Consider the following 72,089-nt stretch of genomic DNA (forward strand, 5'->3'; position numbering starts at 1 on the left):
GCTCGTACAGAAAAGTGCATTGCCCTTTAGCTAAGTACTTCAAAACTGATGTTTAGAAGACACTTTAATTTTTTTCTAACATTTTTGAAAGAGTTGGTCCTGCAAATTTCTCTCCTCTACATCCCCTTTCATGTCATTTCAAACACTGGTTTATTTAATTGCCTTTCATTGTCATTCTGTAAATCACAAATATAGTCATTGCTGTATTTTCAAACTATAGATGAAAGTAGGATCTAATTTTATAACTAGTAAAGTTCCCAGTAGTCCTAGAAATGTACACTTTCTTGGGGACTGTCTGAGCATGGTTTTGTGACCTATACAATATACTCAGTAGAAAACCTCTGGCTTCCTGTTTTTACTATTCACACTTACATTTTCAAAATTAAAAATTAAAAAAACACAGTTTTTGGCATATCATTATAATGAGAGCCTATAATTCCAGATACTGATTAAACTCTAAAAGGAGATAAAAGACTCTGACTTTAATGTGTGTTCCTGTACAAAATCTCCCTGGGATCATCAACTGAAGGTTTTACTAGGCTCTATTAACCATTAGTTAAATTAGCCATAACATTTAACATGATTGGATAATTGCTTTGTGATCCTGAGGTAACTCCAGAGTATACTAAAACTTCATACTGATACGATACACTTTTCCTTCACAGTGTGACATCACACTATTTAAATCCTGATCGATGACTAGCCTTCAGGATATCGTAGAATTTCCTGGCAGAATCATAGAGCAAGAAGCAGAGAATTTAGTAAAACCTCCAAATGTGTGGTTCCTTTATACATGCAAATATTATTCTTAAAGTTTACTAGCGTCATGAAAAGCATTCTTCTGAAAGCATCCCATGATTACCTGAAGTAAAACATCTATTGATGAGGGATATTTTTTTCTTGTATTGCTACTGAACTTAATTACTCCCTTTTGAAATGTGTCTATCATTTGGAATTCTACTTGGGATGAATAATTGAACCAGAAATTAAACTCTTGTGAGTACAAGAGAAATTGTACCCATTTATCTCATTCATGTGTCATTTACTCATTGTTCTACAAATAATTCCTAAAGGCATATGATACTATAGATACAAGTTGGTCTCTTCAGTTGTATTAATCTTAAAGAATATGGTATAAATATAACTGTATATTTTAACTATTTGGGAAAATGTTTATTTCCCAGTATGCATTTGCTAGATAAATTAGAATGCTAAATATACAAAATAATAAAATCTAATAAATAAATAAATAAAGTGGTTTTTTTTAACATCTTTATTGGAGGATAATTGCATTACAATGTTGTGTTAATTTCTGCTTTATAACAAAGTGAATCGGCTATACATATACATATATCCCCATATCTCCTCACTCTTGTGTCTCCCTCCCACCCTCCATATCCCACCCCTCTAGGTGGTCACAAAGCAGGGAGTTGGTCTCCCTGTGCTATGTGGCTGCTTCCCACTAGCTATCTGTTTTACATTTGGTAGTGTATATATGTACATGCCACTCTTTCACTTGGTCCCAGCTTAACCTTCCCCAAAGAAGATATACAGATTGCCAAAAAAACACATGAAAGAATGCTCAACATCACTAATCATTAGAGAAATGCAAATCAAAACTACAATGAGGTATTACCTCACACTGGTCAGAATGGCCATCATCAAAAAATCTACAAACAACAAATGCTGGAGAGGGTGTGGAGAAAAGGGAACCCTCTTGCACTGTTCGTGGGAATGTAAATTGATACAGCCACTATGGAGAACAGTATGGATGGTCCTTAAAAAACTAAAAATAGAACTATCATACAACCCAGAAGTCCCACTACTGGGCATATACTCTGAGAAAACCATAATTCAAAACAATCATGTACCACAATGTTCATTGCAGCTCTACTTACAATAGCCAGGACATGGAAGCAACATAAGTGTCCATCGACTGATGAATGGATAAAGAAGACGTGGCACATATATACAATGGAATATTACTCAGCCATAAAAAGAAATGAAATTGAGTTATTTGTAGTGAGGTGGTTGGACCTAGAGTCTGTCATACAGAGTGAAGTAAATCAGAAAGAGAAAAACAAATACCATATGCTAACACATATATATGGAATGTAAAAAAAAAAACCAAATAAAAAAATGGTTATGAAGAACCTAGGGGCAGGACAGGAATAAAGGCACAGATGTAGAGAATGGGGGAAGGTTAATAATCAAAATTTTAAAGTTTTAAATCTATTCTGTTTCTTAATGATTTTTCATCCAAATCAATTTATGTGTTCTTTCACGTATACATTCAACAAATATTTTTTCCAGCTTTATTGAGATATAAATGACATACAATATTTTCTTTAAGTTATAACAATGTAATGATTTGATACATGTATATATTGCAAACTTATTACCATAATAATGTTAGTTAACAAATCCATCACATCACATAGTTACTTTTTTTTCTTTTGTGGTGAGAAGTTCTAATATCTACTCTCTTAACAACTTTCAGGTACATAATACAGTATTGTAAACCATAGTTACCATGCTGTACAGTCATTTTATAACTGGAAGTTTGAACCCTTTGACTAACATTTCCCCATTTCAACCACCCCTCAGCACCTGGAAACCACCAACTACTCTCTGTTTCCATGAGCTCAACTTTTTAAGATTCCACATACAAGTGAGATCATACAGGAACAACAGATAATTACTGAGTGTCTATTACATGGCAGAAAAAATTCTAAGCAATGAATGAAACAAGTTCTTGGTCTTACAGGGTAGAGGGGGAAATACACACATAAATCAATTCCAACTTAGATACTGACTGGTCTTTGAAGAAAAAATAAAGAGGGGGTGAAGAGAATAGTGACTACTAGTGGGGTTTTGGAAGAAGGATATTTTTTGAAGGATAGGTGGGGGTGGGGAGACTCACTCTTAAGGTTACATTTGAGCAGAAACCTGCCTAAAGAATATGAGGAAGGAAAGCTTGTGGATAATTTAAGAAACGAAATTCCAAAACTGCAAATGACCTGAGGTCTGGGCTTCTTGGTGTTTGTTGTTGTTGTTCATTTTTAATCAAGAATATCAGTTGAGCAGAGTGATCAAATGAGTAAGGAGAAATGAGTAAAAGATGTAAGAGAGGCTGGGTAAAGCCAAGTGGTGAGAATCAGAAAGTGTAGCTACACTAAATCACCTTTTTCTTTTTGTAAGTGACAAGTGAAGCTCCCAAAGCATTTTTTAAACGTTTCATTTTGAAATAAACTTAGATTTGAAATAGAGTTGTAAAGACAGAAGTGTTTCCCTAACCTTTCCCTACATTTCTCCAGTGGTATCAACTTAAATAACCACGGTGCTTGTAGCAAAGTTAGAAAAGAATTATTATTGGTACAATACCATCCATTAAACTACAGACTTTATTCAGAGTTCTCCAGTGTACCATGCTGCATTTGTTCGTTATGTCTCCTGCAATCTGTGACAATTCGTGCTTACTTCACTTTCTTTCATGACTTTGGCGTGTTTGAAAAATTCTGAGCTGGGGATTTGTAAAATGTCACTCAATTGTGGTTTTTCTGGTGTTTCCTCAGGATTAGACGGAGGCCATGACTTTGGGGAAGCACACTGGAGAGGTGACGTGCCCTTCTCATAGCATAGTTTCCATCAACGTGATATTGCTGGTGAATGTTCATCTTAATTACTAGCAAAGGAGTGATGTGGTCTGACCAATGTTTAAAAGTGATATGCTGGCTGTTGGTTTGAGAGCAGATTGTAGGGGAACAAGGGCATAGCAGGGAGACCAGTTAGGAGGCTTTAATGGATTCTCTGGATTGATTACAGATAATACAAATGAAAGATGGTTGTGGTTTGCACAGGAATGTTAGTAATGGAAGTGGTAAGAAGTGGTAGTATAGATTCCACAGGAATTCCTGATGGATCCTGGAAGGAAGACCAGCAGGATTTGCTGATGGCTTTTATACAAGGAGACAAGGAGAACACCCAGAATTTTATGCTGAGCAACAGGAAGAATGAGGTTGTAGTTTGCAGAGATGGGAAAGTTTGTAGGAGGAACAGATGGGGGTATAAATAGGAGTTTGCTTTTAGACATGTGAATTTTGAGGTGCCTACTCAGTGTCCAGATGGAGTTGTTTTATAGACTGCGTTATATGACTTTGGAGTTTGTATTTGGGCTGTAAATATGCATTTAGGAGTCATTTGTGTATAAATCCTATTGAAAGCCAAAACTACATGAGGTCACCTACCTAGTAAATAAAGGGAAGGGGCCTAAGAACTAAGACTCGAAACATTCCGTATGCTTATCCCTGTTTATTACCCTTTATTAACAAATGCAATGTTGTGATATGTCACCAAGATACTAATAGTAGTCAGTTCATTAACTGAACAACTGTTTGTTGACTGCCTACTTTGTGCCCAGGACACAATGGTGAACAAATCAGAAAAGGTCTCTGTTCTCACAGCACCTGTGTTCTGCAGGCAGAGAACACAGAAGACAGTCAAGCAACAATGGCAAACATATCTCGAGGTTAAAGCACTTAGTAGTAAGGACAAGGATGGAAATAATAGAGAGTGAGAGGAAAGAAACTTACTATTTTGTCCACGAAGTCCTGAGAGGATGGTATCAAGCTGAGACCTCAGTGTCAAGGAACAAATTGTGAGGAAATGTAAGTGGGGTGGACGGGTATAAAGACCTTAACATGCACAAAGTTTAGGGCCCCAGCAAATTAACTTCTAGGAGTTTATTCTATGGATATACTCAATACAAATATCTTCAATGAAGAGTGTATAGTACTGAAGGAGGAAAAATCTAGAAGCATTCAAATTTTATTAATATGGGACTAGGTAAACAATTATGAATCACACTGTAGTGAAAGGCATGGTAGCAGTTAAACAGGACAAGGTATATCTCTATGTGTTCATATATTTACACTTTTTTTATGTGTTAAAATATTCTTTAGGTATGAAAAAACATTATTTGATAGTATGTGATTATAATCACACTAACACTTTTAAGAAAAAAGACTGCATTTTTTTCCACATTTATCTTTTTTATTGGAGTATAGTTGCTTTACAATGTTGTGTTAGTTTCTGCTGTACAGTGAAGTTAATTAGCTATATGTATACCTGTATACCCTCCCTCTTGGACCTCCCTCCCCCATCCCACCCATCTAGGTTCACCCATATAATGTTTTCAAGGAAACAAAAGAAGCCATTAACAATAATTTTTCATCAGAAAAAATAGACTGAATTTTACTTTTCTTTAGAAAGCCTCCTGAGTAATTTCAAAGTTTCCAATGTGTATCTATTATGTTTTTAAGGTAATTCCAGAAGGATTAATTTAAATGAGAAATATTATTAAAACCATAAAATGTGGGCACCTCACCTTTGCATTGATATTTTCTCTATATGTTCTGTTGCTTTTTATCCATTTGCTTTCCTTTTTAATCTGCATCTACAGGGCCCCGTCCCTGAAGGGGCCTGTGTGAAATGTCCTATTCTCACATCCTTCTCAGATCGAAATTGCACCATGTCAATAACGCTAGTGGGGAGCAGCTTGTAGTTGGTTAGCAGGTGCTGAGCTGGGCTGGGAGAGCAACCCAGGTGTCAGGGAGAGCAAGGTTGACCTTGGTACCCATATTGAAAATAGAAACCAGAAGGGTAAGTAACAGAAAAAGCTGGGAGGGTTTAAATTGACAATAAGTATAAAGAAGAGATTCAAAAAGAATGATGACATGGGATATAGCAAAGGTAGTCCCATTGGTTATTGCTAGAAAATGTCACCCTAAGGTCAAACTGTTGAGGTGGAAAAGTATCAAGGAAATTGAAGCTCAAGGTGTTCAGAAGTATGTTTGCCAAAGTGGAATGGAGATGATTTTATCTGTAAATCTCCATGCAGGAATTCCATATATATTTATTTTTTTAATTTATTTACTTAAAAATATATTTTATTGACATATAGTTGATTTACAAGGTTGTGTTAGTTGCAGATGTACAGCACAGTGATTCAGTTATACATACATATGTATCTATTTTTTTTCAGATTCTTTTCCCTTATAGGTTATTACAAAATGTTAAGTATAGTTACTTGTGCTATACAGTAGGTCCTTGTTTATTACCTATTTTATACGTAATAGTGTGTATATGTTAATCCCAAACTTCTAATTTATCCCTCTCTGCTTCTCCTTTGGTAACCATACTTTGTTTTCTATGTCTGTGAGTCTGTTTTGTAAATAAGTTCATTTGTATCATTTTTTTTAGATTCCACGTATAAACAATATCATATGATATTTGTCTTTCTATGTCTGGCTTACTTCACTTAATATAGTAATCTCTAGGTGTATATTTTTATGTTACAGATGATTCCCATATTTCAGGGAATGAAGATTATCCTGTGATTGGAAACTTCTGAGTGGGGATGTGGGTCCTAATCAAGCCACTCTGCTGGTAATAAGCCAGTAAAGAAAGTTCTGCTGACTGCAGGCAGCTAAGTGAGGTTTCAGTTTCCTTAGGATGCTCTGCTGATTGACACATACTGCAACTCCTCAGCCCATATGTTGGGCCAGGGTCAGGAGTGCACCTGAGGGAGGTGAGCTGATCCTCTTAACAAGATGTGCTTCTGGTGGCTGAGGTTCACCATGTTAGTTCCAGAGCAGTGGACCTGGGTATCAGAGATCTCTGTTTAAATTTTTTCCTAGCCTCATCTTCTATAAATGCTGAAGTGAATGTGATGATTGGCAGGCAGATAATGAATATTTTAAATAGTTGATTTTTGTAGGGTGACTAAGTTTCTGATCTTTATATTTTTCTAATATTCTTTGTGGTTCATGATACTTGGCTCAAATTTTCTTTCTTATTGCCTATGAAGAATATTGAATGATTGGCAATGCCCCCTTCTGCCTATGAAGAATATTGAATGACTGGCAATGTCCCCTAAGAATAAATAACTATCTATTTGATGATATTGAAAATTAAGAGGGACTCTCCTTAAAGTTGCCATTATGAACTGGGAATTATTGTTAAAAATGCAACCACACAGCAATTCTAATATATGCTAATATGTATACATCAGAATTAATGATATATTATTAATGTTTAATAGGCATTAATAAACATTCTTGAAGGAATGAACAAATGTGTGTGTTTAATTGCTTCTGATAAAGACAAAGAACTAAGGACTGCCACCAAATGAAGTGTACATCGCATAGTCAGAACAATAGCTGAAGATTCAAATCTCACAAACAGTCAGATAAATAAAAGAATAAGAACACTACTTTCAAACACATTGTTAAATGAGGAGTATAGAATTCTAATGCTTAAACCAAACCCTAATAAAAACCCTATATTCATGGAAGACAACATATAAGATTTAGCTCAGTGGCAGCTTTGTTTTATGAGTATGTATGGACAATCACTACACTTAGTTTTCATTTGATAGAAACTAGAATTTTTTCAGATTTTTTTGTAAGGAACTCTGGGTCTCATCTTTGAAGCCTAGGATTTGTGGCAAATTGTTTTTAGGCATTTTGATTTATGGACATATTTTTCTAATACACAAAGTAGTTTACTGAGTTAATTTATTTTTGACCTGAAATAGAACTTTACCCAATATTTCAAGTGAAAATAAACTGTTACATTAATCCATTAATCCTCCTAATTTAAGAATTTACAGAAAATGTATTACCTACTAAAGCAACCAAAAATTCATATCTATAGGGATGCTGTAATTTCACTGAGGAATATAAAATTAAATGGTTTAACTTTCATTTTCTTGTGGTATCCTCTGATTGGCTTTATATTTTGTTGTATGTATACTGTTTAACCAATTATAACTCATGTCAGTAGCTTTTTTTCAGTAAGACATATGATGTATTTCAATACACATTTAGCTACTTCATTTGCAATCTCATGTTTATTAAATACTGACAAGGTAACTGTGAAAATAAAACTAACAGAAAAGCTATGCAATCATTTCTATTAATAGGGTACATTTCAAAAGTGTAAAATATATTCCAACCATTAAAGCAAATGAGAAGTTTTTAAATATGATAGAACATAGACTCCATAATTACTAAAACCAATATTCTTCCTTACACAAAACAAGCACATCCATAGCTTGTTAATATTTGTTATAATATAATACTTGTTAATATTATAATATAATACTTGTTAATATTTTGGTAATTCATAACAGAAGAATAGTAATTCCCCAGATTAGCAATATCAGCATCACCCAAGAACTTGTTATAAATACAAATTCTAAGCCCCACTCCAGACCTACTGAATCAGAAACTCCAGGGGTAAGCACAGCAATCTGACATGCTCTAAGCGTAGAAGAAGAAAAATGCACCACTACAGTTAGACATAAGGAAATTCAGACAACAAAACAAAATGGATCACTATCACTAGGAATCTTCCGAAATCATGCACATTGTGTTGAAGTAGGTAGTTCAAGATCTGACTCTGTAGCAATCAGATCAGTGTCAGTGTCCCACCCATGTCTCCTTAGACTTTTTACCGTGTCTGGCATTCAGCACCTGTGCACTCCCAACAGCCAGCCCTGGGTCTTTGTCTGAAGGTAGCCTTTAGGCTGCCAGAATTTGTCTGCTTCACCTTAATTGGGCATTTATGGAAATTTAATTCACTTGATTTAACCTTGAGCAGGTTTAACGAATAACTGAGGTGTGTAAATGCTCCAGCTCTCTTGCTTTCCTAAAGATGTTCTGAAAGATGACTCACACTGTCCCCAGATCTCCCTGATGAGATCCAACCAGTGACTCTCCATCAGACTTTGCTTGGGAGCCCCATCTCCCCGGCCCCCAACACTTGCTCATTCTTTCCTTCCTAGTCCCACTTCACTCCTCCCTACCAGTTCTCCTAGGGATAATTCCTACTCTCTCTCTGTCATATGAATCCTTATCTCAGGATCTACTTCTGGAGAACCTAACCTAAAGCAGACAGAATCCTTATCTCTGTGAGAAAAAAACACAAGGTTTTATACTGAAGTGGTTGGAGACATTCTCAACATCATCTGATCTTTTGCCATGACACTGTTTCCATGACTGTTTTGTGTTTTTATATGACATTTTGTTTTCAACAGACTTTAATTTTTAGAACAGTTTTAGATATACAGAAACTTTGAGGAGATAGTATAGGGAATCCCCATATGCCCTGTATCCAGTTTCCCCTGTCATTAACATTTTATGTTGGTATGATGCACTTGTGACATTTAGTGATCTGATATTGATCCATTATTATTATTAACTAAGGAGGACTGTGTTTTTGATTAAATTTTACTCATTCTTCAATTCTTAGCTCAGGCCTAATACGGGTTCTTATTTATCTTCATTCATTCACTTAACATTCACCCACCTCACCCTTTTTTTTACTAAACTATTAATATACATGCCAAAAATTATTCTATTGAATAATAGGTATAAGGCAGTGAACCAAACATATCAAGTCTAAGCTATCTAAATTAGATTATGAAGGAAAAGTTCCATTCTAAAAAGATAAGTAAATGCATACAAACATAATTTCATATAGTAATCATTAGAAAAAATGGATACTTTGGGAGAGGATGATCTGTATAAATCCTTCTGTGCAGTGTCATTGTAGTTGACACCTGAATCCTTAGTCTCAGGTAGTTATGGGAAGATATGTGGTATGGAGGTTCCAGACAGAGGGAATGGAAACTCCAGGAGACCTAAGACGTATGCAATGTATCTGGAAACAGCAAAAGAAACACAATGTGTCTAGAGGACAAGGGGAAGAGGAGTGCCAGATAAGGAGGGAGACTTAGTCAGGAGAAAGTATCATGAGCTTGTCAGGAAAGAGAAAGCACTATTGAATTTATTTCAAACCAACGAGAAATCATTAGACACTAATAATTAGAGGATGAAATGCAAACGGTATCATATGAGGTGATCAACTTTTAAAAATGTCATTCTGAAGAATGATTGAGGCATGTAAGGGATAGAGCAAAAGGAAGGAGCCTGGATGGATGCCCCATGCTTATCTTTTCAACTACCTGTAGCTCTTGGTTCTAATTTGTAGGCTTAATTCTGTATTTCCTCTTTGAATGAGAACTATTTATATATAGGGTCAAGTCTAATAATTTTTGTTCTCGAAATGATAATCATAATGTTTAGTATATTTGATACTATTGTTGAAAGAAGGAATGAATGATTACTAAAATCTAACAAATAGCTAGTTAACACCAATGACAACTGTTTTTATTTATAGAGGCCAATGGCTCAGCAAATCAAGGTCCTTCTTCTACTCATGTTCACCAAATCTATTGTATCATTACATACTATATTACTTTCCTCTCAGCCATTTTTCCCCAGTGACTTAGAACAGAATCTGATTATTTAAGCATGTTCTACTTGGTTTTATTTCTCAGCTCTTTGATAACCTTGATACATTTTTTAGCGTTATTTCTGTTAATTCATCACATCCTTTTAATATGTACATCTCAGAAGAAGATGAATACTCTGAAAAATATTTGACAGGGAATAAGGGTGATTGCCTTGCATGGGACTCTATATTTATACTCTAAATTTGCATATGAGAATCTTGATTGTGTTCTTTTCACAATAGCTCTACATTGTTGATGTTAAATGTTTAATAATTTATCACCTTGAGTTTTACACCTTTATTATACATTTATATTTATATCCACTTATATTTAATTTATATTTATAATCTTATCTTGTCACTGAATGTAAGCCTTGGAAAGCAGTATATTATTAACTTGACTTATTTTTAAGTGACAAGCTAATAAATTATATGAAATTTAATTGCACTATATATTATAGTACTTAAAAAAAATCCGGTTGATTTTAAAGGTCCAAAATGATTTTTAAAACAAATAAATATCCCTACTTCTTTCTCATTTTTTCCACTTGGATTTCCACATAGATTTATGTAGCTGACTGCAGATATATTTAAAATGGAATACTGAGGCTCAATAATCTACTCATTTTCTTTATCCCTTCCAAGGTAGTTTACTTCCATTATTCATTAGGCAGGGGAGTGATATTTGAGTAAAGTATACACTCCTATAGTCAGAAGAATATGTAAGTAGGAAGACAGCCATGCCTTGGTCCTTTTCTTCAAATGATCTTCCCAAAAGAGCATTTTATATTATTTGCTGAAATATGACTTTGAGTACTAATTACTCTCTTTGAATTTAAAAATATTTGGTTGAAATGTCTTAAATATACTTCAGTGTTTTTCACGCACAACCATCATAATAGGAATATATGTCCCCAGATGATATCAGAGCAGCAGAGGTTTTCTATTGTTTCTCAATGATTCCTACACAGGAATAAAATTATGAATACAAATAAAATTTACAGTAAGAATTGTCCTTCTAGATAATCTGGCCTATTTTTTAATAAAAAGTGAGAATTATGATTCAGCTATTTTTCTTTTTACTGTGGTTACCTAAAAACACAGGCAAAAATTTAATGTTAAATTCATTTTTTAGCATACTTTGCTCCTTATAAAATTACTAATTTGTTTCCAAAATTTTTCTAGATTCACAAGTTGTTTTCTGATATAAATTTTTATTCTATATATTATTTAGATATTTTAATATAGTAAGTTGCTTAAAATGCTTTAACATTAATATCATCCATGCATTATAGATTCAGGTATTAATTAACAGCATAAGTCCACTGAATAAAACAACTTGGTTAACTTTTTGTCTCTGACTATATGTCAAATATGTTTAAGGGTTGAATGGCTTTTTATATTATTTTCCTAAGCTAAAAGTATTTGTTAAAAAACAATAATACACTTAGGAAAAACAAACTAGAGATATTTAAGGTAGATAATTTATCTAATGGAAGTTATATATGTTTATGTTGTTGAATGTTCTGATTCAAAGCAAGGTCAAATTTGTCAGATTTATCTAATATTTAAATTACTTTTTTAACCTGCTGACCAGCTGTGACTAAACATTGTTTAAGAACTGCTTTAGAAACTTAATCTCAAGACAATATATATAATAGCTGGAATTTAAAAATGGCCTGAAAATTCGTTCTCAAAAGACATTTAATAAATAAGGATAAATCTGCAGAATAGAAAAAACATACAAATAAGTATTTCATCATGATGTAGTTGTTTATATGTTGATGTAGAACATTATTTATGAAATAATTTAAATGACAGACTGATACAAAATTGTACATAGAGCTATATGTTTTAGAAGAGATACAATCCAGTCAAGAAGGCTCCAGTGCTTGTCATGAACAGAAAAGAAGAAAAAAGTCAATGATAGAAAATGAAAGAAACAAGAATAAAGTCTTATTTTGGCAGTTTACAGATAATGATTGAGTTGACTTTCTTCTCTTATATAATTGACTGTCTCTCAGGGTATAATCTAGAGGAGAGTAGGAGTTGAGGGGTGAATGATTTGAAATACATTAATTTTGAACCTTATTGGAACAATGATTGTTGCTGAAGCAATCACCAACACAGAACAAATTGGCAGTGGTTTCATGACAACAAAAATCTGCTTCCAACACATACAATATGTAATGGCAGTGTCTCTGGTTTGCAGACTACCTTTATCCACACAGTGATTCAGGGACCCCCTGCTCTTTTTATCTTGTGGTTCCACTTTCCTGCCTTGCCATCTTCTTCATCTAGCCAGAAGAAGGAAAGAGAGAATTAGGAGAAAGTGCAACAACTTCTGAAAATCTGGTCCCACAAATGCAATATTCACTTTCTCACAAAGAAAACTCACTTCCATAGCTTACCTAGATACTGGATCACCAGAGAATTTGGTCCTAGATCTGGGCAATGCTTCCCAGTGATTATGCTACAATATAGAATATCTGTCACAAGGCTTATATAGAAACTTTCATTGTTTCCCATCACCACCGTCATAGTTCTCTTTTTTTGCCATTTGGGGAAACACACTATTATTTCACTGAACATATTGACATATTTTCATACTTACCTCTTTTGGGGGAATTATCCTTGCCCTGCTAGACCATTCTTGAAAGGGGACTTATACTATCTTGTTTCACTCATTTTGTTGAAGACAAAATTTTAATTCCAAGAAATTAGGCACTTGCTCAAGGTATCAACACACTTAATTAGTAACAAACCCATAAATAGAAACCATCTTTGTCTTATTTCCTTAGAATCTCACCAATCCTGATAATTTCAGCAAAGTATTAAATGGAATACTGCATTGGTTTTTAGGTACTTAATAGCAGAACTACAATGTATTGGGAAAGAAGAAGGAGGAGGAGGAGGAGGAGGAGGAGAAGAGGAAGAGGAAGAGGAGGAAGAAGAAGAAGAAGAAGGAGAGGAGGAGGAGGAGGAAGATAGTTCCTTAGGCAACTTGCATATGTTTTGTTAGATAGAAAAAATATTATGTCACTTTTAGTATCCCTGTGGTAACTACTTGTAACTGAATGGCTGTAGAGAGCTCAGATTTTAAAGGACTAACTCTGAAAATATATATTCAAAAAATAGATATTTTTTTGAAATATACGTATTCAGATTATCATGTAATGGAATGTACAGATGGATATTTTCTTAGTTGAGTTCCTGTAAAACAGCATATGAGATGGAGATTAGAATGTTTGCTGTTTATTTGGGACTGCTCTTGGTATAAACACCTCTGGACAGGACACTAAGGAAGCAGGTTTGGGAATGGGGAGAAGTATGGCTGCAGTACATACAAACAAAGGCCTCCACGGTCCTTCTTGGGAAGCTGATGTTGGGATGACCCTGCAGAGTTGTCTCAAATTAGTGTGGGTATTGGGTTTTCATTCCCCAACATTAATTACTTATTTATGCAAGCCATCCCAGGAAGGGGATTCCACCTTGGGCAACATAATTTTCTTCACCTGTGTTTGAAGGAGGTGAACAGCTGAGGGCTGCCCTTGTGGGTGCATCATTCCTGAATTGTGATCTGGTTGATGTATCACATTGTTCACTACAAGTTTATGTGACAGAGATTCCTAAGGAAGAGGGGTAGGAGGGAGAACCCAGATTGCTTTTCATAAATCTTAAATTGTTGACTCATTTATTTCCATAGACTAAACAAGGTTTACTTTGGATAGATGTAATAAGAAATATTCTTCTATTGAAAAGTTAGTCTTACTTATATAATTATCCATTTGCTTATGTGTTATTTGCAACTTTATTCCAGAAATGGCATGAGGAATAAATAGTTTAATCTTATTTTTTTTACTCTAGTCTCTGTTTTGTTGTATTGTGTTGATCCACAGATTAATAACTATAGTGCTATTTTGGTCCCTATCAGAAAGATGTTACAAAACAGTAAATTTTTCATTTGTGTAACTTAACTTGAGTCTCTAAAGGAAAACAATAAATTATATCATTCAACCAAGATTCATTTTGCTTCTTTTGTGGTTCAAACTAATTTATTAATAACTATAGTTTGTTCTAGGTTTTCAAAGGTAATAAATTATGATTTTTGCACAGTAAATCCAATTGTAAAGATTTACAAGTTTATGATTGCTGCTATACTTGTATGTGCAAAAAAGATTTTATATAGTCAAATTTTTATAATTGTCATTTAAATAATTTTAACTCTTGTTTATTTTTAGCACTATGCGGTAGGCAAAAATGTATTCTATAAATCTAAATGATGTAATATAACAAGTAATTAAATTTAACTCTCTATGAGATATTTTTATTCAGTGTTGACAAATCTAAGATTTAATATAAAATTATAGTGTTCTGTTTTTCTAAGTTACTTTTTTCCTAGTCATAGAAGAAAAATGTGGATGATGTCAGCTGTTTTTGTCTCTCTCCTTCAATCTACTATCACTAAAACATCCACAACTCAACAAACATGCCTCTGCCCAATATAACAGGATGCTGGAGAATTCCACATATCTGTACATCTAAAAGTGGGTGAACTGGAGCACACAGACAAGGTAGAACCAGGAGAACAGTGGAGACAGTTCCTGAATCCCAAGTCCTTCAGCCATGGCAGCTGAGCCCACAGCTCCTGAGAACCTGGTAGCAGCAGGTGACAGGTAGCACCTCTTGGAGGTTGCACAACTCTGACCTCCCAGCCACAGCAGTGCCCACAGCCAAAGGTAACTGGGCAGCAGGTGCAGAAGGACATGGGTCCTGTTTCTCCAGACATGGAGACACTCACAAGTCCAGCCCCCAGCCCCCATCTGAGGTAGAGACTGCAAACCTAATGACACCAGACACAACAGAGGTGCCCACGTGACCCCAGCTACTCCCCCAACTCTCCACTTCCCCCTGTGGTGGTGGAGCCTGCAACTCAGGAGTTTGCAGATGTGGCAGAAGATTCTAACATCTCAGTGCCTCAGGTGGGGACACCAGCAAGAGTGGCAGCAATGAGGCATCAGTGACCCTGAAGGCACAAGCAGTGATAAGGTGGGTGTGGGGTGATGCCTCTGAAAGAGGTTGTAGAGGATAGAAAGTGCTACCTCTCAGAAAATATCAGAGGCAGCTCAGGTAAGAGAAACCAAGAACTATCACAACACCTACTGGAAAACAAAAGAAAGGTCTCTAATTTCTAACCTGTTGATTCCTTAGGATTGGTAGAATGGCGTTTATTACTTCTAATGTGCCAGCAGAGGAACAACTCATTAAGCACCAAGAAGTACCACAGTAACACAGTATCACAAAAGGAAAATGACTATTCTCCAGAAACCAAACTTAAGATCATGGAATATTGTGACCCAACTGATAGATAATTCAAGAGAGCTGTCATAGGCTTCCCTGGTGGTTTCAGTGGCTAAGAATCTGCCTGCCAATGCAAGGGACACAAGTTTGAGCCCTGATCCAGGAAGATCCCACATGCCACGGAGCAACTAAGCCCATGCACCACAACTACTGAGCCTGCACTCTAGAGCCCATTTGTGCCACAACTACTGAAGCTCACTTGCCTAGAGTCCATGTTCTGCAACAATAGAAGCCACCACAATGAGAAGTCCTGCACACCAAAATGAAGACCCAACACAGCCAAAAATAAAGTAAATAAATTTATTTAAAAATTAATGCAAATATAAGCATAATGAACAAAATATCAAAGTTTTAACTTAAAAAAAAAAAACTGCCATGAAGAAACTCAACAAGCTACAGGAAAACTAAAAGAGACAGTTCAGTGAGCTCAGAAATAAAATGAACAGGAGAAATACTTTACCTAAGAGGTTGAAACTCTAAAAAAGGATTCAACAAATTCTGGAGCTGAATAACTCAATAAATGAGATGAAGAATGCATTAGAAAGCACTGGAAATAGAGAAGACCATAAGGAGGAAAGAATTAATTAGCAGGAAAATATAAATCTAGAAATTACAGAAATACAAGAAGAAAGAGAATCAAAATACTTAAAAATGAGGAAATTATACAAGAGCTATCTAACTCTTTTAAGAAGAAAAACTTTAGGGTAATGCGTAGCCAGAAGCAGAAGAGAGGGAGAAGGGAGCAGAGAGTTTATTTAAAAAATTAGTAGCTGAGAACTTCCCAAACCTTAAGAAGGAACTGGATATAAAAGTCCATGAAGCTAAGAAAACACCTAATTGCCTCTATGTAAAAAGAACCTCTCTAAGACATAATATAGTAAAGCTGTCTAAAGTTAATGATAAAGCTGTCTAACGTTAATGATGAAGGAAGAATTTTAAAAGAACGAGGGAAAAGTGGATGGTAACCTACAAAGTAATCCCTATTAGACCATCAGCAGATTTCTCAGCAGAACTCTACAGGTCAGGAGGGAATTTAATGTCATTCTCACCATACTGAAAGATTAAAACAGGCACCCAAGAAAACTCTAATAAGTAAAATTATCAGTCATATATAAAGGAGAAATAAAGGCTTTCCCAGACAAACAAAAGGTGAGGAAGTTCATCACCACTAGATCTGCCTTACAAGAAATGTTGAAAAGAGCTCTTCTTTCTGAAACAAAAAGACAAAAGTACACAAAACTTTGAGCAAGGTGATAAATAGACAGAATTAGAAAATTGTGATTCTATATCAGAATAGATTTTTCAACACTTTATTACAGTATAAAAGTTAAAGGAGAAAAAAGCAGAAAAAATAACCATACCAACTTCAATTTGGTAACAAATTCACAACATGAAAAGAGATAATTTGAGACAACAAAAACATAAAAGGAGAAAAGAAAAAGAATGGAACATGTATAGGTAAATGAAGATAAGATACCATCAGCAGAAAAATGACTATTGAGACATTTATATAAACCACAATGTAACCACAAAACATAAATCTAAAGCACAGATGTGAAAACACACAAAATAGAAGAAACTGAGAAAAACATCATAGAAAACCACCAAATTAAAATGTCAGCAAGAAGCACATGTAAAAAGAACCAATGGAGATATAACATCCAGAAAACAAAAGATAAAATGGCAGTACTAAGGCTTCATCTATCAGTAGTCACTCTAAATATAAGTGGATTGAATTCACTGATTAAAAGGCACAGAGAGGCTGAATTGATCAAAGACAAGACCCAAATATATGCTGCCTCTAGTAGACTCAACTCAGCTATAAAGAGAAACATAGGCTCCAAGTGAAGGGATGAAAGGTGTTACTACAAGCAAATGATAGCCAAACAAAAACACATGGAGCCATACTCATGTCAGACAAAATAGACTTTGAGCCAAAAGATGTAACAAAAGACAAAGACAGACAGTATATAATAATGAAGGGGAAAATTCATCAAGAAGACATAACAGTTATTAATATGTAGGCACCTAATATAGAAGGACCAAAATGTAGAAACTAAGTACTAACAGACCTAAAGGAAGAAACTGACACAACAGAATAATAGTAGGGAACTTTAACATCCCACTTTCATCAATAGATAGATCAAGCAGACAGAAGGTCAACAAGAGAACAGTGGCCTTAAATGAAATATTAGACAGGATGGATTAAATGGAATTATACAGAACATTCCATCCAAATGCAGTAGAATACACATTTTTCTCAAGGGCACATGGAACTTTCTCAAGAATAGATCATATGGTAGGACACAAAACAAGCCTCAGTAAATTTAAGAGGATTGAAATCATCTTAAGTGTAGTTTCTGATCACAATAGTATAAAACTAAAAATCATTTACAAGAAGAAAGCTAGACAAATCACAAATATGTGGAGACTGAACAACATGTTACTGAACAACAACTGAGTCAAGGAAGAAATAAAAGAAGAAATAAAAAATTACCTAAGTCAAACAAAAATGAAAATATGACATACCCAAATCAATGGGATGCAGCAAAAATTGTATTAAGGTAATAGTTTATAGTAATACAGGCCTACGTCAATAAACAAGAAAAAATCTCGAATAAATCTAACCTTATACCTAAAAGAACTAGGAAAAAAAAAAAAAAAGAAGAAGAACAATGAAAGCCCAAAGTCAGTAGAAGGAAGAAAATAATAAAGATCAGAGTGGAAATAAATGAAATAGAGAATAAAAAGACAATTAAGAATATCAATGAAACTAAGAGCTGATTCTTTGAAAAATAAAAAGGAAAGTGACAAATCTTAACTAGACTTACTAAGAAAAAATGGAAAAAGGCTCTGATAAACAAAATCAAAAACAAAAGAGGAGAAATAACAATGGATACCACAGAAATACAAAGGATAATAAGAGAATATTATGAACAGAAGTATGCTATTGAATTTGACAACAAGAAATTGATTAATTCTTAGAATCATACAACTTTCCAAGACTGAATCACAAAGTAGAAAACCTGAATAAATCTGAACATTAGTAAAGGGTTTAAAAATTAATCAAAAACTTCACCAAAACCAAAAGCCCAGGACCAGACAGCTTCACAAATAAATTCTACCAAACATTCAAAGATTTAATACATATCCTTCTCAAAATCTCTTAAAAAAATTAAGAGAAGTGATACTTCCTAACTCATTTTACAAGACCAATATTACTCTGATAACAAAACCAGACAAAGACAACACACAAAAAGAAAATTACATATCAATATAGCTGATAAACATAGATGCAAAAATCCTCAACAAAATATTAGCAAACTGAATATATTAAACAAATCAAATCAAAACATTAAAAGGATTATGCACCATGATCAAATGGGGTTTATTCCAAGGACGCAAGGACAGTTCAACACTCACAAATCAATCAATGTGATTCACCACATTAACAGTATGAAAGATGAAAAGCATATGAACTTCTCAAACGATGCAGAAAATGAACATTTGACAAGATTCTGCACCCATTTATGGTAAAAACTCTCAATAAAATGGGTATAGAAGGAAAGTACCTCAAATAATAAGGGCCACTTATGACAAAACCACAGCTAAAATCATACTCAATGGTGAAAAACTGAAAGCTATATCTCTAAAGTCAGGAACAAGACAAGGATGCCTATTCTTACCAGTCAACATAGTACTTGAAGTCCTAGTCAGAGCAATTAGGCAAAAAGAACAAAAAAATTTAAAAGCATCCAAATAGGAACAAAAGAAGTAAAACAGATAAGTTTTCAGAAATTTAGAGAACGATTGAATTTTTTCATAACAGTACTGAAGAACATCTATTGGATTGACATTTTGAAAGATAATTGTGCCTGAAATGTGGAAAATAGATTAAAGAAAAGGGGCACACCACCAGGGTCAAGCTAGGAGGACATTACAGTAGTCTTGTTACAGTTACAAGGTAAGTGAAATTGGGGATGGTGTATACAAAACCAACAACCATTCAGGAGATCAGATTAAAAGGGATAGACAAAAAATTCTAATTATTTAGTTCTTATTACCTGGAACAATCCAAGAGAAGAATAGTTTTGGTGTTTACACTTTTTTATGTCTCCTTTAAGAACCTAAGAAATGGAAAGATCACTCTACACTTATGCAAAAATTATTTCTACGTCCTGCTTTAACATCAGCTTATGTTCTCAGGTTAGAACCTCACAGAATTTCAATCCCCACCTCAAAAATGCCCAGAATACATTCTGAATTTCCTACCACACAACATTGTGGAGAGGTCCAATGAAATTGAAATGGTGTCTGTGGACTATATACATAGCAAGTATAAAATTATTCATGGTGGCTTTTCAAGAACCTAAATTGTATTCTAAAGTATTCCAAGGAGGACAGATTCCAGAAGCTCTTGAGAATACAATTCTAATCTTCTTCACAACAGAATGTTCTTCATTGTGTGTGCTCTGATTTTTTTTTCTTCTAACATATGTTGATTTTCTCTAGTGCTTCACTGAAAAATCATTAGAGTTGATTAGCATTTTTGTTATAAGCATATGTTATAAAAATTGTTCATGACCAAGAGAAGATAAATTTGGATGCAAAGTTTTGACATACATCTTTGGAATGTACATGGCTAAATATATTAAATATTCCTTTAGCAGAAATGTGGATACATTAAAGATATATAAATTAATAAATTTATATTCACTTTGGTAGGTAGGTGTATGTTTATTTATATAGATTTAACTACAAGTGCATTTAAAACTGGGCTTAAAAAGAATAAAATTAAGTAGATTGTGGTTGAAGCCATTTATGTCATGCCATTTATTTTAAAAATAACTAGTTTGATTCTGTGTATTTAACATATATATATATATATATATATATACACCTATATATACATATCTGTGTGATTTGAAAAAAATATAAAAAAAGCATACATCAAATTTTTTATGATATTAATATTAAAAGTGGTATAGAAAGTTTTCTGAAACCAAATCAAAGGGTTTCATATTGGCAGATATTATTACAGAAGGCTTGATTTCCAGCTAGTCAGAGTTCACCAAAGTTCTGAAGTTAAGGGAGCTTGTCACTGCTTCCTAGTACAATCTTATATTTATTTTTCAATAAAAAGTCATAGAGTTATAGCTGAATAGAAAGTTTTGAATAAGATTTCAATTATTTTTGAACTCCCTTTGGAGAATTATTTGGCTAATACCTGGGAAGATGCCTTTTCTGGAAAGGCTTATAACATAATATCTTCTGACTGTGACTAATAGGAAAAAGAAGTAGGAGACTAGCTACCTAGTATCTGAGACAGGAGCACAGATAGCAAAGAATTCAGAGATGGCAGAAGCCTTTGTCTTAAACACGGCACTCTGAAGCAAAGCAAACATACATGAATATATGTATATGTATATATGTATATATAAACTTTTTAACAACATTCATAAACAAGGTGAATATCAGCATAACAAAAGTCTTCAAATGCATACAATGTATATAATATATTTAATATTTCAGAAAATTTTTGAAAAACAGTAATAAACTAAATAGAAATGGAAAATCTATTTCCTCAAAATAAAAACAATAATATGTTTATTAACTTAAATTTTATTTTATTTCTCTTTTATTTTATTTCAACTGATTCATTTGACATATACAACTATCATTTTCAGAGTGGAGATTCATCACTGGAGAAATGAATAAATAGGAAAATTTAGATCATAGGAGGAAATTTACCAGGATGGCTATAAGGAGCTGATTGCATTGATACACTTTTTTTTTTCATTGATACACTTTTAATTCAATATGGACATATATTGTGAAGTAAGGCATATCAAAACAAAACACAAAAATTAACTGAAAATACTTTTATCTTCTAAGGTTTCCAATAAAATCTCGGAAAAAAATATTCTTTTGACATCTAAGTTTGAATGAATGATCCCATGTATTTGAGGATAATAGATATATATATATGTTAATGTGTATACAAGAAACAAGATGAAAAATATTGTGAATGATTGCTTTCCTGGGGAAAAGATTGGATTTTATCTAATTTACCCACATTTTACTTAGCCTAAGTTACCGCTAACCGTGACCTCTCATGGTCTTGGGTGGAAGAGCAATTGGCTAAATGCTTTGCTCCACTAGTTCACAGGTTCTCCCTGCCCCTTTATTCCACTGACTTTCCCAAGTCCAATCTCTTGTTTGTCATCAGTCAGTCTGTCATAGTTTCTCTTTCTGTATCTCTCAAACTAGAGGCTAAATAACTCGATCCAGCCTTTCTTCCATATTATGGTGAAAACTCCTTACAACAAAGTGTCCTGTCATTTTTCCCACGATATTTCCCATGTGACCTATTAAACTATTTAGGATGGCAGGTACTTAATAAATATATATTTAGTTAATTGTCTCCCTACTCCTTTATTCTGGCATTCTGAATTCTGGAGCTTGTTTTCACAACTTTTTTTTTTTAAATCTCATTATTCAAGAATATCAATTTGACCCCACCATGATCTCTAACTCTGGCTTTAAGTGACTTTCTTCTTTAGGTGTGACCTGACTTAATTTTGGTGTATTTTAAGAATCTTTATTTAGTTAATTAAAAGTTTTGATTTTCACCTTACCTATCATTCTCTATCTTGTCTTTTGAATTCTAAGAGGCTGACTAGAGTCCAGTATATGAGTAACAAGCCCTTCGTAATAATATTTTACCAAGAAAAGAAGACAATATATAAGTTACTGAAATACCTTTAAGAATGCTAGCTGTTTGAAAACAAAGATAAATAATAATAATGGTCTGAAGTAATAATTGTATATTTAACATGATAATACAGCATCAATCATAATTCTGGCTAAAATCTGTATTGAATATGATCTAATGATATCCATAGATTTCTTCAGTTTATAACTGAAAATTAATTGAAAGACAATCTTATATATTTGAGACATTAGAACACACAAAATATAGGATTCAGACAACAAATTTGTCCAAAATTCTTAACAAAATAACTTGAGTCAGTCGAGGTTGAGAACTTTTGCCTTTACAAAATAATATTTAGTCTCAAACAAAAAATTATTGTAATTATCAAATTACCATGGCCCTATAGTCATGATACCTTTATTCATATAATTCTCTTATAATTATAAATAGTTGTCTGAAAATAGGATTTACAGTCAGATTTTCTAGCATAATTATTTTATTAAATTTTATACTTTGGTTCAATAAAAATAGACTGTCATTCTTTTGACAAAATTAAAGTTAAGTGATATTTACTTGTAAACATACCTAAAAGTAACTTAGAAACTTGAAATTATCATTTACCATATGCTTTTATTTGCAGTGTTTCATTTGCATTACCGCACTTAAGTCAAATATGCATTTTTTAATTTAGTTTTTTACTACTTTTTAAATTTTGGTAAAATTCACATTACATAAAATTTATGATTTTAACCATTGATTAGTGTAGAGTTTAGTAACACTAAGGGCACTCACATTGTTGTACAACTATCAACATCATTCATCACCAGAACTCTTTTTCTATTGCAAAACTAAAACTCTGTATTAATTAAACAGTAATTTTCTATTCTCCTCTTCCCCCAGCCTCAGGCAACCACCATTCTATTTTCTGTCTCTATGAATGTGACAACTCTAGTCACCTTATTCATATAAATGAAATCATACAATATTTTTCCTCTTGTGATTGGCTTATTTCACTTAGCATGTCTCCAATTTCATTCATGTAGTAGCATGTATCAGAATTTCCTTTCTTTTAAAAGTTAAATAATATTCCTTTTTATGTATATACCACACATTGTTTATCCATTCATCTGTCCATGTAAACACGGGTTGTTTCCACCTTTTAGCTACTGTGAATAATGCTGCTATGAACATGGCTGTAGAAGTGTCTGTTCAATTCCCTACTTTCAGTTATTTTGGACATACATCTAGAAGTAGTATTGCTGGATCATATGGCAATTATATATATTTTTTAGTAACTACCATGCTGTTCTCCATAGCAGCTGTACCATTTTACATTCCTACCAGCAATGTGAAAGTTTTCTAATTCCTTACCAACACTTGTTATTTTCTAGTTCTTTTTCTTTTGATAGCAGTCATACTATTGAGTGTCAGGTAATAACTTATTGTGGTTTTGACTTAAATTTACCTAATTATTAATAATGTTAAATATTTTTCATGTACTTACTGGTCATTTGTATATCTTCTCTGGATAATTTTATTCAAATTCTTTGCCTATTTTTTAATTGGGTTGCTTTTTTGTTGTTGAGTTGTAGGAGTTTTATAGTTTTCTCTCTTATGCTTAGTTTTATCTATTTTGAGTTAATGTTTGTATACAGTGTATGACAAGGTCTAGCTTTATTCCTTTTTAAAAATTTTATTGGAGTATGATTGATTTACAATGTTGTGTTAGTTTCAGGTGTACAGCAACATGAATCGGTTATACATATACATATATCTACTCTTTTCTTAGATTATTTTCCCATATAGGTCATTACAGAGTATTGAGTAGAGTTCCCTGTGCTATACAGTATGTTCTTATTAGTTATCTATTTTATATATAGTAGTGTGTATAAGTAAATCCCAATTTCCCAATTTATCCCTCTCCCCCTTATACCCTGGTAAACATAAGGTTGTTTTCTATATCTGTGACTCTACTTCTGTTTTGTAAATAAGTTCATTTGTAGCCTTATTTTAGATTCCACATATAAGCAATATCATACAATATTTGTCTTTCTCTGTCTGACTTACTTCACTCAGTGTGATGATCTCTAGGTCCATCCATGTTGCTGCAAATGACATTACTTTGTTCTTCTTTATGGCTGAGTAATATTCCATTGTAAATATGTACCACATCTTCTTTATTCATTCCTTTGTTGATGGACATCTAGGTTGCTTCCATGTCCTGGTTATTGTGAATAGTGTTGCAATGAACACTGGGGTGTATGTTTATGTTTTAAAATCATGGTTTTCTCTGGATATATATGTAGGAGTGGGATTGCTCTGTCAAAGGGTAGTTCTATTTTTAGTTTTTTAAGGAACCTCTATACTCTTCCCTATAGTGGCTGTACAAATTTACATTCCCACCAACAATGTAGGAGGGTTTCTTTTCTTCCACACCATCTCCAGCATTTCTCATTTGTAGATTTTTTTATGATGGCCATTCTGGCCAGTGCGAGGTGATACCTCATTGTAGTTTTGATTTGCATTTCTCTAAAAATTAATGATGTTGAGCATTTTTTCATGTGCTTTTTGGACATCTGTATGTCTTCTTTGGAGAAAAGTCTATTTAGAACATCTGCTCATTTTTTTTTGGGTTGTTTGTTATTTTGATATTGAGCTGCATTAACTGTTTGTATATTTTGGAGATGAATCCCTTGTCAGATGCTTCATTTGCAAATATTTTCTTCCATTCTGAGGGTTGTCTTTTTGTTCTGTTTATAGTTTCCTTTGCTGTGCAAATGCTTTTAAGTTTAATTAGATCCCATTTTTTTTATTTTTGTTTTTATTTTCATTAAGAGGTAGATCAAAAAAGATCTTGCTGTAATTTATGTCAAAGAGTGTTCTGCCTATGTTTTCCTCAAAATGTTTTATGGTATCTGACCTTACATTTAGGTCTTTAATCTATTTTGAGTTCATTTTTGTGTATGGTGTTAGGGAGTGTTCTAATTTCATTCTTCTACATGTATCTGTCCAGTTTTCTCAGAACCACTTATTGAAGACTCTGTCTTATTTCCACTGTATATTCTTGCATCCTTTGCCATAGATTAGGTGATCATAGGTGCATAGGTTTATCTCTGGATTTTCTGTCCTGTTCCATTGATCTATATTTCTGTTTTTGTGGTAGTACCATACTTTGTAGTATAGTCTAAAGTCAGGGAGCCTGATTCTTCCAGCTCTGTTTTCTTTCTCAGGATTCCTTTGGTTATTCAGTTAATAACCTTAGGACCTTTACAAAAATTACTTAACCATATATGTGGAGATTTATAGCTGGGCTCTGTATTCTATTCCTTTGGTCTATATGTCTGTCATTATGCCAATACCACATTGTTCTGTACTGTAGCTTTGTAGTAATTGGTTAAATTAGGAAGTGTGAGATCTCCACTTTGTTCTCTTTTTAAGACTTGTTTTGGATATTCAGGATCCTCACATTTAATTTTTTTTTCATAATTCCAAAGTTTTAAAAATCAGAGACATATGTAAGTCTAAAATAAACATTTATATATGTATATAAACTTTTACATACATTGTGTTGCTGTTAGCAACTGAACTTCGTGGTTTATTGTGTGTTCTTTAAAAAATGTTTATTTCTCAACTAATATCTTTAGACTTATAAGTCCTAAAGTATGAATATTTCTTTACTGTTCATTTTCATTTTGTTAAATAACTCCACAGATAACCAGAATAACATGTTGCTCTAATAGTGGATCCCACATCTGTCTGCACATATAATTCTCCTTATGATGTTTAGAAATAACAGCTAACCAGGCTGGTCCCCATCATTGGGAATTCTGCTATAGTGAGTCTGTGATGAGACTTGGAAATATGAGTTCTTTGTCTGTTCTGAAGGTGACTGTAAGCAGAGGTACTTACAAATAAATAGTTTGAATAAAGATAAAAACACTTGTCTATTCAACTTTGCCCCTATTTGAGTAGGAGAGAGGAGTAGAAGATAACGTGAGAAAGAGATAATTTGAGAAAAAGGTGGTGATCAAGGTTAGTGTAATACATTGTGATTATTAGTGTCTTTACTGAAGATAAACATGATGCCTAAACTTTCAAGCCATATAAGAAAAGTTTTGGTATTTACTGTCATTATGCAGCCTTAACTAAATTGTATGAAGAATTAGTTAAATAATTGTCTCATTTTAATGATCCAGCATTAAATTCTCTCTATGATTATTACAAAAAATTGTGTGGTGTATTATTCTTTCTTTTTGATCCATATTTTTTGTGTGTTTGGCCTGGAAAATATTAGCACATATAAAAATAGGAAAAGAAAGAAAGAAAGACGGAAAAGAAAAAAGAAAGAGGGAGAGAAGGAAGACAAAGAAAGGAAGGAAGAGAGGGAAGGAAGAAAAGGAAGGAAGGAGATGGAAAATAAAAGAAGACCAATATAACTAAAATAAGGAAAAGAAGGAATAAGAAGGAAAGATAAAGAAGGGAAGGGAAGAGGAGGGGAAGGGTGGGGAGGGGAGGGGAGAGAAGGGAAAGAAATTACTGCCAGTGTTTAGAATCTAGAATTGTTACATAAAATTTTAAATTCCTGGATTTTCTTAAAAACTTTGAAACAGATGGACATCCTAAAGTCAACATGTGGAAAAAGCAAGGAAACAGCTAGCTTGTCCTTCAGCTTGGCAATCACCAAAACTCCATAGAAGCTGTTAGCTATTTCTGCCTCACATGTATATTTTCCATTATTAGCAATGCAACACACAACTGGCCTTTTTAGGTATCCGTGTTTGTTAATTTAGAGCTCAGTAAAATCATCAAGAATCCTGCTATTTGTACTGGTTTATAAAATGCAAAGCCATATATAAATCCTTTCTTCTTCTTTTTCTCCAATGATAGTTTTCTCCTGGGCTTATTCTCTGAGTTCAGCAGATAAGGCATCTCATCCTTGCTTGACTGTTACTGCTTTTTTTAAAAATGTTAATAAAATTTAAAATTAATCAATGTTATGCTTAAAACAAATTCAGTTATAAAACAGTAACAAGACTACAGGAGCAAAACAAAAACTCAGTATTATCAGTTCAAAACAAAATTCAGGATGAAGCAATACATTGTGAAAAATATATTAACTATCCCAAGCTAGAAGCAATTTGCTAAGTTGCTTTTGCTGTGCTTTGATAATATAAGTTTAATTTGACTTTTCAGAGTCTGAATTTGACTGACTGAAGGAAGTCAATTAAATCGAATCTGTTCTAAAAAATTTGACATAATCTAAATAAAACAACTAGTTCAATCAGTTAAACATTTAAATAAATTTGGTGTGCACAGTGAAACTAAAACTTTCATCAACTTGTTATTACTTTAGCCAGTATGTTTGAAAACAAATTTATGGAAATTATTAAGAAAGTGTATTAACAATATGCACAAAGTAGTTAGTTTTATGAAAACTGAAAAATTTCTGGTCTCAGCACTGTTTATAAATTATAGACCTATGCATGGACATCAAATAGTGCAAATTAAAGTGATGAGATTAAAAGAGTTCCAAAGATCCAGCTTGTAAAAACACTTTTCAGTTTTTGCACTCATCCATTTCTCTTGAAATTCAGTGACATTTATTAGATTTTTCTTATAACAACTAAAATGTATGACACTTAGAAATCCTTTTTGGATTTAAAAATATACCATTATCTTTATTCTGGTATTATTGATGACACACATAATGGATTTTAATTTTTATTTTCAAGTATGGAAAATTTTTCAAAAAGAAGTCGAAACTTATACAATTGTTTAAATGTCCTAAATCAGGTTTATTTTTTTTCTTAAAATAAATAGGTTACTTTACATCTCCTAGTCAGTATTCACTTATTTGAGAATAAAACATGTTTCAATATTTGATATAATAAACATCATTTTATGCTTATTATATAAAATGTTGTAACTTTTCTGATATCCTGGTGTATCAAAGACATTCTCTGGTGCCTTCTCAGCTAAAGTTGCCATTTTTTCTGATAAATGTATTGTCCCTACCATCCCCTACCCACCGCTTCCAAAATGTGGACACCTCAGAAGTCCTGCTATGCTATAGGACCCCAGTGTACAGTTGACTCTCACAGGTGAGGATAACAGACCCAAGCCAGAGATTCTTCCTCTGAGGAATGTGGAGTTGAGTGTCAGAGATGCTTCTCCAACTCTTCCGATTGCTGATTCTGAGAGCATGTGACTGACAGTGATGTTGGGTCACAACTTCGTGTGGCTGGTTGGCACCCGCAGAGTGGTCACCTCACTACATCCCAGCACTAGAGGGCACAGGAAACAAGTGAGGGCATGATAATCCAGAATGATGCAAAAGAGGAAGCTGATACACAAAGTGTGCAGTGCAGAATCATGAATAACCATGTTTGTCTTGAATACCTATCAACTGGGGAAAAAAATGGACATTATTTAGGGAAAGTGTGATATGAATATACTGTCTCCCCAGCATTGAATCCACTTACATTATTTGGAGGTGACCCTGGAGAAGAGAGAGTGTGGTTTTAATTGTACAAGGGGTAATTTGATTAAATTAAGTCCAAATTATCTCTAGATGTCAAAAAATGTTGACTGTGAAAGCAATGAATCAGCTACACTGGACAATTTTCCAAACTACTCAACCCAGAATCTTTCCCTATGAGACCAACCATGGTATCAATCATTGTGGACTGCAGCAAACACGTGCTGTCTACATGACTGAGCTATTCTCACCGTAGTACTTGAGGTGAGGACTGGATGAGTTACTTATTAAACTTTCCCTCTATTAAACTATACATGTGGAAACTTGGGAGTTGTGAGATCAGCAATCCAATATTTTGTGTGGAAAGAAGCAAGAGAAGCAAGGTGCTTATGAGTTCTTTAATACATTTCTGAAAACTGGTGGTTTTCTGTGTCTTGAAATAGAGTGATAACATAATCAAGTAGGAACATTTATGTCAGGATTCTCAATTAGTCCAGTGTTCTGGAAGATGACATGAGCAGGAAGAATTACCCTGAAACATTTATACAAGCCTCCCAGAATTCTTCAGGAAATGTCACCACCTGATGTCCTGCTGCCCAAGTCAGAACAGGGAAGTCATTGGATATCCCTATTAGACATAGCCCTTAAGGGATATCCCTTAAAGATATATCCAGTCCATCACAGAGCCCTTTATAAATTTCCCTAAAATCTGTCCACTTCACCTGGAACTAATTTTGATCAATTCTTCGTTAATTTTCACTCGATTACTGAAACACTTTGTAATAATTTCTGTCCCTTCAACTTCTCTTGCTATAATCTATTCATCACATTAGTCAAAGTAATCTTTAGAAATATAACTCTTACCATGTGACTACTTTACACAAAATTATTCAAAAATTTCCCATAGCCTTGATTATAAAATCTAAAATGATTTGGTTACTACCTAAGTCTCCAGCCACACTTCATATTTTTATTCTTTTAGACCTCAACATTCTAGATCACGGTTGAACAACCCTGGAAGTGTTGATGTTTTGTACCAGATAATTATTTGTTGTGAGGGGCTGTCTTGGTATCATGGAATATTTAGCAGCATCTCTGTCCTCTATTTCTTAGGTACCAGTAGCATCACTGTAGCTGTGATACAACATCCCCAGACTTTGCCAAATGTCCCCTAAGGTCACAATCATCCTGGCTGAGAACCATCACTCTAGATACATGGTTGTTCTTTTATATATTATAAAAACTGTTCTTCTTTTCTTTTCTACCTCAAATTTTTTAAAAAATTATTGTCTTCTTCCTGGAATGCTCTTTCTGTACTGCTACTGATTTTCCTACTGATTTTATGTCACTTCCTCCCAATGCAGTACACTTATTTAGTTTTACTCTCTAACATCTTTTATTTCAGTCTTTCAAATTATCTGCCTTTAATTCCCATGTCATTTTATCAGTTTCTCCAATGTGCTCTTTTCCTGCTCATCACAAGAACTTTGCTCCTGCTCTCTTGAATTCTCTGATAATTGCCCATCCTTCTTCTCAATATATATTCACCGCTTGTGTTGCTTTTTTCAAGAAAACCTCGTTAGCACCACAGACTTCATGGGTCTGATTTTTGTTGTTGTTAACATGCACATTAATAATTGTGTTCCTTTTACTCAGAACACTTGCCTCTGTTTGCCTTTTTATATATATTTGTGTAACTATCTGGCTAACATATTTCCCATCCACAAATCTTTCTACTCAATGAGAACTAGAACCATGGTGTATGTGTGTGTGTGTGTGTGGCTCACCACTGTATCTCCACACATACCACAGAGTCTGGCACATAACAAACACTCACTATGTATTTGGTGAATGAGAATAAAGAGGAGCACTGCTCACACTTATAATTGGATGATTGATTACCTATGTAATGATGCTTCCAGTATGGATCATAAGCTACCTGAGAGCTGGGAACTTACCCCTGTTTAGAAACGCTATACATATAGTGCATAATGAAAGTTCTCAAAAATATTATTTTCAAGGAAATGAACATTTTCTAAAAATAACTAACTTTTTGTTAAAAGTCAAAGATGTATAAATTTTAACATTTACAATTAAAACATGGACCTAAGACATCTGCTGACCCATTTTTATGTATTTGTTTTTCATTCTGTAGATGAACAGTATAAATTAATGGTAGGCTAATAATCAAATCTGGTCTCCTAATACTTAGTTAAACATTCCTTTCTTAGTTGCTTAATATCACCTATCAGATATCATTGAAAACTACAAAATACCCTGTGATGTATGTGTTCAAAACTCTAATACACCTACAAACACCATTGTTAGTATGCAATACTTATCGATTTACCTATATTCCACTATTTTGATTTCCTATTCAGTCTCTGTGTAACTTCCTACAGAATTTCTTCAATAACTCTTTTTGCAATAAGTTGATATCACAGTAGTATCATATAATTAACATATAGTTTTAATAAGAATATAACTTTGCTGTTATTCTCATGTTATTGTCATATTATTGTCATGTTTAATATACTTATTTAGCCAATGTAAATATAGACTCAGATCTATAAACTCCACAGAAAATAAAAGGCCTTAATTTTCTGAACTAACATTACTGATATCAGGGTCCCTTATTACCCAAAAACTGTTTAAACTTTATGGAATATGAAACAGCGTGTTATCAGTCTAAGTATTTTGGACCACCACACTAATAACTGATTCCCTAAAAAAAAGTGGGGAGCCGTGTATAAGATTTATCTTAACCAAGCTCAAGTACTCTGGGAGACCAGAGACCCATTTATCAGGAGAAAGGCTTTAGCTCATTAATGACCAAAAAAACATTAACATGACTCAGATCCTGGGGAAAACATATGTAACAGGAAAATTTAATTACTCCAACTCTGCCATACTGAGAATTGAAAAGCAGAATTTACAAAGCATGCTCACAAACCTCATTAGACACAAAGGTTGCATGGATTAAATAGCTTCAATACCTAGGTATGCTGTACTTGGCAAACAGATGTCAGCATGCCATTTCTAGAAAATAACTCTAGGGTTGGCAGGTGAATCACTTCCTACATTACCAACCATGAAAATGGTGTAGTGTAGGCCCTGCGGGATGAAATACATATGAGAAAAGCCTGTCTTCTAGCTGCCACAGAGCTAGGATAAAAATTTGTCTTACGTTAACATTTTGTTCTTAAGAGGTTGGTGTTTGCTCCAGCAAAAGCTTTGTATCCATCACATCCTGGGTGCCTTTGATAATATATACAGCTTTTTACAAACTATTGATGAATATTAAATCTAGAAGAAGGAATAGCAATCTGTCAAGAAAAGAATTTCCCAAAGTTGAGATCAGCAATGCCCTCCTTTAATTGATTTATTTCACTACTCACCATCCAAAAAAGTTGACTTGAAAAATATATGCTTCATTCTAAAATAACAGTATATATAACAAGGAAGTTTTAAAAATAAAGCCCTATTAAGTACATTGCCAGTAATTTATAACAATATTAAGCTACTCATTTCCTCAAGTCCCTTTCTTGAAAGTTAAATATTCACATTTAATCAAAGAAAATATCCTTTCATTTCCCATGGTTTATTGTTACATATACCTAAATTTTTATTTTAATAAAAAATAATTTATAAACCAAGGTTAATGAGTTATAAATATATTGGTCATATTGAAAAGAAACATAATTTTCATCTTTCTGAATTTTCTTGTAATGAAAAGACACAACTTTTTAAAAATCCCAACATGGTCAATTAGAAGTTCTAAATTCTAAATTAAAAATTTCCCCTAAGTAGCATTGTGTCTTTTTTAGTACAGTTACTTCCTTAAACATCAGCTGGTGAGAAAATGAGGATGTTTCTGTTAATTATCTTAAACATACATTTCAAACTCCATTTATGATTAAGAAGCAAAATCATGTTCATCTGAATGAATGACAATGAGCAAGAAATGATATTATGTCTCGAAGGTTACTTTTAGTAATGAAATGTTCTTATTTAAATGTAACAGAAGTCAACACCGAGTTCTGGGTGCAGACGTCCTCCCTACAAAGGTGGACTAACTCTCCATAAGCGGCTCATGTGGTTCTTTCTGTTGAGTTCCAGGGCTGCCGCTGCTTCTCCTGCATCCTCACTCAGGTCAAGAAGCAAAAAGTCATCTTTAGTGGAAAGCTGTGACATCCTGAAAGCAATGACTTGATACCTGCTTTTGTCATTTTTTCTCATTTGGTCTCTTCTTGCTTTCTTTTCCTTTATTGTTTGGAGTTGGTTATATGCCACTGGAATTAAACTTGAATACATCTGTCCCAGCTTGGAAACACAGCCTTTACATCTTCATGTTCAATTGCTATTTTAGCCCCGTCTGTTCTGATTTCTGTATTATTTTCACAGATTCCTGCTGTGCTCATTCATAATTACAATTCCTGCCCTATATTTCAGTTCTCTGCAAGGGAACTCTTGTGATATGTATTTTTTAATTTTTTCCATGTTTGCTTTATTTCAAATGTTTTTACAGTAGGCATCCTTGCATTTTGATCACAATCTCCTCTCTTTGTTACTCATCGATGCTTTCACCCTACCCATTCTCACCTCGTGAAGTAGCTGCTAATTCTTTGCCATTTTTGTCATATCTCTCACTTTTCACAAACCTAACATAGCTAATAGTCTATTTCTTCCTGAACTTACTCCTCTCTCTGCCTTCCTCTCCCACTAAATGACACCACAATCACCTAACTGCTCAAGACAAAAACTTACAAGTCATTTATAACTTCTTCTTTCCTCACCACTGACGTTCAAAACCTTTGTACCATCGAATTCTATCAACACCAGTCACCTTTTACTGCCTCTATTTCTACTCCTGGTTCACTCTACTATCCTCTCTTGTCCAGATTGCTGTAGTTTAGCTGCTTTTTCTGTTCCAGTGGATTCCCACTGTACTTGAAGTTAAGTCCAAATTTTTGTTTTATATATATGTACATATGTATATAAAAAGGCTCCTGCTTATTCCTCTTGACACATCCTTTGCCACTCCCAGCCGCTTGAGTTTTTGTTTGCCTGCTTGGTTTTTGCTCTTAATGTTTTATGAAAAAAAAATATTAATCTTATTTCCAATATGGAGTCATCATCCTTGCTGATCTTTCTGTCAGGGATGCTCTGTTCCTAACTTTGCTTGACTGGTCCTTTCTTACTATACAGAGTTCAGTCCACATGTGACCTCCACTGGGATAGCTGATTTGACTGCTCAAACTGCCAACCACCATCCATATCCTCAACCCAATTAAGCTCAACTACTTATTTTTATTTACTATCTTAATAATAATTTAACTGACATTTTCACATGTTTAAAAAGTTTTTACTTTTTTATGTGCTATCTTCCCATGATAAAATAATATATTCTAAGTAAACAAGAACCTTAACTATGAAGTTCATCTTGGCTCAGAGTTGAAAATCAATAAATACTTAATGAGTGAATGAGTAAAAAAATCCACTTTGCAAGTGATGACTCTTTTACATACTAAATCACCAAAAGAATTCTAGCTAGAACATATCTTAGAGTTATCTAACCCAACTGACTTATTTTATAAATGAGAAAACTGAGGCCAGGATATATTATGTGACTTGCTGAAATTCACAGATAGCCACTGGGATAATTAAGACTGGAATGTGTACTTCCTATAACATGCAGAAAAACTGAGGCAAAGGAAGAAATGATCGATATATTTTTGTGTGACTTTCTCTCCGTCACATTATCTGTTTCATCATGTCACATCCTCCGTTTCCCCATTAGGCACATTTATTCTCTTTCAAATTTATTCTTACAAAGCATATCATAACAAATCCAGTAGCCCAAAAGGATGAAAAGATATGACAACTTCATGTTTCAGCTTAGTAAAGAGCTTTGTGGTCATCACTACCATTCGTATGACAAAAGCTGAAGAAACTGACATCACTGGCTCGGATGTAGCAAAGAAATGACTTTGCAAGACAGACCACTGCTCCAAAATCTGGAAAGACAGGTGAGTACAGAGAGTATCAATCAACATCTCTGAATCCAGACCAGAAATCACTAGAGACATTAACTGCTTAATGATATCACTTAAAGATAATTTTCATAAATTGCAGGAGACTGCGTAGACTAACTAGAAAGTATAAAATATGCGGAGGCTATAGTCTTAGGGGTGCCCACAGATTCATTGGTTTAGGGTTTTACATCCAGAGACTCCACAGGTTCTCATGAGGCTTCAGCAGAGGGAGGGGGAAAATAACCATTGTGAAATATCCCCAGAGAATTCTGAAATAGCAGAGGCATACACTGGAAGAGAAGGTCTTTACCAAAACCTTAACCTCTTAGGTGAAGTGCTCCAGTCTCCTCTGGCCTTCCAGTCTCACCTAAGGAGGAACAAGGTGAGAGACACTTGCAAAGGACACAACCCAGGGATACAAGTCTACTAAAAAAATGAGATATAAACATAAAATAATAGATCGCTTTCCCCCCCACACACACTATACTGTCACATCAATAGGACTCTTTATATTAACAGTGGTTTACAGTTGAGAGATCTATAAGAAAGTCTTGATCTAAGCAAGAGTTCTTAGGGAATCCCAAAGGCAATTTTGAGACAAAAATAAGGGCACTAAAAGGATTTGAACTCTCTAACACCTGTGACTACAGCAAATATTAAACACACCTCAATTCCTGGCCAAATTAACATAAAAACTCACACTAAAGGCCTATTTACTTCATTTCCTATCTGTTACATCATGTTTGACTTTCAAAAACAACAGAAAAATTATAAGGAATGCCAAAAGACAGGTAAAAACACAGTCTGAAGAGATAAAGTAAGCATGAGAACCAGAATCAAATATGACAGAGATTTGGGCAATATCATATAGAAAATTTTAAATGACAGTGATTAATATGTTAAGAGCTCTAATAGAAAATTTAAATAATATGCAAGAACAGATGGATAAAAGTAAGAAAAGAGGAAAGTCTCTAAAACAATCAAAAAATAATACTAGCAATCAAAACACTGTAACATGCATGAAAAATAACTTTGATGGGCTCATCTATAGATTGGACACAGACAAGGAAAAAATCAGTGAGCTTAAAGATATGTCAGTAGAAACGTCACAAACCAAAATGTAAAGAGAAATAAGGATAAACAAGAAAAAGAACAGAATATCCAAAAAATTTGGGGTGATTTCAAAAGGTTTAACATATACATAATTGAAACACCAGAGAGAGAAAAAAGATAAAAGGATATAGAAGATACATTTGAAATATTAATGGCCAAGAATTTTCCAAAATGAATGACAGACACCAAATCTCAGAAAGAAGATGTTCAGAGAATACCATGCAAGATAAAAACTAAAATTCTACACATAGCTCTATAATATTCAAACTGCAGAAAATACAAGGAAAAAAAAAACAGTCTTGAAAGAAGCCAAAGGTGTGAAAAAAATCTAACCTATAAAAGGAACAAGGATAAGAATTACAGAGGACTCTCATCTGAAACCATGCAAATAAGAACAGAATGGAATAAAATACTTGAAGCATTGAAAGAAGATTAAAAAAAAAAAGAACACCCACCTAGAATTCTATATCTAGTGAAATTACCCTTCAAAATGAAGGAGAAATAAGGAATTTCTTAGTGAAACAAAAACTATGTAATTTATTGCCAGCAGAATTATTCTGCAAGAAATGCTGAAAGAATTTCTTCAGGTAGAAGAATGATATAGGTAAAAGACTCAGATCTACATTAGAAAGGAATGCCATCAGATAATAAATGAAGGAAAAACAACATCTTATTTTCTCAATCTTCTTAAAAATATTTTTTAAATAGTGGTAAAATATACATAACATAAAATTTACTCTCAACATTTTTAAGTGTACAGTTTGGTAGTGTTAAGCATATTCACATTTTTGTACAACCAATCTTTTTTTTTTTTTTAACATCTTTATTGGAGTATAATTGCTTTACAATGGTATGTTAGTTTCAGCTTCACAACAAAATGAATCAGTTATATATATACATATATTCCCATATCTCTTCCCGCTTGCGTCTCCCTCCCTCCCACCCTCCCTATCCCACCCCTCCAGGCGGTCACAAAGCACCGAGCTGATCTCCCTGTGCTATGCAGCTGCTTCCCACTAGCTATCTACCTTACGTTTGGTAGTGTATATATGTCCATGCCTCTTTATCGCTTTAGAACTCTTTTTATCTTGCAAAACTGAACCTCTATACCCATTAAGCAATAATTTCCCAACCCTGTTGCCCTCACAACAAGGCAACCACAACTTTACTTTGTCTCTGTGAGCTTGAACTAATCTAGTTAGTTCCCTAAATAAGTGGAATCATACAGTATTTTTCTCTTTGTGAGTGGCTTATTTCACTTAACATAATATTGCCAAGGTTGCAGCATGTGTCAGAATTACCTTCCATTTTAAGGTTGAATTATATTCCATCATATGTATATACCACATTTGATTTACCTATTTATCTGTCAATGAGCTCCAGGTTGCTTCCACCTTCTGGCTATTGTAAATAATGCTGCCACGAAAATAGTTGTACAAATATCTGCTCATTTCCATGCTTTTAATTATTTTTGGTATATACCAGAAGTGGAAATACCAGAACACATGGTAACTCTACATTTGTAATTTTTGGGTAATTGCCATACTGTTTTCCATAGCACTGCACTATTTTACATTCCAACCAACAGTGCACATGGATTTCAATTTCTTCAATCCTTGTCAACCCTTGTAATTTTCTGGATTTTTTTTTTGATAATCATAATAATGAGCGTGAGATGGTATTTTCTTATTCTTAATTGATTTAAAATATAGCAGTTTGTTTAAAATAATAGTAGTAACAGTGTACTGGGAAATTACAATATATGGGTAAGGAAAATGAATGAAAACAATGTCATACAACAAGGGACAGAGGAGTTAGGAATACCATGTTGTACGGTAACTTTGGTATGTGAGAAGTCGTATAGTATTACCTGAAGGAGGACTTAGTTTGGCTGTAAATGCATATGGAAAACTCCAGGAAAACCTTATTTTAAAAAATAGTATAACATATGAATATTCAATTAAAATGAGATTGCAGAAATAATGAGAAAAAAAGAACAAATGCAACTAATAGAAAACATTTCTACAAAAACATGGTAGGTAATGATCCAACTATATCAGTAATCACTTTAAATGAGATTGCTCTAAATACATCAATTAAAAGACAGAAATTTTCAGAGTAGATTAAAACAGAAACACAAATATAAACACAACCCACCTATGTATTGTCTAAAAGAAATCCACCTTAAATATAAAGACTTTGAAAGTTTAAAACTAAACAGATTTAGAAAGATGTAACATGTAAACCCTAACGAAAAGTAAGCTGGAATAACTATATTAACTTCAAAAAAAGCAGATTTCAAAAAAAGGAAATGATCAGGGATTAAGAAGGGAATTGTATAATGTCAAAGGTAACAAAGCTTATAGAAGACAACCATCCTTAATGAATGTGCACCTAACAACAACTGCATCAAAATACGTGATGCAAAAACTCATAGAACTGCAAGGAAAAAAGAAAAATTCACATTATACATGGAGACTTCAACAATCTCTTTTCGTAATTGATAGATCAAGTGGACAACAAATAAGTGAGAACATAGTTGACCTGAATAGCACTATCAGTCAACTTGATATAAATGGCATTTATGAAATAGCACAACCATAACATCAGAATATACATTCTCCCCAAGCTCGTATGGAACATTCACCAAGCTAGATCATATTCTGGGATATGTAACACATCTCAACAAACAGATTTATAAGAATAGAAATCTACAAAGTGTATTAGCAGGCCACAATTAACTGAAATAGAAATAAAAAATGAAGATATCTGAGAAATTCCCAATATTTGGAAATTAAACACCACAATTTATAAACAATGCATAAGTCAAAGAAAAAGTCTGCACATAATTGTTTAAAAATATTTTGAACTAAATGAAAATTCAAAATTTGTGAAATCTAGTGAAAGAAGTGTTCAGATGAAGTTATAGCAATAAATGCCTATCTTGTAAAGGAAAATAATAAGATCTAAAATCAATCATCTACACTTTCACCTTAGAAAACCAGAAGAAGAAGATAAGCCAAAAATAATCCAAGGAAAAGAAATAGTAAATATTAGATCAGAAATCAATGAAATTGAAAAGAAAAAATAAAAAAAATCAACAAAACCAAAAGCTGGTTTTTGTAAAGATCAATAAAATTGATTATCTTTCGGCAAGCTTAAAAAAAAAAAGATAGAGAAAACAAAAACTACCACTATCAGAAAAAAAAGCTTTAATCTCTACTGATTCCATTGCCATTAAAATGATAATAAAGGAACACTACAAACAACAAGTATGTCCACAACTTTGATAACTTAAATGAAACAGACCAATTGTGTATAAGACACAAACTACCAAAACTCACATAGGGAAAAATAGATAATCCAAATAGGTCTATATCTATTATGAAAATTAAACCAATAATTAGTAGTTACCAAAAAATGTTTCTGTGTGTGAAAAAATAAAAAGTCCTCATTGATTTTACATGTGATTTCTACTATATGTTTAAAAAAGGAATGGTACCAGTTCTACTTGATCACTTCCAGAAAATAAAAGCAGAGGGAAGACTTTCAAACTCAATCCATGAGGCCAGACTATCCTTATATAAAAACGAGATAAAGACATCACAAAAAAAAGACAAATATCTCTCATGAACATAGATGAAAAATCCTCAAAAATAGGAACTAAATATTAAAAATGAAAAAATCCACATATGAGCGGTTCCACACAGTTTAAACACTTGTTGTTCAATGCCCCACAGTATACAAAAGTTAATGTCTTTCCTATATACCAGCAGTGGACAACTGGAATTGGAATTTTAAAATTTTTTAAAATGCCATTTCAATAGCACCAAGAACATGAAATATTGGATATAAATCTACCCAATATGTACAGCATCTATATGCAGAAAACTACAAAACTCTGATGAAAAAAATTCAAAGAAGACCTAAACAAATGGAAAAATATTACATTCATGGATTGGAAGATTCATTGTTGTCAAATGTCAGTTCCTCCCAACTTGATCTATAGAGTCAATGAAATCTCAATCAAAATTCCAGCATAATATTTTGTAAATATTTACAAAATGATTATAATGTTCATATGGAAAGATAAACAACCTTGAATAACCAATAGAATATTAAAGAAAAATAATAAAGTAGAAGGACTCAAACTAGTTGATTTCAAGGCTTTTTATAAAGCTACATGATTAAGATGGTGTGGCATTGGTAAAAGAATAAATGCAGATCAAGGAAAAGTTACAGTATACAAATATGTCCTATACCCATTATCTCTCTCCACATCATTTAAATATTTCTAGTTTTATCTATTTTGGCCACTATGCATACAATTCTAGCTAACACGTTTATGCTTCTCTTCTTGAGTTTTCAACTATATGTATCTGTTGGTTGCTTAGTTTTCCACACAAAGAACTCAAAACTGTAAAATAATAACTATGGAAATATAAAATCTTGTCTGTATTCCCTTCCCTTTAAAGAAAGCACTTGCCATTCTGCTTCTTAGGTTATATATAGATCTACCTCATATTTTTATTTCTTCTTATACTTTATTTTACAAGAGTGAAATGATTTCTGTCTTCCGCCCTTCCCTACATAAAGTAATGCATAGACTTCACAGGTTTATCTTGAATGTAGTGAATAATATGAAACCATCAGATCAAAGAAGCTTAGATCAAACCACTAACTTAAGAGCCAAATAATCAAGCAAAGGCAGATGACAGGAAAGTGCAGGTCACTTTTTGTGTGGAAAGCTAAACAACCAAAAGTGAAATGTCCTCCCTTCCCTATCTTGTTTCTAGAAGTGTAAGCTTTATAACAGCACAGAGTGAGGAGTGTTTTCTGGAAGCCTCAGACAGCTAAATTAAACATCTGCTGTAGCAAACCCCAGATTTTTCTTGCCTTTTTTTTTTTTATTTCCACAGAATGCAATCTTTCAATCACAGTTCAGCTCTGCCAGCCTAGCAGTCCTTGGTAATTAGTGAACTAAAAGAGAGAAGAATTTTTAGTAAATACATCAGAAATTAAAGACCTTAACTAAGCCAAGAAGGAAGTATGATCTGAATCTTAATTACTATTGTCCATGATCTTCAGTTTCTCAGAGAAAGATTAGATGTCTTGACATTGCTTTGGACCAAAAAAGACAAAAATCTAATGAAGATATTGGGTTTCTAGCAATTAACAAAAAGATAACTTGGTACAAATTCTGAACTCTTCCATCTCTGACAGAGTCCCCTAAATAAATTACAAGTGTAAAATCTGAAAAGAATTATTATCCAGCAATTTTAACATCAGGAAGTTTTTGACAAGCATTACCAAAAGGGCTCAGAAAAAAAAAAAAAAGGTGTTTTAACAAAAAGAATTGTTGAATTAGTGTAGCTATGTATTTAATCTATAACATCTGGCCTTGATTCTTGGTTCAGTCATTTTAGTTAAACAACAAAAAGCTTTTATTTTTTCCTGCCTTGATTAATACATCAGATCTTAATTAACAATATGTTTTTCTTACTTTCAGTCATTACTAAAAGATCTTGGAAGATCAAGGGAACACAGTATGCCCCTTGTCTATCATATCAATGGCCTTCCAGTTCCCCTGAGGGTTGTGGTTGCGTGTCCTCACAGGCTCAGTGAGATCACAGCCACATCAGGGACAACTTTCATCTAACATTCATAGTGCACCTTTCCTACCCCACCTTGTTCTGTTAAGTATTCTGAGTATTTGCAGGTAAAGCAGCTAAAATCTATTGAAATGGTTTACTTCCATAGATGCACTGAAATAAAATCAGTACAGTGTTACTTCCATCTTGCAATTTTTATTTGCACTAATCTGTATGGCACATAATTGGCCTAATTATCCTAATGCTTCACATCAGAAATGTGTTTAATATGTCTTCATTCAACAATGAATCAGCTTTGCTGTGTCTAAAGAATTCAAAGTCAGACAAAGACTTGACCAATATCTGGCTAATAGGATCAATGAGAAAGTGGATTACTTAGTCCATAAATTTTTCAAATGCCAGTCCAGTTGGTTGAAACACATTCATAGATAATTTATTTTAGATTTACAGGCCTAAAAATTGTATATCAGAATATATTTAAGGAAATATTACTTTGGGAACTCAAAACCCACTACATATCAATGAAGAATTGGGTTTGAAAAATCAGATTTTTCTTTACATATGTGTATGAAGATATAGCTGCATTCATAATAAATCTGAATGACTATCTCATTTTACACAGTCATGAAGCTTAAATTCAGTTACACAATTTTCAAAATATAAGTTAAAGCAAGCAAATTGATAAATAATGAAAAATACAGGTGCAAAAAAATGTAAATATCATTCAAAACAAAGTAAATATCACAGAAAAGCATATTTAAAATATCTCAAAAAGAGAACAATATAGAAAAATAAATAACAGGTATTAGTTATCCCCATATTTTACTCCTGTTTCATATTTTAATGTAAAGTTTATTCAGTAAAGCTTAATGTAATTGAATAAACTTTACATTAAAATATAGGAACTGTAATATATATTTGTCAATTTAAATACAGCATGAAATAAAATTATGGCATTAATGAGAATAAAAATCAAGTAAAAAATTAATATGTACATATTTATCTTGGAGGAAATTCATCTCCCCAGTTAGCTGACTTTTCCACTACACTTGCTCTTCCATTTTAGGTTCTGTTAGTAAATTAAAAAAAAAAATGAACAATAGATTTTAAAAGTGAATTTGTGTAATAATAACATTAAAAAAAAGTATGAGAATATACCCCCCCTTTGTGTTTTAATTAACTGACATTCTTTGTACACTTTAAAACTATAACATTCTTGTTTTTTTCCCACTCAAAATAAATTGTGCCTTTTTGATTCACAGCAACATCAATTAATATACTTGTAAATAAACAATATCTATTTTAGCAATACTTCAAGCCCCCTAGTTTACCCTTCTTTCCACCTTGGGAACAAAGAGTGAAGCTCTCACTTGGCAAATTTTTAATTTAAAATAACTTGCAATGTCATTTTGCATAGTTCATCCCAAACAGTTTCAGAGAATAAACAACTTTGTGTTTTTGTCTCTAGTAGATTAAGCCATGGTGTTGGCAAGAAAAACAAAGTGGTCTCTATTACTGATGTCATTCTCCATCCACATGACCTTATATGAATCATTTATACTATAACTTACCAAACCATTCTGTGCATCACTAAACAGTGCCTACAGCAGCCTATTCTTCCCAGTTTGGATTGTAAGTCGGCTACCCTAGAAAAGCTTAGTGTTTGCAGTAGCTTTTCTTTCACATTTTCCCATTAATTTTCATGGAATGTCCTTATCTTTATGGTTAAGATTGGTTGTATTAATATCCCTTTGTGATAAAAAATGATTGGGCCAAGGTACAGAACCCCTTACCCCCATTGTTCAACAGTCAACTGCGTCTGTAGGTTGTGTACTATCTCACTTTCAGGCATCCATTGGAGATCTTGAGACTGATCCCCTGTGGATAAGGGCATGGGGGTGTGCTGTATTTGTAAGCTAAATCTAAGCCTGCCAGTTACATGACCCTGCAACTCCTGGGTCGGAGATGACATCATTACTTGTGTCACTGCAAGTAGCAAGAGTTTCTTGTTTGTGTCAGTTCTTTTTGCAAATATTAATGTTTTAGGGCATTTTGTTTTATACCTTTTATACGTGGTGCATAATTATAGCTAATATACATGGCGCTCTTTTGTATCTGTCAAGCTCTTTGTTCTATATACTGCATATTAAATACTTTATCACATTATATAAAATATTCTTTTATACTGAAGGGTAGCGGTTCTGAAATTCTTTGTTTCAAGATTTTTTTACATTCTTAAAAAAGTTTTAGAATGTCAAAGAACTTTTGCATTATATACATTGATATTTACTGTATTAGAAAATAAAACACAATGCTAAAAATATTCTTAATGAATTCGTTTTGAGATAACAATAATAACCCCATTCATGTTAATATAAATAATATAGGTTTCCTATTTTATTTTTTAGAGCATTCGTTTAAGAATTTTTAAATCTCTTTAAAGTGTGGCTCAATGAAAAGAACTGTATGACATATCTGTTTTTCTTTTCAATATGTTTCAGTATGACAAAGAATAAGAAAATTCAGTCTCATCCAGATAAGGAGGAAAAGGGAGGTGTATTTCAACATTTTCACATAACTGTGAATAGATTTCTTTGGTACTATACAAATATTGACAAGTCATATTGGGTTGCCACGTGGAATCTGAAACCACACCCACAACCATTCATACTCTGTTATAATAAAATTCAATTATCCATCTTGCAGTTTGAATGCATTTTTTATTCATGCAAATTATAACACCATGACATTGTCATTTGAAAATTAGATGTCTATTAAATTATGCAAATAGTCTAAATATTGCTTTGGTATTAAGCAAATTAAGACCTTTGATTATTAATTGAATTTCGGGAAATTATTAGTATGCTGAGAAATTAGACAGAGTTATATTAAGTTTATTTTCATGAAAACATAGAATATCTGTGACTTGACCACAGGTATTTCCTACTGGTGCTTAAGTATTATGGATTATATTCTTCATCCTTTATGTTCTTAAATAAAAAGAGAAAATTGTTCCTTTAAGTAATGTAGAACACGATAAATTATTTATGTGAGCTTATGTCACTACAGCAGCACCAAAGGTCACAGAAAAAAGTATCTTTAAGACTGAAACAACAAAAAAAAATGTTTATGTATAGTTGAAGCTTCCATGATGATACTGGTTATACCTTGGATTTGGTTGGCATTCCAGTAAAAATAGGCTTGTTTTATTTATAGCAGTGCCCTTTGTGTACTGATGGTGCTGTTACACAGAGAACGTTTAAATAAATGTAGTCATAGAATCTTAGACCTGAATACAACCTCAGAGATTATCGAGGCCAACATTCTCATTTTGTGTGTGAAGAACCTGAGAAGTGAGAGATCATTTGACTTACTTAAATTAATAACTGGTTGGTGATACAGCTGAGACCAGAATATAGACCCAAGATTTCTGCTAAAGGTGTTACATTATTTTCCCCTCAACTAAGAGTTATGGTTGGTTTCAGTTTACTTTGAAAATGAGATAAGAAATTTGTGGTTATATATTTTATAAATGAATCAGATTAAAAATAAATCCACAGAAAAATTAGAAAAATAAATATCTATTTATATTTACTATAGTTATGGTTCTGCTAGTCCATGAGACTATCATTTCTTTTTATTTATAAATAAGGTATGACTGTATAAAATATCTGGTCTATAAGTGGAATTATCCAGATACCTGCCTGAAAAAGTTAATGTAAATCTGAAACTGCATTTTCCTTCAGAATCTAATTTCATTTATCATAACTTACAATAAAAGACAAATTCCTAACTTCTGAGTTTGGATTTGAATTAGCTAGATGTGACTGTTTGCTCCCATTCACCATTAAATAGAAACAGGCAAAAATGAAGAAAAAAATAAAAATGCGGAACAATAATTAAGTGTTCACCATTTCCTTAGAAACTAACTCTTAATATAATTAATAAAAGCCAGATATGAAAAAAGCAATTTTTGAAGCACCTATCAATAGACCCATGAAAGATACCCGTTCATTGTTCCCACTGAATGTTAAGCCATAAGAGGATTGGGGCTGAGCTGTTTTGTGGAGCAGCTCTATAGTGTGGCTGAGACAATCTATTGCTCCTTGTTGGTCCATCTCCAAAATTACATCTATTTTGCATTCATTTAGAAGAAACGAGATGAGCAATGTACATGGAATCCTAAAAGATATAACCAACTACAAGTAAGGGCAGAGAGAATAAGATGACTGTTAGCAGTATATTCTGTATACTTTATTTTCCATATTTCAATTCAAATACATAAACTGCAGACCATTTCACACCATACACAGAAATAAGATTCCCATGTCCTCATAGATTACTAACAAAGCAGAGGGGAAAAATACCTACTGATCAAGGGAGGGTTAGCAGCAGGCCTGCATAATTGATACTTTTCTGTAAGTAGGTGGAGGGATATTAAGGAGTAACACATCAATATTTCTCATTTTCTCCATATAATAAGCACAGTTGTCTGCTGTGAATGAATGAAAGGAGATTGGGTATGGCACTTATGAAGATTCATTAAAGTTAAAATAATCATCATGGGGAAAGCACTGTAGCTGACCATGGAAAGTAGAGGGTTGGTGACTAGTACTGAAGGTTCTGTGGGTGTTTGAGACCTTGACTTACACTTAGGGAAAATTCAATATATCCATTTCACTACATTTCTACATCACATAGGACCAGAGACCAATAGCAGCTTTTAGTATGGTTTCAAGGTAAGGATTTTGCTTGGCTTTTGAAGAGAAGAGTGGAAGAGAATGCAATTCCAAGATACCAGTGCAGGGCAGATTCATGTCAGAAGTTAGAGCAGCAAGTAGGCTGATAACAAAGGGGCAAGGGGAGAGAGATAAACTGAGAGATTGGGGTTGACATATCCACACTACTATATTTAAAATCGATAACTAATAATAACCTACTGTATAGCATAGGTCTATAATGACCTATATGGAAAAAGAATCTAAAAAAGGGGGGATATATGTATATGTATAACTGATTCAATTTGCTGTACACCTGAAACTAACACAACACTGTAACTCAGCTATATTCCAATAATAATTTATTTAAAGGAAAAAAAAGGCTAAATAGACATTTTCAGAAATATAAAAAAAGGAGGTAGGCTGAGTGGAAAGGGAAGAAAATATAATAGAAGCAGATAACATGAAAGAAAATAAAAAGATTACATGTCTAGAAAGAAGACTTAAAAGAGAATTGTTTGGAGGTGAAAATGTGGAAATAATTTTGAAATCTAGATTTTGAATCTAATTTTTAAACATGGGGCCATAGGGAATTAGTCATGGGAGTTGAAGAAATAAATTAACTATGAGGAAAATTCCATATAGGTCATCTTCATGACAAAATAACTCCAGCCCTAGGGGGTGAGCCGAATAGTGAAGAAGCGCAAGAGCAGAGACGAATTTCTAGAGGATGTTGTGTCATAAGAAGGCTAGTGTTAAATTACAGATTCAAGAAGAGTGAGAAAACGTGTACTTTAAAGAAACATGAACATTGAAAATAAGCAGCAAAGTGATGTTGAGAAAGGGACCGTTGAATATCACAAGAATGCTGATCCCAACTTGGCTCTGAGGCAGATCAGGGATCCACAAGTGTCCAGTATCCAGTGCAGAGAGCTTCAGGAACTGATAATTCAAAGACTTCTTTTCCTTTTTCTCTTTGTTTTATTCAAAACAGTGGCCTGCTTTCCTAATTCCTTTCTCCAGTCCTTATAGTTAATTCAATATATTTTATCTCTCAAAATGCCCAAGAGTTTTGGTGATTTTCTTTGTTTTAATGAATAAAAACCGTGGGCAGTTTAGAAAGTTCAAAGTTTTGACTAGTAACTTAGCATTTGAAGATTTATCCTAGAGAAATAAGAAGATGTATTAGGTATAAATTATGTGGATGAATATTAGTTTGTAACATTATATATGCTAATGAAAATTTGGACATAATTTAAATATTAAGCAGCAATACAAGAATATATTATTTTATACCTATTTTGTATGATAAAATATAAAGCATGACTTTATGATTTCACATAACATATTTTCAAAGTGTTTTAGTATAATATAAAATACTTAAATATTGTGTGAAAAAAGAATGCTACTAACAATATACTAAAAATAAAATATATTATTGCCTGAATGTGATATATTCAAGGAATTGCACCAAAGCTACAAAAATAGTTTTCACTGGATGGTGTAATTATGAAAGTTATTATTTTCCTCTATGGGGTTTGACATTTTCCAAAGAACAGACGGGTCAAATTGCAAACAGCAAGAGGATAAAATTAACCTGTCTTTATCAATAATCACATTAAATGAAAATGGTCTAAACATTCTGATTAAAGGTCGATACTGTCAAATTGGTTAAAAAAGCAAAAATCAAATGTATGTTGCCTACATGTGGTTTAAATATAAAGACAAAAGTAGGTTAAAATTTTAAAAATATACGGTAATCAAGACTGTGGGATATTGGCAGACATATAGATAAGTACATTAGTGGAATTAAAGTCTAGAGAAAGCTGCATACATATTTGGACAACGGGTTTTGATAAAGGTGCAAAGGACTTTCAGAGGAGAAAGAAGTCTTTTCAAAAACTGGTGCTCCAGCAAATAGATATCCATATGAAAACAAACAAACAAACAACCCCACAACCTTTTTGTTTTACATCACACCATATACAAACATAACCTAAAATGGATCATGGAAAGAATTATAAAACCTAAATCTATAAAACTTTTAGAATGAAATATAGGAGAAAGTTTAATTTATTTATTTTTATTGAAATATAATTCACTTATAACATTTTATTAATTTCAGGTGTACAACATAATGATTCAACATTTGTGTATATTGTGAAATAATTACCACAATAAATCTAGTTAGCATCTATGATCTTTCACAGTTACAAAAACTTTTTCTTGGGATGAGAAATTTTAAGGTCTACTCTCGCAGCAACTTTCAAACATGTGATATAGTGTTATTAACCATAGTCACCATGCTGTGTGTTGCGTCCTCCATGACATTTATTTTATAACTGGAAGTTTTTACCTTTTGGCCACCCTCAACCACCCAACTCTGGCAACCACAAATCTGTTCTTTGAATCTATGAGCTTGTTTTTGTGGTTGTTTGTTTGAAGACTCCACATAAAAGTGATAAAATATGGCATTTGTTTTTCTCTGACATATCATTTAACATAATACCATCAAGGACAACCCATGTTGTTACAAATGGCAAGATGTCCTTCTTTATTATGGCTGAATAATATTCACAGGATAAAATTTTATGACTTTAAATTAGGCAAAGATTTTGTAGACACAATTCCAAAAGCACCATCCATTAAAAACACATTGATAAAATAAACTTCATCAAAGCTGAGAACTTTTGCTTTTCAACAGATATTGGTAAGATAATGATAATACAATTCACACACAGAGAAAAACTACTTGCATATAAATATCTAATAAAGGACTTTTGATCAGAATATGTAAAACAACTCTCAAAATTCAATGACCAGAAGCCATTTCTAAAAATGGGCAAGTGTTTAAAGAGAAAATTCACCAAAAAACAATACTGAAGGCAAATTAGAACATGAAGGGATGCTCAACAGCATTAGAGATTAGAGAAATGATTGTACTTTAGAACTATAATGAGATCCTATTATACACCTATTAGAATGTCTATAATAAAACCATTTGCCAAATGTTGTGAGAATGTTGAACAAGTGGCACCTTCAGACACTCCTTGCAGGAATGTCAAGTGCTAAAGACATAAATCTTCATGTTGCTTTATTTTTGATAGCCAAAACTGGAAACAGCAAATGTATCCATCCAGAGATGAATTGAAAAACAGTTCTGGTATAGCCATACAATGGAATACTGTTCAGTTATAAAACAGTTTGAAACACTGATATACAAACAACAAGATAAATCTCAAAATAATTATACTGAATAAAAAAACAAACAAAATAGAGTACATACATATGATTTTCATTACATAAAATTATGTAAGTTGTAAACTAATCTATAGTTTATCTGGGAATAGTATGGGCAGAGGGTGGTAGGAGGGAGAGATTCTAAGGAGCTTAATGAAATTTTTGGTGGTGATGGGTATGTTCATCATATTGATTTTGATGATGGTTTTATGGGCTTATGCAGGTATAAAAGCTCATCAAATTGGACATTTTACATAAGTGCAGTTAACTTGTGTCAATTTTACCACAAAAACACTATAAAGCTTTGAAAAAATTAAAATGTCATAGTCATTGAAGTAAAATGCTACGTAGAAAAAAAAAAGCAATTTATTCTGGAGGTCAACTTACATGGCTTCTTTTTTATTACTCAATAAAATATAAATATAATTGATGTATAGTAAAATATAAAAAGAATTCTGATAAATCAAATCATATAGATAAACATTAAGTCTAATAAAAATGGTTAAATCAAAGACTAGCTTTCAAGCATACGATTACCTAATAGGATGTTTTGTATTAAATGCTTTCATTCAACAAACATTTCTTGAACATATTCTATGAGCTGAGTTCCTTAGAAGCACCTAGAATATTTTTCAGGGATTTAAGAATATAAATAACTAAAGATTCAATTATAAGATACTGTGTTGAAATTTGAAGTATGCCAAGGTTTATGTAAGGTGATAGAAGATCACAGTAATTTTTTTTCTACAAATGTTTTCCTATAAATTCCAAGGATTGAATATGTGCTCAGAAATAAGTGTACCCAGATGAATGGCTTGAGAGACAGGAAACAAGCATGGCTTTCATTGAGACTAGGGAAAAAAGAAACCTTAAGCTAAATATGTTTATTAGGTTACATGGTACAGTGGTATGGAGTACAAAGGGGATTTATAAAGTCAAGAGTCATCAACACAGATGTTAAGTGAAATCATGAGACAGTATGAGTTGGTTCAATAGGATGTGTTAAATTAAGAATAGAAGAGCACAAAGTTTAGGATTAACATATACATACTACTATATATAAAATAGATAACCAACAAGTACCTACTATATAGCACAGGGAACTATAGTCAATATCTTTTAATAACTTATAATAACCTGAATCATTTTTCTGTACACTTGAATCTAACACAACATTTTAAGTTAACTATACTTCAATAAAAAAAAAAAAGAAGAAGAGTACATAGTATAACCCTGAGAAAAGAAATATAATGATGGGACACAGCAAGTGCAGGTGGCAACAGAGATTGGATAGGGGTGATTAGAAAGGTAGGGGGGAATGCATATCTTCCAGAACATTGTACAACTACACACTATTTGCATATAAAGTATGCTATATATACTTTCAAAAGTTAAAAATATCTAATCTAAAATTTTAAATGTGTATTTATTTACATAAAAACCTACTTCCATGGATATATTTATGTCACTTGATAAGTATGTGCAGACATATAGAGCTTTCTTAGAAAATAAAGCATATTCTTTACTTAAAATAAGATCTGTATTCATATTAACAAATATGATCATGATTCTACATGATCCTAAATGTAAAATATCATTTTCCAAAGAGAAAAATTTAAAAAAAATAACTTTTTCAAAATAAAATAAACAATACTAGATTCAACCCATAGTTTTTTTGAGAAAGTTGCAATGTTTTGGATCTTTGAGTATGTCACAATTCAGTCAGGTTTTTTTGTGAGATATAATTAATATTAAATTTGTTTTCTTTATAGTTCTTTATGTCAAATTATAATTATGGTTGCAGTGCTGTAAACTTTATTCAGAAATATGCTCCATTTACTAAAATAAGAAGCTGGTTTTTAAAAGAGGATTGAATTACCCCAAACACTCCATACACTCATTTGGCCCAGCAGGGATTTTAACAAGGATGTTCACATGATAATTATCATCTTCTTCCTGTTGGCAGATGCCTTATTTCAGAAATGTAGAATTTGTGATGTCCCCCGTGATATATTCTGTGCTTCTATTGTTGATAAAAAAGACTAAACATTTAAATTAAATTTAGAGAAATAATGACTCAAAGTTTAAGTACCTATATGCCAAATTTTAGGGAAAAGCAAATAAACACAACCAAGTTATAAATCATTCTATGGGGGATTTATGATGGAAACAATAAGCTGACTTTAACTATAGCTTCTCTGTTGGGTGCTGTGCTATAGAACAGTTATAATAAGTCAAGCAATGAATGAATAGAAATAGAATTACTTTAAATTCCTAAGGATAAGCTCCTGAGAATTATTTCTCTCTCACTGTGTGTACTTATACATGCACGTCTCTTTTTTCACTATGGATATTTTACACTTTATTAACTGTACCATATTTGCTTATTCCTGCAAACAAATCTCTGATCAGATGGATATTCGTTCTCTATTTTTTACTTTAAGTTTGTATATTATGTATTTGTACATACAGTGTTCAGTTTTCAGTACATTCTGCTACAAGAAAACTCTATTACCTGACCATCTTAGAAGAGCCTATGAAGTGTATGTTTTGTATTGCTAGGAACGTCATTTGCAATTTTGTAAACAACTGGAATATTATTAAAAATCTTGTATTTTCAAAATTCTAGAGTTCATTTTTAGGCTTATTAGAAATAACTTTCCTCTTGAATCATTGTTGCTAAATCCACTTTATGAAATAAATTTGCTTAAGAGGCAATCTAGGACGGGCCTGTACATATTTTTCACAACCAGTATAGTTTTTATTACCTCCATTTACACTAATCAAATTTTGTAAATTTTTAGGGAAAAAGTTTCTGGGAATTAAGCAAGTAAGGAAAGTAATAGAAGAGAGAGCAGACTGGGAGAAGGGCATGCAGTGACAAAGATATGAAGAAAATAACTTGAAAGAAATATAAGGAAAAACATCACCATAAATTATCTTTGAAATACAGTCATCTTGGTATTAAATTTTCCAGATACTTTGTGTGCATTTACCACAAAAGAAACTGGAATAGATACAAAAAGCTTAAGGAAAAGAAGACAAGAGAATAACTAAAAGGAAACAAAATTTAAAAGCTCATATCTCTGAAGTTTCCCTACAGATTTAACAAATACCCATTAGGTTGCTCTGTCTTACTAAGTTAAAAATACCATAAAAGATAAGTTCTTGCTTATGCAATGCCTTGGATTCAGAAAGTTATAACAATTTTGTTACTTACTTTTCAACTTAATATCCCTCTTTACCAGGTAAACAGGAATAATTATTTTCTGGGAAAAATCATTTTCAAATAATTTGTTTCAAATTTTCAGTCAAGAAAATGATACTGTGTTAACTAAAGTAAGAACTATCAGAGACTTCAAGCAAGAGGTCTTTCTGCTCATCCTTTGAGTGGTGGACAAAGGGCCTAGCAGGTCAAAGTACTTTCTGAGTACTTTCTGAGAACGTTAGAGCAGGCAGATAGCTAGGTATGAGCAGAGAAATGGGGGTAGGGGCCAGGTGGTGCGAAATCATACATCTTGTAAACAAGTCCATGGAAAGAGAAAGAAAAGCAGGATCCTCCAGACTGACAGGAAACCACACATTTTGGGTGATAAGTGTCTTGGGGGCAGACAAAGAAAGGTGGGGAAAGGCGGGAAACTCCTGACTGTGAATGCAACCTGTTGCTCATTATATTACAATAAAATTAGCCTTGCAGATAAGAAGTACCCATCACGCACTGACCCCATGACACGTCTGATCTAAGCTAAATAAGGACAAAAATCCCTCCTCCTCTTGGGAAGATGGAGCTGGGACAAAAATCAGGGAACATGACCCCCAAACTCCTCTTTCTGCAGTGAATATTCCACCCCTTCATTTGTATGCCCCTCACAACCAGCTTGAAGAAGAAACTCAGGGCAGCAGCTCCTCACCTGTCTACTCGCTCTTCCTCTGAGAGTGTGTTCTTGTTTAAATAAATGCTCACTTTACTTTCTTAACCTCCCTGTCTCATCTCCAGATTCTTTCCTCAGGAAGGCAAGAACCTCAAATTCACTGGGAACAAGAACAGTGCTTCCTCAGAGTGAAGAGGTCAGGAAAGGACACAGACCCTACCCACCATGTGAAAGTTTGCAGCAGAGTCAATGGAAAGAGCTTTGGGAAGTTCACCATGTGTGACTCACTTCCAATGCTTGTTCTTGAATGTGAGGATAGGAAGTGGAGAGAAACTTCACGATAGGAAGGTAGCAAGAAGTCAGGAGACAACGGGACAAAAGGAGAAATGCTGCATTATTCCTGATTTCAACGTGACTCTGAGATTCAGCGAAGGGCAGAATGCAGCCGGAGGGGGAAAGAGGTGTGCCCTGCACTAAATTATTATGTCAGGTTCACTGAAACATGTTTGACTAGATGCACAGGCAATTACATATTCATTAATTGACAGCTGGCAGCCTACATAATTAGAAAAGACTGTCCCAATATTTCCATGCGATTCCGTTTGTAAACAACATCAAAACTTTGCTTTCTTTAGAGATATTTATAAGAAATAGAATAAAATAAAAAGAAATGCTCATGGAAATAAGGTGCTATTTCACACAACAAGACTTCATTTTTGACCCACTGTCAGAATGTATAGCAGATGAAGTGAAAAAGCAATGGACTAAGAATCGGAAGACCAGGGTTTTCATCTTGGTGTTGCTGTTAATTAACTATCTGACAAAGAGCATCTCAGTGTCTTTGGATTTGAACTTTCTCCTTTGTAAAATGAGGCAGTAGTTGATCTCTCCTGTCCAGTGCTGAAAATCTATATACATTGCATTCTCTTTTCTAGCAGTATAGATAGATTTATGTTGACCTATCTCTGTGGGTTTTTCAGTTCTTTTGTGAGTACTGCTATGCTCCAGTTACCTTGACTGGCAATGTTTATAGGTATAGTCTGTGTGACAGAGGGACTCAAAATGATTCATGCAAAAATCAAAATCTCCACCCCTGCCAATTAGCAAAGGCCTCAGTCAATGAAGTCTTGTGCATACTGTGATGCCAATGATTCCTTGGGGATGTATTTCCATGAATGTCTGTTTGACCAAGAAAGAATGCATACACCGTGAAATAATCACATAGAATTTCAATAACATTTGGACAAAATACATTCTTTTGAGAGAAAAATTACAGCTTATATTGCTTCCTTTTTTCTTTATGATACAGGTAGAAAGATGAAAAAGATCAGTGAATTAAGGAGATTATAAATCAGCATCCATGAAGTTAAGTGTACTTCTGTGAGCTACAGTAGCATGCATAAATATGCCTAGATTTTAATAGCTCATCTGTGAGAGTGAATAGAGATGTTTATGTATACATGTTTATGTATACATTTATGTATAAATGTATGTGCATTTATATATATAATTATATATGTTATCATGTGTATTTTCTATATATACACAAGTATATGATGGAGGACAGAAACACTATAATTGTCTGTTTCATTGACTATGTGATTCCAAGTTTTAGTTTCAGTTTTATCTCAAAATCACTGGTATGCCTGTGTCATGCTATCTTGAAATGTTGATATATTTTAGTAAAATTTTAATAAATGTGTTCAATTGTGCTGCATTTAACAATCTGAAAACGAAATGATTAGTGACAAATAAGATTTTCAATAATACCTTTGAAATATGATACAAATAATGTAGTTTTGCCCTCTTATTAACCCATTTATCTAAGGCACATTGTTTAGGAGAACAAGGTCATGAATTTGAAATCAATGTGAACTTTATTCTGCTATGCAGTTACAAACTTTATTACTGATACCTTCAAAAGCTCTTTTTCAAAAGGCTTTCTTTTGTCTAATAAAAGACATTGTGAAAGAATGTGGATAAACTAGCAATAAATTTTCATGTTATGTATCAAGAATGATATACTAACAATGGATCAGTACTGGCATAAAATTCAAATTTACATATAAAAGACTGCATAGACCTTATGGTCCAACCCATTGTCTGTGGACCAGCCAAAACAAATTGTACTTCTCTTTTCTCTCCATTTTTTTCTACTTCACTCTTAGGGACTCTGTTATATAATTTAAAACATTTACTGCTCTGATATACAATTTGACTTGAAAAATACTGATCCAACCCAATCCTACTACAGATGAGTGTACTGAGATCTAGAGAGCTTAAGTAACTTTTGTCAACAACAAATTGGCACTTGCCATTGGCACTTGTCATCTACCTCTATAAGGATTAAATCATGTGTTGCTGCAGCTGCTGATTTTCAACCTCCCTGAAAGGAGTTCAGGTGGAGAGCAGAAATAGGCACTCTGTGCTCTGGGAAAACTGGCAGAACAGGTCTTTAGATAGTTAGATATTTTCAGGAGGCAATTTTATGAGCCCAATTCTTATATCTCCTCATATCTAGAAAAACACTCAAATCCTTCATGGTGATGACTGCTCCTTGTGACTAGCAGAAAACTTCTGCAAAACAAATACATGCTTGATTGTATGTATGTACTCCCCCTTCACCAATGTCACATATATATTGACCTTTCCCCCTACCTCTTTGGAGCAGTTTCTCAGAACCATCTGAAATGCTGTCTCCCAGGCTATAGTCCTCATTTTGCCCCACATAAACCTTCATTCACACCTTTCACCTTGTACATTTTTTAGGGTCAACACTTTCTAGAATCCGTTTGTTAGTATCACAGTTGAAACCTAGGTCTCATGACTTCAAATGTAGTAATTATCTGTTAGACTTTGTATGGGCTAAAACCAAGACCGATTATTTTTAAAATGATTTTCTTTTGGTATAAATATTGTGAGTTTATTCAGGAAGTTAAAGCTATAATTTTTATGGAAATTAGGTTCTTGCTCAGAAGATGAAATTAGTCAAGTGAGAAAGGAGAAGTTAAGGTTTTTAGCAATTGGAAACAGATCTAAAATTTAGAAACTTACCTGCCTAAATGTCCTAGAGAAGGTTCTCAGGACTTTTCAAGTAAGGAGCAGCACAGTCACCAGTCAACTTTAAAAAGGCAAATGACAATTAACAGAACCTTTTCCTTTCACAGACCCATGTATGTATAGGACTAACAAATGGAGACATAATGGGTGATCCTATTAAAGACGTAGGTAAATGAGCAGTAGGACTTCTAAATGTCCAGCAACTTAAGTTTATGTTAAGTTCACAATTTGAAGGGACAGAGAGGTTTTAAATGGAATAGTTATATAAACAGAACAAATGCATAATATTTGACAAAGGAACACTTGTTAACTCCCAAGAACACTTTCATGTTGGCTTTTGCCCAATTTTGCACAACCTGGAGTCTGCCCCAAATGCCTCTCAGAGTATGTAACCAGACACTTTGAACACATATGAAGTATATTTAATTAGAACACTAAAATCTCTGCCTTCTGTAGTGGATTATCATAAAACCAAATATAATTAAAAACTCACTTTATGAGCATATGGTTAGGACTAAGTGTGTGATGATATAGACTTTCAATTTTTAACACTTTGTTTTGAAATAAACTTATGCAAAAGTCACAAGAGATAAAGTGAGTGTTTAATGGCATCATGATAAATGAGCCTCATGCATTTATCTTCACACTGGGAACATTATTATCCATGTGACTGGTATATCAATAGTCTGATGGTTTGAAAGGGATGTGCCAATTTTTGCTTCTGTGACACTCATTTTGCTTTTTAGCCCAATCCATTTATAAAAGGCCAACTATCAGTATGACATGCTGCATGTCATTTGGATTGTCTCCATGTTCAACCTCTGAGTTGATTCATGTTTTCATCTTAATGAGATAGAAGGCTATAAATAAAAATTGAAAGACCTTTTTTCCCTAAACCCTCTTTGCAAGATACTGGAGCAAGTATCCAGTCAAGTTGGTGCTTAACTAAAAGAATATAACTGTAGGAATGAAAAGTCTCCCCTGACTTTCCCCCAAAGCCAACTCTGTTGGGAGGTGGCAGCTTTCATAATAGTCAGGGGCGGCAGTGGGGTGCTGATATCTGGCAGGAGGTTGTGGTGCAGCCATGGAAGTTGCTCGAGCCAAGAGACTATCACAGTTGAGCCTGACCTAGTTTCACTGATGACAGACCAGAATTCTTCATGAGTAGGAGTAAGGAATTCCTTGGCATTCCTGAAAGGATTTGAGAGTGTTTTGTTGAGGATGAACATAAACAAAGTAGGGCCACAACCTATAAAATATAGGCTATTATTGGTAATATGGCACCATTTCAACAATTGGCTGTTAAAGACTACGGAAAATTGACTTTTAAATAATTTAATTTTCAAATGAAAACTTCATATCTTCCTGTATCAAACACTCGACTCATGTGATGTTTTACTATTCTTAATCTTATGTGACAATATGTCCTGCAGCACCACCCCTTACCATAAGCCCTGGATAACTCATCTATTGTTGGGCAGTTCAGGAAAGCAGGACAGTGTAAAGCCTTATGTGGGATCCAGGGCAACAGTTTGAAATGTAACACCCTGGTTATTCTGGGCTTTAGGACTCGGGAGCAAATCCCTCAGAGTCTTTTGGTCTCACTGGGTCAAACATGCATTCTTCCAACTTCTCACTAGGGGAAAAAGTATTCCAGGCAATGTCAATTCCTGGGAGAAAAATGGAGACTTCTAATTTTTGAACAAAGTACAACATTTTAGAACAAAATTCCTGGGACGGCTGACATGGTGGAAATACTTACTAAATTCAGTCATTATTTTAAACTGCTTAAACATTTGAAGGGGGAATGCTAGTTTCATTAAATGCTGATGATTGGGAGAAAATTACCATTCACGAGACTAGTAATACATTTCTTTATTTGAGCATTATACCCAAAGAATTATTACTAACTTCCATTCAATTGTCCCCTCAAATTATCATACATCTTAATGTCCCATACTGACAATGCCTACAGGAAACTTCCTACCATAGCTAGTAGAATCCTATACTTTTTCTATGTAGCTATATGGCCTCAAGACATAAATTTAAGATTACCAAGATTCAGTTGTATTTATAAACAAACCTGTTTTTGCTGGTTGAACTTGTTAAAGCATTTAAGTGAATCACGCAAATTAATGAATTACAAGGAGAAAAAAATAGAGCTTTTATGTAAAAATGTTTTGAATGTGATAAAAGTGAGTTGCTAAAATATCTAATGAATGAGTATAACTAAATAATTTTAAGTGAAAAAAAAGTAAAGGAATTCTGCATTTAATGTGTCTTGTAAGTAAAGCATTAATTCATTTTTTAGACATTACAACTTGAAATCATAGATTTCATTTATTAAAGTTACATCTTTTTGTAATAAAGATAATAATAGAATTCTCCTTAAGCAAATTATATTCTAAGTTACAACTGTAGCCTCACACAACTAGGTTGGTTACTAAATATCAATATATTGATCAAAATATCAATATATATTATCATATATATTTTAATTCTAAAAACACATGGTGTGTTCTTATATTAATTGTTTATGATTTCCTGTTTAGTATCACTTTCAAATTTACTGACAAATTAACTATTTGAACCAATCACAAAAGTTAGGTAAGCCTAAAAATAGTTATTACGCAAGGCTTCTGCAATCTTGCTGTTATTGTTTATTTATTTGTTTTGCATCCAACATTATAGATATAAAGTAGGAAGATATGCCAGTCTATATTGAGCAACATCTCTTTACATTAAAGATATTAATTTTCTTATTTTTTAAACTAAAAGCACTGAAGATCAATTGCAAAATACTTGGGAATGTTTATACTCACTGTTTATATTATGGAGATTATTAATTAAGCAGATGATGAATTCCTAGTGTGATACCATATTTGCTTATCTTTTTCAGAATAAGATGAATTTGAAGAAAGACAAGAGAGGGACAAATCAATATGTAAGTCTAAGCACAGAGAAATAATGCTAACTAAAAAGTCACTGGAAAACACACAGCAGAGATGGGTCATGAAACTTAAAAGCTTTTGCACAGCAAAGAAAACCCTAAACAGCACAAAAAGACAACCCTAAGAATGGAAGAAAATATTTGCAAATGAAGCAACTGACAAAGGATTAATCTCCAAAATACACAAGCAGCTCATGCAGCTCAATATCAAAAAAACAAACAACCCAATCCAAAAATGGGCAGAAGACCTAAATAGACAGTTCTCCAAAGAAGATATACAGATTGCCAACAAACTCATGAAAGAATGCTCAACATCATTAATCATTAGAGAAATGCAAATCAAAACTGCAATGAGGTATCACCTTACACCAGTCAGAATGGCCATCATCAACAAATCTACAAACAATAAATGCTGGAGAGGGTGTGGAGAAAAGGGAACCCTCTTGCACTGTTGGTAGGAATGTAAGTTGATACTGTCACTATGGAGAAGAGTATAGAGGTTCCTTAAAAAACTAAAAATAGAACTACCATATGACCCAGCAATCCCACTACTGGGCATATACCCTGAGAAAGCCATAATTCAAAAAGTGACATGTACCACAATGTACATTGTAAGCTCTATTTACAATAGCCAGGACATGGAAGCAACTTAAGTGTCCATCAACCAATGAACGGGTAAAGATGTGACACATATATGCAATGGAATATTACTCAGCCATAAAAAGAAAGGAAATTGAGTTATTTGTAGTGAGGTGGATAGACCTAGAGTCTCTCATACAGAGTGAAGTAAGTCAGAAAGAGAAAAATAAATACCGTATGCTAACACAAATACATGGAATAAAAAAAATGGTTCTGATGAACCAAGGGGCAGGAAATGAGTAAATGCACAGATGTAGAGAATGGAGTTGAGGACACGGGGAAAGGCAAGGGTAAGCTGGGATGAAGTGAGAGAGTGGCATGGACATATACACACTACCAAATGCAAAATAGATAGCTAGTGGGAAGCAGCTGCATAGCACAGGGAGATCAGGTCAGTGCTTTGTTACCACCTAGAGGGGTGCAATAGGGACGGTAGGAGGAAGATGCAAGAGGGAGGGGATATGGGGATATGTGTATACATATAGCTGATTCACTTTGTTGTACAGCAGAAACTAACACAATATGGTAAAGCAATTATACTCCAGTAAAGATGTTTAAAAAAAAAAACAAAAAAACACACACACAGCAGTTAGGTAAGTGAAAAACATAACAAATGAATAAAACACATGCAGTTTTAAGATTCAGGATTCTATTTTGAGATTCAGGAATAAATGAATAATTGTCATAAAAATGAGTTGGAAACACTTTAACTTCATATCATAAAATTGAAACCAAATTTGGATATATGTAGTTTTTAATACAAACTTGTTGCAAAAATGTTACTGGCTCTGACATCCTTGTCCACCTCCTGATTTACTGGAAAACCTACACAAATAATTGTTCCATAATAAAGAAGAAACAGGATGTGCTCTTTTTATTCCATATTTTATGTACCAAAGTATGGTGGGAAACTCCTCACAAAAGCTCTGGAATGAAAGCCCTCTAAACCACACTATAACTCTGTGGATAGTGAAATGACAAAGTAGTTTAAGACTACTAAGCAGCACTTGGAGGGAAAATCCTTCAAACATTTTCCTTATGGATTTTTAACTCCCTAGAACATTTGGTTTGGATTCTACAGTACAAAACACTGCAGAATATCGTTATCTCTTTTGTTTGAAGCCAATGCAGCCACACTGTCATGTTTTAGTTGACTGACTCAAGTTGTAATTCAGTTTGAGCATGGCTTTTGCAGGAAATCTGGGGCAAAGAAGAAGATGGTGATGAGAAGGCTCCTGGAAAGGTGAAAGGCCAACACACAGAGGATCAAACAGGCTTTGTAAATAACTTCACCAAAACTTCTGTATGAGAAACAAAATAGTAATCTCCACAATCCTAGCATATTACATTTTCTTCTCCCAGGCAGATAAATAACTTTTGTTTAGTAAATGTTCTTAAGGAATACTTTCTAATACTGTTTTTAAATTATTACATATGTGTCAGAGAACAAACTTGAGAAATTATATACTATAAATTTAACATTTGCTCTATTTCCCTTCTCTTTTACAAATAATTTTGTTTGCCAAACAATATAATATTATAAATATTAGGATGATGTCACAAAATTACATATAGTGAAATAATAAATAAATTATATATATATATATATACATACATATACATATACATATATATGTGTGTATATATATAGTTCTCAGTATCTGGTTCCTGACAGAGAGCTCCTAAAACCCTTGAAAATAATGGTGTTAGGAGAATCATTTTGTCTAACATTTAGTCTTTGACCTCAGTCTTGACACAGAACTCCTAACACCTTTGTAATTTCCTGAGTGATAGGAGCATTGGGCACCATGCTCCTAAATCCCTTGGAAATTCCAGGGTGTTGGGAATATCTTTGTTTTAATGAGGTGACTCTTGGTGAGCTCTTGGATGGGGGCTGGTCACCAGAAAGACCAGCCACGAATAGAAGCTTGGGACTTTCAACCTCATAGATGATGAAGCCTCCATAAAAATTCCAGTAGTACGGGTTTGGGGAGCTTCTAAGTTGGTGAATACATCCACATAATGGGAGGGTGGTGCACCCTAACTCCAGGGGGACAGAAGATCTTTCACTGAGGACATTTCCAGACCCTGCCCTATGTATCTCTTCATGTGGCTGTTCATCTGCATCCTTTATCACATCCTTTACTGTATCATTAACCAGTAAAAATAAGTAGGTGTTTCCCTGAATTCTGTGAGTTATTTTAACAAATTATTGAACCCACAAAGGGAATCATGAGAGCCCTGACTTATAGTCAGTAGGTCATAAATAGAGGTGACAACCTGGAACTTCCAGTTAATAAGAAATAACATTTCTGGTTATTTCACAATGTGTAAATGTAATTTTTGTGAAATTGTCCTAGTATTTATAATAGTAAATTTTTTGGCAAAAAAAAAAATCTTTGTAAAATAAAAATGGGAAAGAGATCAAATGTTAAATGGATAAAATTGAGGGTATTCTTGTGGGACTGAGCCTTTAACTTGTGGGATCTGATGCTAACTTCATGTAGATGTGTCGAAATTGAATTGAATTATAGGACACCCAACTGGTATCCCAGAAGAACTGCTTGGTGTGGGAGAAACCTCCACATATTTGTTTACCAGTGACAGAGATCCTTTGTTTGGCCAAACTTTAGGCAGGCTCACAAACCTTTTCCTATGCCTATCAGTACACTTACTTCCTTGTAAAATCCAGCTTTAACAAGAAGCCTGTTAAGTCAGTTTAACCAGAAGCCCCAACCCTCAATATCTGATCACCTTTGATTTCTGATCAATTTCCTCATTCTCCATCATTGCCTAGGCCTGGCTTCAGCAAGAATCCTGTTAGGTCAGTGTAGACAGGATTCCCCTTACCCCTGATTTTTCCTCTGAGTAAATTTCCATTCACTGACCCCCACCCTGACGCTTGGCTGTAGATTCCCACTTGCTTGTGCTGTTTTTGGAACTGAGCTTAATCTTTCTACCACTGTGAAATCCCACTGCAGTGGTCCCTATCTACCATGATGGTCCTAAGCAAAGTCTGCCTTACCATCTTTAACAGGTGCTGTTGAATCCTTTTCTTTAACACTGGAAGTGTTAGCAGTGTTCTGTGCTAGCAGTGAAAGGAAAACACACAGGAGTGTTTTTTTTTCTTTTGCACAATTATATAGTTGACTCAAGTTTCAATAATTAAAGTGAATTAAATGTTTTTAATTCATTTTTGTTATGTAAGTTTAAAGACTGTACCAACATGGCAAATAGGTCACAGAGAATTCTCCATTAAATGTACTAGTTTATCTACTTCAGTAAAACCCAAGCATTCACAGAAGAATTTAAAATGTTTAGAAATATCATTGAAGAAAAAACTTATGTAGTCCACACATAGTGTATGTGAAAAAGTTAAGTAGCAAAGCCCCAGGCTGCTACAGCTGGCTTGTTGGTAGGGTGCATGCCTTATGGTGTCATTAAACAACTGACATAGAATCAATTACTTCTGCCCAGTAGGAAGACTTCTTTTGAGCTAACCTCCAAGTTATTTTCTTCTCACAACTCGTAAATTCAGATCCCTCCTACTACTGCCCTAGAGCTGGGTAAAGACAGGATGTAGAGCAGAGATTTAACACACAAGGACAGTGTATTCCTGTCCATCCAGGAGGCATTGGTGAAATTTTGATGAAAGCTCCTGAAGGAGAGCAAACCTAACATTTCTGCATTGCATGGATCTCTGCAGAATGATATTAGGAGAAGCAGTAACTAGGGATTTGACATGCATTTAATGAAGACTCCATTTGAATCTTTGTTAAAAGATTAGCAGCTGAATTTTAAAATAGTTGTCTCATGAGATGAAGAGAATTAACATCCACAATGTATAAAAAAACCCAACAAATCACTGAAAACAAGTCATCCTGTAGACAAATATCAAATTATATGAACTAAGGTGTCAATCTTATTAGTAATCAGAAAAGCAAGAAAGGGTGGGGAGAAACATATTGAGATATAAATTTATACTCCTTAAGTATAACATTAATTTAAAAGAAAGTAAACAATATATTGGAAAGGTTTTGAATAAATGGAAACTCTCATACACTGTTGGGGAAAGGGTAAATTAGTACAACAACTGTATAGTGTGTTAGAGAATTTCTAAGAGAATTTAAAATGTTTCTAATGTGTGAATAAGCTTTCAGTTCTAGATATATCACCTACGTAAATGTTTACAAATGTGCCATAGAAAACTGTTATAGGAATGTATATTGGATCACTCTTTGTAAAGAAGAAAACTGGAAAAAAAAAAGTCTATCTGATGGGATGTAGATATATTGAGAGGTATATTAATAAAATAAATTATAATCCAGTAGTTAAAGTAAGTAAATGAAGCCCCTCTGTATCAATATGGATATAAATACCTAAAGATAAATGAGACAAGGAATTATGTAATAATAACAATTTATGTAAACTTAAAGACAAATCTTGCAAACTATTCCATATAATTAGATTCATTAAGCATATATTTGGAAAGACAGGGGTGAAAATGGACCAAGGAGGGTAATGGGGGAAATTTCTATTTTTTTCTTATTTATTTAAAAGCCTGAAGCTAATATAATACATATTTGTATTTACTATTTGTGGCTGTTTACATAATTAGTGGATTATAATCTTTATATTTTTATTTGTTTGAAAATTAAAACATTTATATTTAGATTGTATACTGTAATTTGTTAAAGAATGAAGAAAATCTGAAAAAAATAAAGTGAAAGGTAAGACATTTTCAGTTATGCAGATTCACAATGGAAGGTTTGTGGAAGAAGGGAAATTTAGTGCACACGAAAAAATAACACCATCCCCCAAAACTATTAAATGAGCAATATACATTTTGAATTAGGAGACTAATGTCCTAGATCATTTCACAATCTATCCTATCAGTCCATTCATGAACAGAAGAGCTTTTGTATGATGTTACCTGTTAATAACGCAAATGTTGTTTGCTTAACCATAACTATACATTTAATTTGGAAATAGTTATAGAATTACTAAGTCATTCTAATCAAGTTTTGCTTTGATTTTAAATGTTAATATTAAAAACTGACTGCAATAAGATGCATGTATGTGAACAAGAAGTATTTAAGATGATATTTAATCAATCAAACTATCTGTCCTACTCAAATTCTATAATAGGATTTATGTTTATTTCGATCCAAGGAAGAATTTGAAACTGGCTAAAACATAACATGTATGCTATTGGGTTATTTAATAACATAACTTGAAATGTAAAATGTATAATGACAGTTTCATGATATTATATATTTGCCCACAATTTCTAAGGTTCAGTGTTGTAAATTAAGGCAAGAGTTGTTGAATTATATCATATTTGTCTTGATAGAAAAAAATATTTTTTAGAATTCCCTTCTTGCCATAAGATACTGCCAGTAAGTCAATGGAATTAATTTATTTATGACACATAACTCTTTGAAGAATAACTGAAGAAATCACTGACTCGTCTCATCCTTTTAATTTTTTTAAAGTCAACTATTATCTTTATAAAGTGACAAAAGGAAAAATATGACAGCAGTAAAATGATTTATTTTATTGCACTGTTGGTCAGCTCACAACAAAGTGATTCTGTAGATATGAAGATGCAGAAAGAGCAGAATTATAGGAAATCAAAGTTGTAGTTCAGGACACATAGAAAACATATTTCAAGAAATATACTAGACAAGGCAGGCTTCAAAAATACTGTGAGATGCCATGAATATCAAGGGCAATTTATAGAACACGTGGGAAGTTACATCTTTAAACCCTTTTTATTTGTGTCAGTTCATCTTTTTCCACCTCAAGTTCCTTTGAACACATTTCCTAGTATGGTTTTATTATTTTCCTCATTTGCTAAGGATCAACTGCAGTATTCTAGGAAACTGGAAAATGTCTTTTTTGTATTTGTTCAAAAGATATAAGAATGAATTTATATACCCATATTTTGTCTGGAAAGAAAATAATAGAAATTCACTTTTGTACATTTTGAAATTGGAAAGTTTATATCACTTCTACCTGGGGCGGCAAGTCAGTTACACATACTTGTGACACCAGTGTTTCTTCACATGCTTGATGATTAGTCAGAAACACCACAATGAAATGATTATTGTCTCACATCAAGAAGCCACAATAAGAAAGATAATATGGCACAGATGTGTCTTGCTATAGTAATAGTGATGGATCCACACTGTGCTCTCTATGCATTTTTGCCATAGTCCTCTAGGGTTCTAACATATTCAGGAGAAGCAAACCTACTACACTACATCGAGCCATCTTTAAACACATTGTCATCCACTTTCCATCTCTTAACAGTATCTTAAGGAGAACCTTTAGCTTCCTGGTCGCATTCATTTACTAAAAGGTAGTTATTGAAAAATACCATTAAATATTGCACGCAAGAACTGTGTGATGTTAATATTTCAACAAATATTTGTTTAATGAATGTTCATCAAGTCAAGTGCCAGGTTTGTGAATCAGCCAGACATGAATGCCATACTGATAAAACAAAACTTAGCACGTACTGTCACAGATTCTTAAGGAGAATCTTAGGAATGGAGATTACTTTCAGAAAAAAAAATAATAAAAAGCTACAATTGCCATCATCCTGAGTACTCTATAGTACTGAAAGCAATACATTCAGTGGGACAGGATCCAGCCAAAACTTGTTAGTATTATACCATAACTTTACTACAGAAACTTAGAGTAAACATTAGAAACCACAGTTTATCCATTTTCCTGTTGATGGACATGTGTTTTGTTTCCGTATTGTGGGTACTATAAATAAAGTTGCTGTGAACATTTCTGTACAAGGCTTTTTATGGACATAAGCATTATTTTCACTTCCACAAATACCTAGAGTGAAACATCTCAATCATGTGATAGATATATGTTTAACTTCAAACTGTCAAATTATAGTTGTACCATTTTACACATCCACATGATATATTACAGTTTCAGTAACTGCACATCCTTGACAACACTTGGCATGATCAATCTTTACTTTTAGACATGCTGATAGGTGTGTCATATTATTTTGCTTTCCATTTGCATTTTTTAATAAATAATGTCACAGAGCATCTTTCCTTCTGCTAAATTGAATCCGTATGTCTCCTTATATGAAATATCTGTTAACAACTTTTGCCCATTTTAATTTGGTTATTCGTTTCATTGAATTTTTAAACTTAAAATATTCTGCATAAAACTAATTTATCAGCTATACAATTTACAAATATTTTTGCATATTCTTTGAATTATACTGTCATTCTCTTTTTTTTAATAACTTTATTGGAGTATAATTGCTTTACAATGGTGTGTGAGTTTCTGCTTTATAACAAAGTGAACCAGCTATACATATACATATATATATCAGCTATATATATCAGCTATACATATACATATATATATAAATATATATATATATATCCCCATATCTCCTCCCTCTTGCATCTCCCTCCCTCTCACACTCCCTATCCCACTCCTCTAGGTAGTCACAGGCACACAGCTGATCTCCCTGTGCTATGTGGCTGCTTCCCACTAGCTATCTATTTTATATTTGGTAGTATATGTAAGTCCATGTCACTCTCTCACTTCATCTCAGCTTACCCTTTCCCCCGTCCCGTGTCCTCAAGTACATTCTATAAGTCTCTGTCCTTATTCCTGTGCTGCCCCTAGGTTCTTCAGAACTTTTTTTTTTTTTTTTAGATCCCATATATATGTGTTAGCATGCAGTATTTGTTTTTCTCTTTCTGACTTCCTTCATTCTGTATGACAGACTCTAGGTCCATCCACCTCACTACAAATAATTCAATTTCATTTCTTTTTACGGCTGAGTAATATTCCATTTTATATATGTGCCACATCTTCATTATCCATTCATCTGTCAATGGATACTAAGGTTGCTTCCATGTTCTGGCTATTGTAAATAGAGCTGCAATGAACATTGTGATACATGACTCTTTTTGAATTATGGTTTTCTCAGGGTATATGCCCAGGAGTGGGATTGCTGGGTCATATGGTGGCTCTATTTTTAGTTTTTTAAGGAACATTCATACTATTCTCCATAGATTCTGTATAAATTTACATTCTCACCAACAGTGTGAGAGGGATCCCTTTTCTCCACACCATCTCTGGCATTTATTGTTTGAAAATTTTTTGATGATGGCCATACAGACTGGTGTGAGGTGATACCTCATTGTAGTTGTGATTTGCATTTCTCTAATGATTAGTGATGTTGAGCATCCTTTCATGTGGTTGTTGGCAGTCTGTATATCTTCTTTGGAGAAATGTCTATTTGGGTCTTCTGCCCATTTTTGGATTGGGTTGTTTGTTTTTTTGATATTGAGCTTCATGAGCTGCTTATATATTTTGGAGATTAAGCCATTGTCAGTTACTTCATTTGCAAATATTTTCTCCCATTTTGAGGGTTGTCTTTTGTTCTTGTTTATGGTTTCCTTTGCTGTGCAAAAGCTTTTAAGTTTCATTAGGTCCCATTTATTATTTTTGTTTTTATTTCCATTTCTCTAAGAGGTAGGTCAAAAAGGACCTTGCTTTGATTTATGTCATAGAGTGTTCTGCCTATGTTTTCCTCTAAGAGTTTTATAGTGTCTGGCCTTACATTGAGTCTTTAATACATTTTGAGTTTCTTTTTGTGTATGGTGTTAGGGAGTGTTCTAATTTCATTCTTTTAGATGTAACCAGTTTTCCCAGCACCACTTATTGAAGTGGCTGTCTTTTCTTCATTGTATATTCTTACATCCTTTATCAAAAATAAGGTGACCTGGGCTTTCATCCTTTTCCATTGATCAATATGTCTGTTTTTGTGCCAGTACCATACTGTCTTGATTACTGTAGCTATGTAGTATAGTCTGAAGTCTGGGAGCCTGATTCCTCCAGCTCTGTTTCTCTTTCACAGGATTGTTTTGGCTATTCAGGGTCGTTCTTTTTTCATACAAATTGTGAGATTTTTTGTTCTAGTTCTGTGAAAAATGCCATTGGTAGTTTGATAGGGATTGCATTAAATCTGTAGATTGCTTTGATTGGTATAGTCATTTCACAATGTTAATTCTTCCAATCCAAGAACATGGTATATCTCTCCATCTCTCTGTGTCATCTTTAATTTCTTTCATCAGTGTCTTATAGTTTTCTGCATACAGGACTTTTGTCTCCTTAGGTAGGTTTATTCCTAGGTATTTTATTTTTTTTGTTGTTGCACTGGTAAATGGGAGTGTTTCCTTGAGTTCTCTTTCAGATTTTTCCTCATTAGTGTATAGGAATGCAAGAGATTTCTGTGCATTAATTATTTATCCTGCTACTTTACCAAATTCATTGATTTGCTCTCGTAGCTTTCTGGTAGCATCTTTAGGATTTTTTTATGTACAGTATCATGTCATCTGCAAACTGTCACAGCCTTATTTCTTCTTTTCCTATTTGGAGTCCTTTTATTTCTTTTCTTCTCTGTTTGCTGTGACTAAAACTTCCAAAACTATGTTGAATAACAGTACTGAGAGTGGACAACCGTGTCTTTTTCCTGATCTTAGTGAAAACGATTTCAGGTTTTCACTATTGAGAATGATGTTGGCTGTGGGTTTACCATATATAGTGTTTATTATTTTGAGGTAAGTTCCCTCTATGCCTACTTTCTGGAGGGTTTGTATCATAAATGGGTGCTGAATTTTGTCAAAAGTTTTTTCTGCATCTGTTGAGATGATCATATGTTTTCTTACCTTCAGTTTGTTAATATGGTGTATCACACTGATTGATTTGCATATATTGAAGAATCCTTATATTTCTGGAATAAACCCCACTTGATAATGGTGTATGATCCTTTTAATGTGTGGTTGGATTCTGTTTGCTTATATTTTGTTGAGGATTTTTTCATCTATGTTCATCAGTGATATTGGCCTGTAGTTTTCTTTCTTTCTGACATCTTTTTCTGGTTTGATATCAGGGTGATGGTGGCCTGTTGAATGAGTTTGAGCGTGTTCCTCCTTCTGCTATATTTGTGAAAAGTTTGAAAACAATAAGTGTTAGCTCTTCTCTAAATGTTTGATAGAATTCACCTGTGAAGCCAGCTGGTCCAGGGCTTTTGTTTGCTGGAAAGTTTTTAATCACCATCTCAATTTCAGTGCTTGTGATTGCTCTGTTTATATTTTCTATTTCTTCCTGTTTCAGGCTTAGAAGGTTGTGCTTTTCTAAGAATTTGTCCACTACTTCTAGGTTGTCCATTTTATTGGCATAGAGTTGCTTGTAGTAATCTCTCAAGATCCTTTGTATTTCTGCAGTGTCAGTTGTTACTTCTCCTTTTTCATTTCTAATTCTATTGATTTGAGTCTTCTCCCTTTTTTTCTTGATGAGTCTGACAAATGGTTTACCAATTTTGTTTATCTTTTCAAAGAGCCAGTTTTTAGTTGTATTGATCTTTGCCATTGTTTTCTTCATTTTTTTTCATTTATTTCTGATCTGATCTTTATGATTTCTTTCCTTCTGCTAACTCTGGGGTTTTTTTTTTTGTTCTTCTTTATCTAATTGCTTTATGTGCAAGGTTAGGTTGTTTATTTGAGATGTTTCTTGTTTGTTGAGGTAGGATTGTATTGCTATAAACTTCCCTCTTAGAACTGCTTTGCTTCTTCCCATAGGTTTTGTGTCATTGTGTCTTCATTGTCATTTGTTTCTATGTATTTTTTTGATTTCCTCTTTGATTTCTTCAGTGATCTTTTGGTTATTTAATAGGGTATTGTTTAGCCTCCATGTGCTTATATTTTTTACAGATATATTCCAGTAATTGATGTCTAGTCTCATAACTTTGTGGTCAGAAAAGATACTGGATATGATTTCAATTTTCTTAAATTTACCTAGGCTTGATTTGTGACCCAAGATATGATCTATCCTGCAGATTGTTCCATGAGCACTTGAGAGGGAAGGGTATTCTGATTTTTTAGGATGGAATGTCCTATAAATATCAATTAAGTCCATCTTGTTTAATGTATCATTTAAAGCTTGTGTTTCCTTATATATTTTCATTTTGAATGATCTTGCTTGTCCATTGGTGAAAGTGGTGTGTTATGCCCCTTGCTATGATTGTGTTACTGTCAATTTCCCCTTTTATGGCAGTTAACATTTACCTTATGTATTGATGTTCTCCTATGTTGGGTGCATAAAGATTTACAATTGTTATATCTTCTTCCTGGATTGATCCCTTGATCATTATGTAGTGTCCTTCTTTTTCTCTTTTAATAGTCTTTATTTTAAAGTCAATTTTGTCTGATTTGAGAATTGTTACTTCAGCTTTCTTTTGATTTCCATTTGCATGGAGTATCTTTTTCCATCCCTTCACTTTCAGTCTATATGTGTCCATAAGTCTGAAGTTGGTCTCTTTTAGACAGCATTTATATGGGCCTTGATTTTGCATCCATTCAGCCAGTCTTTGTCTTTTGGTTGGAGCATTTAATCCATTCCCATTTAAGGTAGTTATAAATATGTATGTTCCTATTACCATTTTCTTAATTGTTTTTGGTTTGTTATTGTAGGTCTTTTTCTTCTCTTGTGTTTCCTGCCTAGAGAAATTCCTTTAGCATTTGTCGTAAAGCTGGTTTTGTGGTACTGAATCCTCTTAGCTTTTGCTTGTCTGTAAAGGTTTTAATTTCTCTGTCGAATCTAAAAGAGATCTTTGCTAGGTAGAGTAATCTTGGTTGTAGGGTTTCCCCCTTCATCACTTTAAATATGTCCTGCCACTCCCTTCTGGCTTGCAGAGTTTCTGCTGACAGATCAGCTGTGAACATTATGGGGATTCCCTTGTATGTTATTTGGTTTTTCCCCTTGTTGCTTTTAATATTTTTTTTGAATTTAATTTTTTGATAGTTTGATTAGTATGTGTCTTGGCATGTTTCTCCTTGGATTTATCCTTTATGGTACTCTCTGCATTTCTTGGACTTGATT

This window comes from Globicephala melas, chromosome 14 (genome assembly GCF_963455315.2).
Source record: "Globicephala melas chromosome 14, mGloMel1.2, whole genome shotgun sequence".
NCBI lineage: Eukaryota > Metazoa > Chordata > Mammalia > Artiodactyla > Delphinidae > Globicephala > Globicephala melas.